Here is a 72,089-nt window from a genome sequence, read left to right as displayed (position 1 = left end):
GGGTAAAAGCGAGAAAGGTTTTGTAAGAATGTCTTGAGTGTCTCAGGGATTCTGGGAGAGAGAGGTGTGGTGCATTCGAGAGAAATGTGGAAAATGATTGTAAATGCAGAAATTCCACGAAGGGGCTCCGTGAGACTCCACCAAGCAGGCCGCTGTTAAGGGGGACTTGATGATATATTTGCTGCAGCGAGGGTCATTGTGTGAGGCCTGCTGCATCAAGGCTTGTTGGCCCCGTCGAGGGAAAAAATGACTGTCACTTCTGATTCACATGATGAAGATATTTCATCTCGTTGTGAGCTCAGCAGGGCCTTGTAGCTTAACTATTCCCTTTTTCCCATCAGGCCTTTTTTCTGACTTGCCCACACAAATAAGGGCATGCCTGAAACTTGCTGATGAAATGGCACACATAAATACTCTCTGTGGCCATATCAGAACTTCACGCAGTGTGACATGTGCTTGCATTTTTGGAAAATCTGGATTAGACCTCAAGGGCAAACATTTAATTTCACAGGGTTAAAACAACCCTGTCTTTTTAACCCTGACCTTATGCCGTGCAGTAATGCACAGCCGCACATGTTCAGCCAGAACTGCCCGACCCCCTTTGACTCCATACACTTGCAGCTCCAAGTACCAACTGTGGCACATGCATGCATGCACTCCTACCAACCTGTTCTAGTTTAACCCTTTGACTCTCCACCTGCCTCCTCTCTCGCCGCACCCACCGGGACTTCACGCAAACAACCTGCCCGCGCATATTCTGCACTCCAGGCATACTTGACCCTTGTGTACCCATTATCACCAGGTCAGTTTAGCACACACACATGCACACACAGAGATGTAGACGCACAAATGGACAGATGTTAAACAGACACTCCTAGGTCAGGGCAAGGCATACACAGTTACAGACGTGAACCCTGGTATGGCCTTTGACAATCTAGACTAATCGTTAGCTCTGTTTGTTATAAAGGCTAACCTCAAAGTAACAAGCTAAATGACAATAACCTTTAAGGTTAAATGTTGTTGAATTTGGGATGAAGTCTGAAAAGCAGCTCTCCTAGCCTCTTATCAGCTTTTAAAAAGGAGTGGGGTAACTTAACCATTATGACTTTTTTGCTTTGTTCTTGGCTGTTTTTTTTTTTTTTTGTTTTGTTTTTGTTTTTTTATCCCAACATCCAACAACAATCTTCCTCCCTGAGAAATGTTAACAATACAAAAGTGAACCCAATACGTAGTGTTTTGTTTTGTTTTTGTTTATTTTTTCCAGGGATTTGTGGGAACAAACTTAAAATGAAAATTTGAGTAGGGTTGTTTGTTTATTTACCTTTAGAAAGTTCATGTAATGCGTGTTCATCCTGAAGAAGTTAAGAAATCGTCATTTTGGGGCATGTTCCTATGTTTACAGCTGCCCATGTGGCTACTATTGTGTAGAAGGCAGCAGCTTGTACTCATGGTGGTGTATTGTTTAGAGTAGTGTGTACTGCGGTTTGTCTGACCTAACCACATGTTATGTCTCAACAACCTTTCTGAGACCAGTGGAGACAAAAAACATACATTCAAAGGAAGAACGACGGACTTTGTTCTTGTTCTCATTTAACACAAACCAGGTCTTATCATGTCTACTTATATATATGAGAGAAGACAATCGTCCAATGTTGTGCAACTTTTCATTGACATTAAATGAAAGTTACCTTGTCAAAGATACCTTGCCACTGCTCACGGTTATGGTTAACCAAAATGATAACACTAATAAAAGAAAGTCATGCTCCTTCAAAAAGTTTTTTTTTTTTTTTTTTGCATAAACATTTATATACAGTCCATCTATTCAGGGTCTCAGATGTTGAATATACTGTATTTCAGAATCAAGGCAATAATTTGGTGGACACTTAGAAATCACTTTTACATTCTGCATTTTACCATTCACGCATTTTAAACACATAAAATGCTCTCTGATAAATAGCTGCTGTAGTTACTGTTTAATAATGTACCACTTCAGGATCAGCCTAACTGTGATATTGGCAATTATAGTGCAGTTTTGTTTATTTATTTCCTGTTCTTCTCTTTATAGCCGTTTATGGTCCGCATCCCCTTTCCACACCTTTTGAGTGTTGTGCTGCAGCTTCCTCTCCACTTTCCTTTTGTAGTCCTCCTTCGCCTGCTTCTCTTCAGCTCATGTTGCTCACACCTACACTTCTCCCTGTCTCCAGCTCCGAAGGTCTGGTGATCCAGGGTTTGTTGTCGGGAAGCCACACAGAGTTCTTGCTGGTATTACCGTGTCCATACAGAATTTAATGTAATCCATGGTGCAGTCAACCATTCTGTCAAAATCAGCGTCCTTGCTTTTATCATTTTCCTGTGACTCCATCAGTACATTCCAATCTGTGCACTCAAAACAGTTCCTTAGAGACTCGCTGGCCCCCGGGGTCCAGTTCCAGGTGGTTGCAGCCTGCCTCAGTATGCAGGGTGTGTAGGAAGGCTGAAGAGAAACCAGATTATGGTCTGATCTGCCAAGTGGCGGTAGAGCTGAAGCAGTATAAGCCTCCTTGACTTTTGCATACAGCAGATCAAGTGTCTTATTTTCTTTTGTGGGACAGTCAACATACTGAGCAAAGCCAGACAGGTGAGAGGTGAGGGTGACATGATTAAATTCACCTGAAATTGCAATCAATGCAACCGGGTGCTGGGTCTGGAAATCACTTGTTTTACAAGACCTAGTAAGTATTTGCATGCTTTCACCCTTTCAATAATGTATTCTGTACATTTTACCATACAAGTGTTATGCTATAATGCATTGAAAATGAAGTTGCAGAGATGTTAAACATACCTGAGTGACAGAATCCACTACAAGACAGTATCAAGTTACCTCTAGAGTTTGAGGAAATAGAGTTACATCATCCGGGCTAGCTAGCAAGCTAAATGCTTCACTTGTGTGAACTCAGCACTTTTCAGTTTATTACAACTTGGATCATACTTTTATAGGTTTGGCCATTGTCTTTGTTGGTTATGATAACACTGTACTCAGCAAATTACCTGCTGACACCTGGGAAAGCAGTGACATCCTACTGGGCACAAAACATAGTCACATAGTCATTCATAGCTATTTCAAGGAGGAATAATAAAAAAGACAAACACTAAAATGATTACCTGAATTACATGTTCATCCATCCATCATCCATCACAGGTTATTCATCAAATTCCTGCTTCAACTTTGACCAACAGTAACATAGTTCATACAGCCAACCTCGCTGCCAGATTTTCCCAGTGGCCAACCACGGTACTGCAACAAAAAAAAACCCTGTGGCTCAAAAAGCACTTTCCTCATAGTCCACCAATGTAAAAGGGACATCTTAGAATGTACAGTTTATGGGCTAATAACGGTGGGGCAGAGAAAGAAGTGGGTCACACAATATCGAGGTTAACCAGGAAGTGAGAAAAACTCTTTTTGGCTGCACCATGGGGTCCACATACATCCATAGCAAACAGTTTTCCTGTGTGTTGAGGGATTGTTGCTGACATTTATGGATGCATTCACTTTTTGGTTCTCGATTAACAATGATGACCAAAGTGAAAATAGGAATATGCACAAATGACACAACTGGAATCTGGAGCCTCATGTCTGTGTTTAAACGATATTGGTCATATGATCAAACAGTGGTTAAATTTCGCCGTGTGGATTAGCAGGCCTGTAACAAACCGTGAGATGTGGGGGTTCTCTCTCCATGCTGCATTCTCAAATATAGAGATTTTCTGTTTCTCAAGGCGGAAAAAATGCCAATAAATAGGAGCCTAGAGAAAAGAATGCTAAAGCTGAAGAACAGAGACGTCTATCACTCACTTATAGCACCCGGCCTATTTTCTCCGCATTTAACGGGGTCTTACAGAGTGTATAGGATGCATTGGAATGCAAAAAGAGAATGAAAGGAAGCCTCTTCCTTGTGGCGGGGGGTCCCCCAAAAGGATACGCACATAAACTAAAGTGGAGGTTAAACCCCTTTACTCCATCTCCATCATATGCACAAAGACATGCATGCACAGACACACACTGTCAGACACACACATGCAAAAAACGCAAGTCCTCCTCTCGCTCATTCTGTCTCTCACAAATATACACACATATATTAACCTCTCTTTCTTCCTCCTCTCTTTCTTGCCCCGCCCCTATTTCACACACACACTCGCATGCAAAAACACTCAGATACACACACACACACACACACACACACACACACACACACACACACACACACACTCACACACAGGCATCCCCCCCAGTTGAAACGGCGCCTCTACACCAAGGCAGGAGGGGAAAATAGGGGGTGGAATTAAAAGTGCTGAGTGAAAGAGAGAGGAGGAATTGGGGGAAGAAATAACAACAACAATACAAACTGGGAGAGGAAGTGGGGCTGAAAAGAGGGAGATGAGAACAAGGTTAGGGGATGGGAAGGGCCTGGAGGATGAGAAAAGGCAGCAAAAATAAGCCTGGAAATAGAAAATGTTTGTGTTCCCCCTTTTGATGAGAACAGTTTGATTCTCTTGTGTGCATGCATCGGTGCGGTGAAAAAGTGCATGTGTAGGTTTCTGTTGAACGCCTCTGCATTAAAATGTTTCATGTTTCATTGGATACAAATCACTTTGCAGAAGCAGGTCTGCAAAAAAACATTAATAAATCTCTCGCATTAATTGTTGATTATCGATTTTGTTTCATTTTGGACCAAACGTTACGTCCACACCACTCCATTATTACTGATGCATTACTGAGGAGGCTTGCCCATGGGCCAGGACGCTTTGTGAGGCCTTGTGAAAGGCTCCCTGAAAGGAGCCGCCAGTCCATGCCCGGCGGATTTAGGGGAGTGAGTTTAGGGGGTCAGCATGGTCACCCTGGGGATAAATGCCTCCCATTGTCTGCTCTAAGGAGATGCTCTCAGTAGGGAGTCTATAAAGCCCCAGTGGCAACACTAACACCCAGAGCTCTGGGGCTCCCAAGGGGAACACCCTAGGACCCCCAGCCTGGGACGGGTTCACAGTCTGTGGGGGAGAGAAACAGCTGAGGGGAACCCTGTATGGTTTGGTAGTCTGGTTTGTCATCAGCTGATTTTGACAATGTTGGGTTCGTTTGCTTTCTCGCATCACGGCAGATTTTCCATCGTCCCTTAGAGCAGGTAAACAAATAGGTACATATCATTATAACCTCTCAGAGGTTCACAGAAAATCCCCTGAGCACCCCGAAAACAGAAAAGACTGAATGAAGCCTTTGTTTGTTGCAAATTGGCACAAGATCTTCTTTCCATTGGGTGGGAGTGGAAACAAGAGGTTTAGGAATGTATAAGGGTGTATGTGCATGTTTGGTGGTATATGTTCATGCCGGTGCACACATTTACCTGTACACACATCTAGACTGTGTGTCTGAAAATGTGTGGTATTATATGTGTTGTGAGTGTGGAGGAAGCAGAAGGGGGAGGGGGGGCGGCATCTCATGGGATCCTTTGTGGAATGTCTCTGCTCGCCCCGTCTCAGTGCCATGAGATGGGCAAACATGAAATCAAAGTGGAAAAACCCCACAAAGGGGTGGAAGGAGGATAACTAGAGTCTGGATGGGGGTGGGAGGGAGGTAGGGAGGGAGGGAAGGGGTGGCTTGTCCCTGCACCCTAGGCCCCAGAAAGCACCAGGGCCCACAGTTCCATGAAAAGAGCCCTTATGAGGACCTGGCTGTTCCGCCTGTGTTGGATTAAGACCCCAAAGCCACAGGCTGCCAGCACAGTGTATCTAGGTGCTGTTTTATCACTCACTCTCACAGCAAACGCCACCAACCATGCAACATTCTTTCACTTTGGTTACATGCAATATTAAGGTAATAATTCTATAATAATAATAATGCTATAATCAATATTGTCTAGATCTAATGACTATGTGAGATGTTCCGAGGCTCGCTCGTAGTGATCCAACACTCTGCGGTTCACCTCAGCTCTTTCAGCTCATTGTTTTGGCTCAATTGGAATTATATATGTCAGGTGGCCAGAAACACAACTCCAAGTGATAGCTAATGTTGCTTCATAACTGCTGGACGTGTAAATAGACAAATACATCGCCAACATATTTGCCATGTCAGTTCTACGAGCTGATAATGTTCTGTTTTCAGCTTTTTTCCACTGCACGCAAGTGGCCAGTCGTTGTTCCTCTTATTATAATTAATATAATAAATATAATAATTATTATATTATAATTCTCACGCCGTCCCCCGGGCTGCACTGGGCCACTCTGACCATGTCATGGTCCACCTGATTCCCACATACAGGCAGAAACTAAAACTGTGTAAACCTGTTGCGAGGACATCAAAGCAGTGGTGCAGTGAAGCCATAGAGGATCTGCAGGCATGTTTGGACTGCACTGACTGGGAGGTGTTCAGGACTGCTTCCAACAGTCTGGATGAGTTCACAGAGGCTGTGACGTCATACATCAGCTTCTGTGAGGACTGCTGTATCCCATCACGCACCAGGGTGAGTTATAACAATGACAAACCCTGGTTCACAGCTAAGCTCAGTCAGCTCAGGAGGCAAAAGGAGGAAGCTTTCAGGAGTGGGGACAGGGACAAGTTTAAAGAGTCCAAGTACAGGTTTAGCAAAGCGGTGAGAGAAGCTAAACGACTGTACTCTGAGAAACTTCAGCTCCAGTTCTCAGCCAATGACTCTGCTTCTGTCTGGAAAGGGCTCAGACAGATCACTAACTACAAACCTAAACCCCCCCACTCCATTAATGACTTCCGTCTGGCCAACGATCTGAATGAGTTCTACTGCCGCTTTGAAAGACAGTGGGACAAGCCTGACACTAACCTCCACATCAGAGCCACATCAGAACCCCCCTCCTCCTCCACCAAAGGAACGTCTCTCTCTATCCTGGAGAGAGATGTCAACAGGCTTTTTAAGAAGCAGAACCCCCGCAAAGCAGCCGGTCCTGACTCTGTCTCTCCATCATCCCTGAAGCACTGTGCTGATCAGCTGTCTCCAGTGTTCACAGACATCTTCAACACCTCACTGGAGACCTGCCACGTGCCAGCCTGCTTCAAATCCTCCACCATCATCCCTGTCCCCAAAAAACCAAGGCCCACAGGACTAAATGACTATAGACCCATTGCCCTGACCTCTGTGGTCATGAAATCATTTGAGCGTCTTGTCCTGTCCCACCTCAAATCCATCACTGACCCACTCCTGGACCCCCTGCAGTTCGCCTACAGAGCCAACAGGTCTGTAGACGACGCCGTCAACATGGCTCTCCACTTCATCCTCCAGCACCTGGACTCCTCAGGGACCTATGCCAGGATCCTGTTTGTGGACTTCAGCTCTGCCTTCAACACCATCATCCCGGCTCTGCTGCAGGACAAGCTCTCCCAGCTGAGCGTGCCTGACTCCACCTGCAGGTGGATCACCGACTTCCTGTCTGACAGGAGGCAGCACGTGAAGCTAGGAAAGCACGTGTCTGACTCCCAGACCATCAGCACTGGATCCCCGCAAGGCTGCGTTCTTTCTCCTCTGCTCTTCTCCCTGTACACCAACACCTGCACCTCCAGCCATCAGTCTGTCAAGCTCCTGAAGTTTGCAGACGACACCACTCTCATTGGACTCATCTCTGATGGCGATGAGTCTGCCTACAGGTGGGAGACTGAGCGTCTGGTGACCTGGTGCAGGCAGAACAACCTAGAGCTAAACGCTCTGAAGACAGTGGAAATGATAGTGGACTTCAGGAAGAGCCCAGCCCCACCCACCCCCATCACCCTGTGTGACTCCCCCGTGGCTACCGTGGAGCATTTTCGCTTCTTGGGAACCACCATCACACAGGATCTCAAATGGGAGCTAAACATCAGCTCCCTCATCAAAAAAGCTCAGCAGAGGATGTATTTCCTGAGGCAATTGAAGAAGTTCAACCTGCCAAGGACTATGATGGTGAACTTCTACACCTCCATCATCGAGTCCATCCTCACCTCCTCCATCACCATCTGGTACGCTGCTGCCACGGAGAGGGACAATAACAGACTGCAGCGTATCATCCACTCTGCTGAGAAGGTGATTGGCTGCAATCTTCCGTCCCTCCAGGACCTGTACGCCTCAAGGACTCTGAGGCGTGCAGGGAAGATTGTAGCTGACTCCTCCCACCCTGGACACAAACTCTTTGAGACACTCCCCTCTGGCAGGAGGCTGCGGTCCTTCAGGACCAAAACCTCTCGCCACAAAAATAGCTTCTTCCCATCTGCTATTAGCCTCATCAACAAGGCTAGAGAGCCCCACTGTTGCTGATCAATTGCACCAATCACCAGAAAAAATTCCTTGTATGTGAAAACATACTTGGCAATAAAACTGATTCTGATTCTGATTCTGATTCTGATTCTGATAAAGAAAAAATGTTGAGTATTTCTGTATGTATTTAGTATGTTCTGTTCTGTCTTTAGTCTCTTCATAAAACGAGAGATAATGTGATCAGTCTTCTCAACTTAGTTGTTCCTCTTCTTTATTCATAGATATGGATCATTATTTTTTAATATTCAAAAGAAGTCCAGGAATCAATCTGTGTTCATTTTGAATGTTGAAGATCCAGTGATAATCTGATTGTAGTTTGAGCATTTATTGTCTTTGAGCGACTCTGCTGGAGTGTTCCCAGTAGCATATTTGCATTTTCTCCCAACTCCTCACTTTCGTTTACTGTCTTTGGAATGACTGGAGAGAATTTGGGTTTTTTTTTTTTTTTTTTTTTTTTTTCAAACTGATCTGATCCACTTGAGAAATTATGGGATTTTTTTTTTTTGGGTGAAAATCTGTAAGAAATTGCCACCAATCATCTCAAACGTTATAGGATCCCCACATTTCTATGCTGTGAACATTCTCACATCAGAAACAATTCCCATGTAATTGACATGTCTGTTCTGCTAACGAAACGATAACAGATCTGACACGCGGAGGGAGAGCTGCTGAAAGGGACCATGTACAGAGTATCTTTGCAATTATACTGTAAAATATGTACCACCTCACTGAGAGGGCTTTTGTGGTTTCCGCCCGCAGGGCATTGTTCTTTAGTCTGCTGCGCCGTTAGACAATTACAAATGTCTGAATGTCATCTTCATTTAGCATGCTTCTGAATAATACACACTACAGTATGCATATATTTAAGACACTGTCAGCCTCTTAAGGCTGCATCTAAGACCTCGCTTGCACAATACACTGCACCCCTGTCTCTTTTTTTACATACACACACCGTGCACACACAGTTAGGATAAAGGGATGTCATGCTCCAAACAGGATCTCCTGTTCTTCCAGAGGTAATGATCTACAGCTTATAATGGCAGCAGCTATCTGCGTGCCTCTATTTTGGGGAGATTGATGCTATAGGTAATTGGACAGTTATGAGTAGGGAAGAGAGAAATGAGAGAGAGCAATCAAAAAGAATAATTAAAGGATTGTGAAGACAAGAGGAAATTAACTCAACCTGGATTTTTTCTATATTTTTGCTTAGAAAATGGTTTTTGGATGTTGTGTGCCTAAAGAATGTCTATATGTACTCGCCCAGGTGTGTATTTGCACGTGCACATGGCTTCCTGTGTGCTCACTTTGCGTACGTGTTGTTGTGCCTGTATCTGTGTCGAGGCCTTTGAGCAGATGCAGGAAAACCTTCCCTAGCTTTGTATCTGTCGGTGTCACCAGAGCTGGGACCCTCATCTCAAAGGGGGCGTCTGCTCGGGATTTGGAGGTGCAAGGCAAGGTGCGTGTAGCATCCCTGAATCTTCCATCCTGTAACTGTAACCCGGCAGGTTGTTTGTGTCAGGGAGGAGGGGTGCAACCAAATCTTCCTTTGTTCAACACAGCCCTTTCCACATGAACCCCCTGACACCCTCTGTGTTAACATCTGTGTGTGTATGTGTGTCTGTGTGTGTCTCACTCACTGACTCAAGTCGCAGTAATTGGCTGACTACTGTCATGTGACCTGTGCCGCAAAGGCTAGAAAAGCTGAGCTGATTAAAATAGAAATCCTCTGTCAAAATTGAATAATTCTCCTTGGTTTATAGGTTACAGGTCCTGGTCCTGGTAGGACAGTGTCTGGGTCTGGATCTGGAGTGTGGTCCACCTATAAGTGACCTCTGGTATCAAGGATTGTAGTCATTTTAGTCAGAAGTCAGTAACCTTAAAGGAGTCATTTTGATTTTGGGGGGAAATACCCTTTCTCGTTGTCTCGCCAAAAGTTAGTTAGAAGATTGCTAACACTCTCATGTCTGTCTGTTAAATATAGCTTAGCTTAGCTTAGTTTAGTTTAGCATAAATACTGGGAACAGGGGGAAACAGGTAGCCAGGCTTTGTTCAAAGCTACACCGTGTTCTGTACAGTTGACAGAGTGCAGTTTGTGCTAATAAATACAGACTTAAAAAGCATCAATGGTCAAATTTGTACAAATGTATTTTCAGCCTGAGCACACCTTTACAGGAAGCATGCAGGTATCTGTCTGTGTGTGCAAGGGCCCAGGCTAAACAGCAGTGCTAACACCTCCCTCTGCCTCCCCTGGCTGTGGACACATTTCCCCTTTTGGACACCCCATTAGGTCACCAATATGAGGTCACCTCTGTTTACTGTCCCCCTCAAACCAGCCAATTCATTCAGTTCAGCCCAAACCAAGGTGTGTGTGTGTGTGTGTCCGTACATGTGCCTGTGCATTTACATGTACAGTATGTGTGCCAATTAGTGTCCCGCTCCAGACTGATTACCTGTTTATCCTGCTGTAGAGAAAAAAGTGGTCGGGGCTGCCCCCAGAAAAAAAATTACCTGAGAGTGTGTGTGTGTGAGTGTGTGTGAGTATGGGCACGCTCATACATGCATGTGCGCCTACGTGTGTTTATCCTGCTAGGCCTGTGATGTCAGCGCTGTCTGGCAGCAGGCTGATTAATGTCTGAATGTTTTCCAGCTATTTACCCCAGAGCCTGCACATTGGGAACACACACACACACACACACACACACACACACACACACACACACACACACACGCTCTCAGAGGGGAATGGATGAGATGCAGGGAAAAGTAAGAAAAAAAGGTGATGAGTTCAAGAAAATAAAAGATGGGAGGACAAACTGAGGAATCCAACGAATAGAAAAAGAGAAACTCTAAAAGAGAAAAAGAAAGACATCGGGAGGATGTGGGAAAGCATCTGCTTTTATTAAGATGGACATTGCAATCACCCTGACTTCCTCTGACTTGATGACTAATCTAATGTCCAAAGTATCATTGATAGTGGGCCTGTCTGGGGTCGTTAGCCAGAGAACAGGGCGACGCCAGTGGTGCGGTGGCTTGTAATAGGACCCTCTGACTCATGTGTAATAGGGGAAGCCTTGTGATCAGTGTCTTTGGCACCAAAAACTCTTTTGAACGCTTCTCTCTCACATGTCATGTTCTCTCATTCACACCCTCGCGATTATTCCTCTCCCTCTCACTCTTCTCCTCTTCCTTCGCTCCTTCTCTTCTACCTCTTCTACATCCCATCCCTGCCACTCGGAGATTAATTCCCAGGCTGGCTCTGGAGGGAGGTTCATTATCGAGATCGTTGAAGGATCTTAGGGTTCTCGACAGCCGGGCAGATGAGATGGCCGCGCTAAAGGTCTCGTTACGGCGGCTCGTTGGGAGGGACGGGGGGCTGAGGGACTTTTCTCCAGTAAAAGACATCATTATGACTAAGTGAACATGCTGTCAAGGTGGAGGGGAGAATAGGAGGGAGCAGGATGGAGATGGTGACGTAGAGGAGGGGGCAAGGGGGGGGCGTTTGTTCTGTGATCAGCCAGGAGCCAGCTCCGCTCAACTCCTCCAGTGTAGTCTGGAGTTAATTAGCAGAGCTATTATCAAACCTTGTTCATCCGCACAGATGAGCAGACAGCAGCTCTAATCTAACCACACTCTGACGTAGTCTGGGGATCTAATATATTAGATTTGTTAGCTAGCACTGTGAAATGGTTCCACCCACCCTGCATCAAATAAGCATATCATAGATTAAAGCGTTTAGGGAGAATGATGCCAGAGTGCCGTTTTGTTGAATGCCTAGTCGGAGCCGCTGCTTTTATCTCATAGAAACATTTGATCTCCCTCCATATACATGTAGGGGTGAATGGATCTGAATAAATAGAGTCGTCAGTAATGAAGGGTATCTCTCTGTCTCTGTCTTCCTCTCTGTCCTCTCTTTGGCTGCTACATTAGCAACTGTCCCAATTGTGTCTCCTCGGACTTAGACATCACAGCCACACCAAATCTCCTGGAAGCACGAGGCGAGGGGGGAAGAATTCGGCTTAGCCGGGAGACAGCGTTGGATATCAGGCCCCTGCAGAACCACCCCCCCACCCCCCCCACCCCCCCCGGTCTGTGTTTCTCTCTCCCTTGCTAACTTTTCATTCTGTGCCGTGGAAGATTTACTGTAATCTGGCAGATCAAAGGCGAGCATCGCAATCCTATTCCGCTAATCCAGTTTGATGGTGACTTTTGCACATGTAATAACACTGGCAAAAAGAGAGATTGCTTTTAAGCCAAGGTTTTTTTTTTCCTCCCCCCTCTGTTGTCACAGTAATAATCATATTTTTGAAAACAGAGTCAAAGCCAGAGCTATTTTCATATCTGATTCCATATTACATTAATAATTATGTCAAAATTGCTGTTTTTCACAGTACCATATTTACTAGTCCGTGCAGCCGGGATGCTGGTGATGATATCTGTTCTGCATTTTCATTCGCAGTCATAAACTAGATCTTTATTACCATCACATTATTTTTTTGGGTAATTTCAGACCACAAATTTTCCCCCCCAAGATATTTATCTATGAATATCAAACTTTCTCTCCATTGCCAGTCAGCAAATGGATTTGCCATGTATTAGCATCGAAACATCTGGTTATTCTTAGACTGAACTAGACCTTTCCAGATTGGGGTCCAGTGAGCCTTAAGGGTCCTTTTAGAGGGTTTAATCAAGCGATTTTCGTATTGTATCTGACAGCCCAGTCATATTTTTACAGCACTCAAAGATGTAGCTCATTTGATTTGTCTAAATAGGAAACAATTAGCACTGACATCCCCTTGGAGGCATTTTCTCGTTCCTCCTCGCTCTTTGCTTCACCGTTTGAAACGCCTTTGAAGGGGCAGATGGCCGGAAGAATCAGGAAAGAGTTTCCTCATTAATCCTCACCTATGATTTCTGTGACGGTGAAAGGCAGAGAGGAAAATATTACAAAATAGGATGCTGGATTTTCTGTCTATCCCTCTCAGTTATCCTTAATCTGATGACGGTTTTACTCCTATAAAGTGCTTTAACATGTCTTTGTAGCTTTCTTGGCTGGATCATTATCCCTTCTTTCCCTCCCCTTTTTTTGGCATCATACAACCTCTTGCCTTCAGCATGTTTATTTCTGTATCTAGGCACACTTTTTATGCTTTCTTCTACTTTACTGATTTTCTTTTTTTTTTTTTTTTTTTGCCCAAATGTCTGCTCTGATCTACTCAATATCTCTATCCAGCTTTCTCTTACCCTGAGCTTCTCTCTGGCCCCTGCATTTGCATATCTGTTCTTCTTCTTTCTCTAAATCATTGTTTTTCTCTCTATAGCCTCTGTATCTGTAGCTCTGCATTCATCCTTCAGGCCTTCAGCAAGTCAGTTTGACAAATAAAACTACACATTTTTACATTTTTTTTAAATCTTTCTCATCTGTTTCTCATGCACTCAGACCACGGTTGTATACATTCACAGCTACAACTGGGGCATATCTCAACAGCAAACACGGTGTTGATGTTTCACCAAGCGCTTTCTCTCGCTGCGCCTCCTGAAAGGGTTAAAACGCATCCAGTATATATTTATTTGTCTCAAATATGCATGCAGTTGCAGAAAACTTCAGGGGTATAATTTGTTCATTGTGCCTTCTCATCACAGTGGATAATTTTGCCGAGTAATCACTGTCTCTTTGAACAGAAAAAAAAAACACACATTCCTTATTTTCACACAGAAATGAAAAGCAGCCCGATTGCACATGCTGGGTTAATGTGGAAAACTGCGGTCGCTCTGCTTCAAATTCAGAACGTCTTTTGGTTTCTGTTTCGTCTCTTTTCTTTCATTCAGTCAGAACTTTGATGATCCATTAGTGAAATGCATACTGCTGGAATAATACACTTTCTGTAATATATTCAGTCTCTAATCCTTTGTCATGAGAAGTGGCTGCTGACTGAAGCTTGGTGGAGTTTCTGCTTCCAAGTGGAGAAACCTGTGGAGTAGATAGCCCCTAGTGGCAGCTACAAGTGATAGCACCTTCATGAAGTCGACTCAGAATATAACAGTGTCTCTGACTGTCTCTTTTTTTTTTTTTTTACTGAAGTGGTATCTTTTTTTAATATAATATATTGGCCTCATTAAATAAATTATTTTGCAATATGAGTGTTAAAAAAGGAGAAATATGAGGGTGAGATATAGATGTATAACTATTTCAACCAGGATGTGTGGACTCACAGAACAGCCTCAAAGATTTTCCGCTCCAGACCTGTTTAGTTGATGTCACATTAAAGGAAATTTGAAAGGTTTTAAATAGCAGTCTCTTTGTGGTAGAGCTCACAGAAACCGCTACAAATATAGTTTATGTTCAGTTCTTCAGATTTCAAGGGTTTAATTTATGTTTTTATCTATTTATTATTTATTTTATTTTTCTCCTTTATTAGAACAAGTGTGGCATGAAGAGCACATAGGACATAATGGACATACATGTAGAACAACAGTTATGGAGATGTAGAAATGACATGAATATGATGCGTATGGAATGAGTCTGAAATATGTGTGTGTGTGTGTGTGTGTGTGTGTGTGTGTGTGTGTTTTACAGTGTTTACATTCAAGATTATGATATGTACCTGTGTTTTGTGGTGCTGGGTAGACCTGGTTTACGGGGTAGAGAGTGTGGCATGTGTGGGGAGAGGGTGAAAAAGAAAGGTTAGTGGAAATGAATGGGCTTAATTTATAATGAATTTGGAGCTCAGGATGTAGAGTGGGTCGTCTGCCAACTGGAAAGTCGGTGGTTCGATTCCCGGTTCCTCCTGTCTGCATTTTGAAGTGTTCTGGGGAAAGATACTGAACCCCAAATCACCAGCCTTGTGTCATCAGTGTGTGGGTGAAAAGGGATGTATTTGCAGAAAACAGTGTTGTGTGAATGGGTGAGTGTGGCTTCCATTGTAAAACGCTTCGAGAGGTCGATAAGACTAGAAAAGAGCTGTTGGTGCAATTACAAGAGATCCTTCAGTTGTATGTGGACTTGGATCTGTTAAATAACACATAGTGTAAAGTGTTGTTGCATGCAGTGCTGCTCAGGCGACATGTGAGAACCATATGATGTATGACCAGTAACAGTTTTCCATCCTGTCAGAAAGTCTTTTCAGTCACTCAGCTTTATAATCAGCTTCGTTTTGAGTAACAAAGCTCCATGTGTTTACTGAAAAATCTGGTTTATTGTTTCACATTTTCTGTTTTGTTTTGACGTCATTTCACAGTTTATGTAGCATTTCACCCTCAGTATATTTTCTTTGGTGTGATGTGGAGATTGTGTTCCTCTTTCATCGGCTGCCAAGTGGGGAAAGAAATGAAAGCAGATCTGATGGCTCACGAGCAGCTGCCAGGAAGATGGAGAGATGGATGGATGGATGGACATATAAGATGGATGAGTTGATGGTTTGATGGGGTGGACGTGCGCGTGGCGGGGAGATGATCATCGGGCATGTTTGGGTAAAATTAGGGCGTGCTCCACTGTGTATGTGGCAGCAGAGGGCGGAGGCATGGACGTGTGGGCACTCATGCATGTGCGCTTGTGCGTGTGGCAGAGGTCCCGTCAGTGAACAGGAATGATTAATGGGCTTCTGCAACATGAAGGAGCCACAGACTAAAACCCAGAGCCTTAACTGGAGCGTAGCATACCTCACCTCTTCCTCCATCTTTCCTCCTCCTTTCCTCTTCCGCCTCATTGTGGGCTTGTTTTCACACCTGCTTGCTGCTCTGAAAGCCATGGAAGTGTTTTTTTTTTTTTTTTTGCAAGCTGTGCATCTGCAACGTGGTGAAACTGGGCGGCACCACGGAGAATCGATCATTAACGGGAGCGGAAGAAAAGGAAGCTTGGAGGTGCAACGGAGCAAAGTGTTCAAATGCTTATGTTTGACACGACAAATAAAAATGTGAACTAATCGATGATTGATGAGCTCTTGTATTCCCAAAGCACTGAGCACCACAGTGTCACTCCTGCATGTTTTTGGGTGGAGTTTGGAGGAGGGTAACGGTTTTCGAGGCCTTCCCTGGCCTGACTCGGTGAGCTCAGAGCTCCAGGTGTCCCACAGCTGGAAGGCCTTTGGGGTCAGTGTTTTGGATGACTGCAGATATACTGGTGCTGCTGGGCCATTTGGACCTGGTAACTCCGGGTGGTCAGCGGCTGTGTGCGGCAGGTGCCACATATGCCAGAGGAGGGGACGATGACGACGGGTGGCCTGAGTCGCTTTTGAGCAGACACACTGGCACTGTACCAGAGGTGAAAATGTGTGTTTCTGGATGTCTGTGCGCTCACCGGACACATGTGATTGATGAACATTTGGTTGACTGTAGACAGGCGTGGCAGAGTGTGACAGATTGACACTGTAAGACCCCTTTCTCTCAGTATTGTGTTCACACACACACACACACACAATGTGGAAAGTCATGCCAGTGGGAACACCTGTCTTTTCTGTTTCACCTCTGATGATGTGTCAACCCTGCTATTAATTTATATCGAGGCTAAACAGGAAGCAGTGAGACAGCAGCTCATACTCAGCCCGGGCTTGGCTCGGATGAGGGCCAACTGACTGAATCATCATATGGACCCTGTGAACCAGGATTCATTAGCCAGATGTTAACCAACATGGTGTCACCCTAAATGCACTTGAGGGATATTGTCCCCTTTTCCTCCCCTTCAGTCTAAGTATCCTGGGCCATATTCAGATGTGCATTATGAGGAATTAACACCAAAAATCCAAAACTGCCTGCCAGCTGTCTGCAGTCACACCACAGAGGTATACACAGTTTATGTTCCACAATATTAAGGGCGTTTCTGGGGTTGCTTTCTTTTTAGCCTCGGAGCTGGAGTGTTTTCACCCTGCTTAATAAGCATCGGTGTATTCAGATTTAATTAGCTATGCCACCTTGATCACTCCCAGTTTCCTGAGATTTTTATTTTCAATTACCTATAATAATGGATTTTACAGATAATTATCATCATCACTATTTTCTCAAGCTGATGAAAATCATTATGTAATCCATGTTTGAAATTACGTACCACAAAAGAGCCAATTTAAGGTCGTAGGAGACACATTAGCAGTGTAATGCAACGCAGACATATTTGTGTGCATTTGTGTGAAGAATGCTAGATCCTGTCTTTGCCTGTGATAAAGGTTCAGGACTTTTAAAAGCTTAAAAGTGAATGTTCATGCAGAAATTGGAAGAAGTCCTAAGGCATTTATTTGTTTCTATTAGATATTTATGTTGAACTTTGTCGTCTTCATCTTTACTTTATCCTTGATTTTATGACTGTATTTGTTACTCTTTTAATCTAATTTCACTTCCATGTTCCTTACTTCTAGTCTACAGTTTAATGCCTTCATATACAGTAACTGCAAATGCTTATCTTAAAGGAGATATTTGTTGGTTTTCTCTGCTGCCAAACCTGTTTTCTTGCCAGGAACTGTTGGTGGTGATTGTCGTTTGACACGAAAGCAAAATGAAACTTCTAGCCCAACATCTGCCTGTATCCTCGGCCCAAGTCTGGCCCCTATAATCCCACACCTGGGCAGAGTCCGGCTGTAATCCTCTGGTGTTGACTGACAGCTGGAAGATTTTCTGTGGACGCACCAGAATTGGTCCAGATGTGGAAGTAACATCTTTTCAGTCATGCTGTATATGGGCCAGATTTGTACAGTGGAACCAAACGTATACTGGGCCAAAAGAAAACAAGCATTTGGCATGATTTACAATTCAAGACAATAATAATTACAATATAAGAGGTTATAATACGCCCTCTGAGCAGCGCTACGTCTTCAGGGCAGATTGGAGGCTACAGTGAGTCACTATCCTAAAGTGACAAAACGGGCCGTGGCTAGCTGGTTAGCGTGCTAACTTCAGTAGAAGAAAAGACTTGATAGAAACAAGAGGTAACTTTGGCGTTGCTTTCCACAGCTGGCGACAGCTCTCGGCGAGTAGAGGAATGTAGTTTGATGCCGAACTCACAACGTTTCTTCTAGGCTGGTAAGTAAACAGCTGTTAATCTTACCTATGTAGCTATAGCAAAGCTCCTTTAAAGGGATGAGCTAGACATGTTGGAAAACCTCAACTCAAGAAGAAGAACTTTAACATGCAACCTGGCATCTTATTTCAATAAAATGAATGAGCCATCCAGAAACTGAGAATAACACCCAAACAGCAAACCTGACTACAAATTACTTTCCCTATGGATTTTTTTTTTTTTACTTTTGAACTTAAAGTGCCCACCATCCTCAGTCACCAGCTGTGAATGTGAATCCAGCCCTTTGTCAGGACGTGTGCGTGTTTGTTTGTAGCCTCCTCCATACATGTATCCACTCCCCCCCGCCTCCCTCCCTGCATCTCTCCACGTCTCTGTAACTGCATGTGTCCTCCCTCCAGTTCAGTGTTGGGGCCCGGCTTTGTGAGCACAGCTGATAAGGACGCGCAGAATGTGAAGGACGTCGGCTCCTTTGCACGAACAGCAAGCAGCTCCTCTCCTTCATATCCACTTAAGAAGGTTTCTCTATTGAATCAGCTTTAAAATAACTGCTGTTGTTGGTTGGCAGAGTGCAAGTTAGCCTATGCAAATGGTGTCCAACGGAGCGAAAGAAAGTCAACAGCGGCAGATCCTCTCCCGTCTCAGCCTATAAATGGAGACGGTTTTAAATTTCAGAGAAGATGCTGAAAAGAAAACTCAAAGGGAAAATAAGATAGATGAAAGAAGACTCAGACGTTTAATTTAGCATCTTATGGTTTTAGACAAGACTTGTTGAGGTCTCATAAAATTACTCACTCAGGTTAAGCACAAGCAGCCAGACTGCTCGTACTAACAATCTGCAGTTTGATTTCATATCGGTATTCAATTGCAGCCTTGTGCTAATGATTATGTACATGATGTCACAGTGAGATTTCACACATAATATAATCCGAGCTGGCCCAAAGGTCACAAACACAACACATGCGCTCCTCTTCAGATACGGTGTCCATCTTGACTCGTATCAGCTCACGCTTACAGAAAATGAGCTCATGGGTTGGAGCTCCACTGGCACACTGCGCATGCCATTCCTATCCTCTGATGGAGTGATCTGTATTTGAGGCAGGGTGCGCTCGTAATCACCGTGCTCCCCTGCCCGCTCATTATCCGCTCCCACCGCCACTGACAAGCACAAACCCACCTTCAGTCCTGAGGCGCCAGAGAGAGAGAAGGAGCAGTTTGAGCGAAATGCTTCAGGGGGGAAAAGAGATAAAGAGCAAGAGGAGAGGAATAAAGAGCGGCCAGGAACATCTGAGGTAATTGGGAGTGAGAGAGAGGAAAGTTGATGAGCGTTTAATTTGGAGATACAAATGCAAAGTGTCATGTGGCTATTCCTGGGTAGTGACAGTGAACAGTGCTGGTTGCCTTCGGGTTGGGCTTCTTTTATCTCCCCTGCAGTGTACTCTCCAGTGATAATGGCCTCTCATTACAGAGCTGCAGCCCTGGGGAGACTTTGGATAAGTTACCAGCTCTAGTCACCACATCACAGAAGGTTATCCCTCAATGCTCAGTGGGAAAGTGGGCGATGAGAGAGGGCCATTCCCATTTGTATACACGTGTTTGCTTATGTGGAAATATTACTAATTGGGCGAGAGTGCGCATGAGCAACCCAAACAGGAACAGACACTCCAACAAGACAAATATTAACACAGACACAAAAACACTGCACACCCACGCACTTAGTTTTACTGGACGCCTGAGTGTCTAGTGCGGAGCAGCCAGGAACAGCTGTGCGTCCAGTCCAGCCATGAGTCCTCTCCAAGTACCAGCAGAGACAGACAGTGCCCCCTGCTTAGCCCCGTAATCTGGCATAATGCCCTCACTGTAACTCAAGCTCTCATGTACGGTGATGGACACACAGCCAATTCCCACCCAGTCCCATCCTCCGCTACTCCCCAGCTGGCAAGAACTTCCACCTTACTGATAGTTAACACATTTCACCCATGCCAAATACCACAATGCTTCCCATGGACAAGCGTATCTGCAATGTGACTGAACCTTGCGCCGCCCGCTGACGATGACTCAAAGGCACCTGTTGCCGTACTCGTAAGACTTGCATGGGCAGCAACCGACACACACACACACACAGAAAGTCCACTCATATCATGTAATGGGTTTCAAGTATAGATCAGCACAGGAGGAGGCAGCGATTTAGAAAGCGCACACACAGGCTTTCAGTTCAGAGAATGAGCTACAGTACAATACATGGCAGCGAAGGGTCAATAAGCATAATCCAGATACGTAAAACAGATGTTTTTGTGCTCAACAAATGCGCGTTCATCAAGCTGATGTGAGCACGTGCTTCGAGAGCTCGTTCAGTCCTCAAATGGAAGAGGTTACCTCCTGGTCAGCAGTTATCTGTTTCAGAAACGAGAGCCTGACAGATCAATGTTTTGCAAGGCAGAAACACACCTGTCCCACGCACTAGCATCAACAGCTAACCTCAGCCTGAGCAAAGGACACGTTTCAGTGTAAGCACCACGTGCTCATAAACGTGCAAACATGCACACGCAAACACGTCCTGAACTCCTGCTCCACTAAAGTGCATTCATGCATGCACAGCCCCAACATACACACTGACTGCATTCAGCCGATGTGCAGACATACACAGATGCACACACACACACACACACACACACACACACACACACACACACACACACACAAAACAACACACAGATACCGCCACAACTAGCTAGCGAGACATAAGGGCTGCACCCTCCTTATTTCAGAACAGGTTCTTGTTGTCTTCCTGACAGCCCCCCCCCCCCCCCACCACCACCACCACCACCAAGCTGTCCCACTGAGATAAGCTGGCTGGCATTTTCATCATTCCGGCCATACTGATTGGACTATTATCATAAGAAAGAGGCTGGGAATCCAGGAGGCCTTCCCCCTGGACGCTGATTCATGTTCAAAGTTGGGATTAGCAATCTCGCCCCTCAAATCCCCTCAAACAAGGCAGGGCTGAGTAGGCAAATGAAGCAAGCATTCAACAGATAACGAAGAAGAGTGTCATGGATGGATGGATGGATGGATGGATGGATCCTTATAGTGAACTCCTCCGAGAAAGCGAGCGTAAAACTTTTCAATCAAACTCCCATAGAAAATTATTCTGCATTTATCTAAGTTTATCTAAATGATCATTTATCATCTATCCTTCCAGTGTCCAGACATTATTTGAAAGGCTGAATTTACTCACCACGATTTCTGTGCCAATTATAATTTTGGGATTAGCAAGGGAGCATTTACTTCAAGGCAAAAAATTGGAAAAGAAACATTTCCCCTGCCTTTCACATTTTTTTCCAGAAGTTACAAATTCAAGCTTTTGTGGTTTCAGCAGACATTTCAGAACCTTTTTTGCAAAAATCTGTTGAGACCTACAGTGGTTACTGGCTTCATTCAGACCACTTGCTCCAAAATGAATAACAGCATAATGTGGTATTAGCTCTGTGGCTGCTGGCAGGAGGGCACATCAGATCACCTGCATAATAATACTGATTACCATCATATCTTATTTTTTATTGTTTAACTGGGGAGTTAAGAAAATGTGGGTAATAAGGCTAATACAGCGGGGCCATGGGCTTATTTCAAGTTATAATTTTGATAATGTAATGATTTTTTTTATGTCAAACCCTATTTTTTCCATACTATTTATGGTGGATATTTTTGCAGTGGTTGTCAATCAATGTATTTGTGCAGTATTCTGTAATGGCCTTTTTGTAAAGCAGTTTTTATTGTTACTGGCAGAGTCCAACTTTTCTGGCAGGATTCAAATTGCATAAACAAGGGATTTGCAGGAAGAGATGCAGCAGCGTACTGGATATGATTTAAAAGACAAAAAGCTTGTGTATGTGTGCTTTTTATATAATGCAGTATACAACATTTAATTGCGAGTTCAGTATGTGAATCCTCTCGGTCCATGTGGCTGTGATGTAAACCAGCAAGTCCTCCATCCTGAACAAACAAATAGGACAGGACAAAAGTTTGGACACCCTTTCCCACTGGGATGGTCTTACCATCTGATTCAGCTCTAGCAGCAGACAGACCTTAAACGTGATAAGCTGTGCATGACTTCCTCTTTTCCTGCACATTCCGGACCGAGTTGCTGCTGAAGGTTTGCTGCCCCCAGTGGTCAATAGATGTAATATTTCAAATCAAATGCAGGGCTTAAACTGTTTAAACAAACATGCGTTACAGGATCATATTATTTATATCTCGAAAGTAGTGGAAGCACAGATTTTAATTAGAGACTTTCAAAAGGTGTTTGTTATATCAAACAACTTTTTCAACATGTTTTACAAGTGTAACCGCAAACTATAAAGTTCTGTCGTCAGATGGATAAACAGAAACTGGCAAAGAGTGAACAAGGGAGGAAGAGTGTTGCCTGAGGAAGTGGAGATACGAGGACAATCTCAACTTCTTTCACATCCTCTTTTTTTCATCCCTCTCTTACCTTACCAACACTTTTTCAGCTCCAACTCTCTTTTTTTCCCCCAAACTCATCATAAAGCTTCAGAGATGTTCAGCGCTGCCTCCATGCTGTGTGTCACTGCAGTAAAGCTGCAGTGTTAACAGTTTTACAGCAACATAAACCTTATCATTCTCTGCCAGTGTTTATTATAGACTCCCTGTCTGTGCTGATTACAGAAGTGAGCAACCGCTGGGCTGCAAGAAACAAACCAAGGGCATGTTTGCCCTCTAACTCATTCTGTTTTTATATAAACAATTATCAAATATATACAAAATAATGAGCAGAATTATACACTATATAGCACAGGTACTTGGCCGATGTTATATACTACAGCTATACATAAGTGAAGACTCCCGTTGTGAAACATTGTTTGAAGTGTGTTTTAGATTTGGTACAATAGAGGTGCTGAGAGAAGACGATCTCACATCTCTTTGAAAAAGGAGGAGCCACGACATCTTTCAGCTTTCAAGTCGTCTCCTTGTTTAGTCTTTGCTTTGTGTCGTCTGACATGTGATCACTGTCTCTAAGTCTGCGTTTGAGGGCTCTAAAAAGTCTGCAAAGGCCTGTGGGAAAATATCATGACTTATCTTCAGAGCAAAGAAAAGCTCGCCAGAAAAACATGCCTCTTTTGATCTGCTATATCTTGTCATGTGAGATGCCCGCTCTATATGTGTATGTTTCCATTATTATAGAATAAGTAGTTTGGTCTGAAATGCAAATGAGATAAATACGAGCAAACGCCAGTATCATTCTCCTCTAAGGAAATAGAGCAACGGGCTTGGAGATAACTAGACCTTTTACAATCTGCACTCGCCTCCTCTTCCATGCTGACATGAAAAGACTCTGTGATATTAAATGAGCACAAAGCATGGCCCTCTCCAGGTAGCTAAATGATAGATTATTTAAATTCCAGCTCATAACTCAAACTCAAGAGGTTAGAAATCGGAGAACATTGTAATTATGCTCTCACTGGGGGAGCTTTGGCTCATCAGCACCCACAGCTCTGAGGTTCAAAGTGAAACGATCCTCAGACCAGGTTAATAAAAGGACAAACACTGTGAATTTCATAGAGCTGAATGACTTCCCCTTCCCCTTGGGTTATGCAAAGTCATTCTAAGAAGGTTTAAAGAAACATTTCAGTGCAGCATTATAATTTCTGTATTAATTAGCCTCATAGCTTGTAATAGTGGATGAAAACACATTCCAACTTGTGAGGCCTCGGGGAGAACAGAGCTTCTGAGAGTAGTAGCCTCAGTAGAAGTGACTGAAGATTCATTTTAACAACTGTAAAATTATTTGATACTGTAGTTGAATACTCATTGGAAATGATGCAAGTCACAGGTTTTCATTCATTTGTTGGAGGCACTTTCCAAACCCATGTATTCTCACAAAAAAATATAACAAATGTGTTTTATACTCATTTTTGAACATGTGTATAAATATAAAAGTGAGTGTTGAAGTGGATCCTTTAGATTGTATGTTTTTACTGACTTTCTAATATTGTGTTGCTGCTTCTCTTCCTGGATAAAGGTGATATCAGTAAAAGGGATTTTGTTCAGATGCAGAGATGGTATTTTTCACTGGGCCAATGTGTCGTATTTACTTTGACATAGCATTGACATAGTCAGATACCAAGCTGATGTTTATTGTAGCTGTTTAGTTTGAATGTACGCTAATACCTTAAAGTAAAAACAGAGTCTCAAATAATGGTTGTGTCTCAAGTAAGGCCACAGATGACTGCAAATCCAAGTAAACACAATGCAAGCAACACAAACCAGTTTGCAGATCCACATTTGTTTTGTAGGAAAAGGTAGCAAAAGAGAAGAAGGTCCAAAGCCGATGTTAAGTCAGTAAAAACTCCACAGGGCACATTTTCAATTTTTTCATTTTCCAGCATCACACAGGGTTGTGAGGGTCAAAGCCATAGAGGCCATTAATCGTGAGTTAGAACTTCTCACCACGGGAAAACTTTTCATTTGCATTAACAAAACCATGAAGCGTAATCAGGGCTCATTTACAATATTGATTTCTGACTTATTAGCACATAATCAACAGTATAGTCGCTCTTTTAACATCTTTTTGCCACCGCAGCACTCACCCACCTTGGCTGAGAAAATCCTGGTATTATTCAGAATAAAATGCTAATTGATTACATTAAGGAATGCAGTGGTTTGCAGCGAGGCAGTAATTAACGCTGGAGAAGTAGTATATGATTAACATTCAGTGGATGAAAATGACTGTGATTATTCCCACCGATGTTGAGTTCATTAAAAACCATGTAATCCAAAGGGACATAAATATGGGATGATACTGCAAATGCAAATAAAATAAGGGAATGTGCTTGGTTATAAATTAAAACATAAAAAATAATTGTGAGTAAAACTTATATTTTGGTGTACAAGCAGTCATTCACAGAATTAAGATTTACAGTTTGCTTCATGATAATGTATGAAGGATAATTAAGTGACTTGATTAAGTATGTTTAATGTAAAGAAATTGTTCCTGTGCTTGTCCTCAAGGCCACATCTGCATATAGTATCATGTTTCTGTCTTTTTCATTCTGTGACGCTTTCTTACAGTCTGCCTTTACGAGCACTTTCTTTAAATCAGTCCAGATGAGTGTACTTGTGGCCATACCATACAGCAGCTGTTCCGTATTGGTGATTTATCATTTGATTAACTAGAACAAGGCACCCCAACATATGGCAGCGGTGCCTTTAAGTACACTGGCACACTTAAAAACACATTAAACCAAAATGGTAAATAAGAAACACTTGAGTTTATTGTTTCATATTGTTCCCAAATCAGCATGGAAGTTAAATCCTCTTGCACGTGCTCTTTTCAGGGGATGCAGCTCCCTTGAGTGAGGAAAAAAGGGTCCATATTAATGTGTAACGGTTTAAGGACAAAGCTTATCTTTTAATGTCTGCCTCCCCCCTCCTTTTGCAATCACATTAAGCAGCTCTGCAAGCCTCTACATGATGTTTGCATTACAGTCACACATAAGAAAGTATCAAGTGTGCAAGGATTAGAGTTAAGTGAAGGCTAAACCCATACCTGGAGCACATTAGACATGGCAAAGCAGCTGGGATCACATGGTGTGTGAAGCGAAGTCATTAATACATTAGACTGTTCAAAGAGCAGGTGGAATTTTTGTCCATTTTAAAAAATCCAATGATTAAAATAACACATATTGCACACAAGTGGGTCATTGAAATGAAAGATAATGTGCTTCAAAAAAAAAACATAACATAGAGAAAAAAATATATTAACAATGTGCTATACTATAGTTGTTTCATTTTACGGCCATTTCCACGTTAGCACATTACATGGAAGCTCAGATGGTGCCAAACCTCTAGTGTGTAATTGACTAAAATCCTTTATATGTAAGTTTTACTATTGATACATAGCCAGCGTTAGCATTAACAGCTGTTTACTTACCAGTCTTGAAGAAACGTAAGTTCAACATAAAACATTCCTTTACTTGCTAAGAGCTGTCTCCAATGGTGGAAAGCAATCACACCATCACGTCTTCTATCGAAGTTAGCATTCTAGACAGCTAGCCCCGGCCTGTCTTGTCACTTTCTGATAGCGGCTCACTGTAGCCTCCAATCTGCCCTGAAGAAGTAGCACTGCTCAGAGAGCGTATTATAACCTCTCCTCTTGGAAACACAATGATGCTCTTGTCAAGCATCAATAACCACCAACTGCTCCTGGCAAAGAAAAAAGAAAGAAAAAACTCACAAATAGCCCCTTTAAACTCCCTAATTCTATAATAATGTTGGTATATAAAATGGTCAAAAATAGTTTTAATATGTTGGAAAATACCTTGATCTTGGAGCATAAAATCAGTCAGTATTAGTTCTGTCCTCCCTGCACTTACGTCAACCCTCAGGGCTTTGAAATCCTACATACATCTATTGATCCCCCTCCATGTCGGCTTGTGCTTAATCAAAGGTCTGTGTGCAAGAGCTTCCAATCACTTTTATGATGTCCCAGTTTTAACCTCCATTGTGAATTCACTCCTTGCCCACTTGGTAAAATCGGAGTCCTCCTCCTTTCTTTCTCAATGGCACCATCACCACCTGGTCTCCATTCACTTATTGATTGCCGCAGGCTATGGTTATCAGCTGGGTCTGGCTTGGTATTTAGCATTTATAATGCCCCTTCACTTCAAAAGAGACCTCCGTAAAACACTGTCAGCCTTCTCTACGCCCCCGAAATATCTGCATGATCCTCCATCAGCATTCACAGGAGATCAAGTTAACTCACCAGAGAAAAGGCCAAGCTGCACATAAGGTTTCTCTTCTGGGACTTCTTTCTTTATCATTATGATTATGTGTCAACACTGTGCCCCTTGCCCTCTTTCCTTTTGGGACCAGCCCATTTAGGTGTACCCTAGTTATTTCTGCCTTCTCTCTTGACAGTTTGTGTGTCCAAAGTTGCCAATCAAGCCTATGAAACTCTCTGCGGCCCTCATTTTCTTCCCATCCGCCAGAATCCATCACTCATGGCACAATAGGACAAAAGGGGGCTGTACCGCTGGAGGGTAGTAGGTCTGTTGGGGAGGGTGGTGTATGAGGTGTATGGGGCAGGGTGTTACGGTGGAACTACCCCATTCTCTGGTTTCTAGAGCCAGGCAGAAGGGTTAATGACGGGTTGAATGGTTTTCTGCCCCTTCTTCTGAGGTTGCGTTATAGCTGGAGATAGGGCTTCCATTGTTGCCTTGTGTCAAAGTGCACAGGGACAATGAGGACCTCAAAGTTCAGGGCTTACCTCTCAAGGTTCGAAAGGAACCTATCAGTTTTTCATGTGCAATGGGGTGTGCTGGCACTCCAGGTCTGTTCAATGCGCTCTTTGATTCTGCTTTGGGTCGTGGGGACAAAGGAAGAGAAAGTGAGTGTGCATGTGGGAGGAGATGCGGATTAGGGCAGGCATCAATCTTTAACCTGTGCACTGTGGTCGCTAAACACAGCTGAACTCTGACAGTGGATCACATTGCTCTGTCCGCCTCCAGTAAGGTTCAACACAGGGTGTTAACACATTTCAGCATACTCTCTCATTATCTTTGTCCCATTGCAGTCTCCTAGTCAAAGATGGCTTTCTTCAGACTGGCACAAAAGCATCCTTAAACATGAAGCTTTTTCTAGGTGGTGATGAATAAGATGGGCTTAGTCAAATTCTTTGACTAATACTCTGATCCAATCCCATTGCTTGGATCAGTTATCATTGGCAATTGTCCACTATGAAGCCAGTTCTTAAACATCTCTGTAATGCATTAAAACACAGAGTGGCACTGAGGCTTATCCACAGAAATAACTATCAGTCTGCAGCCTTTGCTGTGCTTAATCAAATCCGCATGGTAATAAATTTTACACTGCAAGGCCCATTACTTGTAATTGGGTCCTAATTTGGCAAATATACATCATGAGTGACACGGAGTAGTTGGGCTTGTTAGACATTTTTGGTAAAGGTGGGAATGAGTAATTGAATCGTAGTCCCATCAGCCAAACAAATTTTAAGCTGTTATCTTCTCATCTGGAGCTAAAAACCAACATGCCACACAAACAGAGGCCCAAAGAAATACTCCTTTGTATGCCATGTACCTACTTGCAGCAGTTTTATTTCCAGTTAATGATCCTCATTTGGTGTTTTCCTGCCCCCATCAACCACAGTGCGCTGACATTCCATGACGACTACAGCTATGCCCTTTAATTACTGATAAGTGCAAATTGTTTGTACTGTTTTATGGCCGTGCCAAGTTTTCAGGGTTTTGACAGACTCACTTTCACAAGCTATTGCAAAGATTGATGGGGCTCTAAACCCATTCAACTAAGCACAAGAATCCAAGCAAGGTCTCTAAATGTTAGTCTGTCTTTGGGTTGAGGTAAAGATGACAAGCATGCACAATCCCTCACTTATCAGCCAAGCACCTTTTTGTATGTACATTTAGATTTATGAAGCTTTTACTTTAATGGTAGTCAAAAAGTTAATACTCACTTTCAAGAGTAACTGCAGATGATGTACCACTATTTTTTAGAAACAAAGGTGTATTATGAGGTACTTAACAAAGTAAGGACTTTAGCAGCTAGTGTTCTTCAGTGTCTGATTTTGCACATATGAAAGCACTTTACCTCTTTGCTCAAGAGGTACAGAAGACAGGGGGAGAAGGGGAAAAATTTGTTAGGAAATTAGGTTAGTTAAAGAATTAGTCCATTAGGCCTAATCAATCTGCCATTATCCTTTTTTTACTTGCAATTTTGTGAGCAATGTGCTGTGTAGGACTTGGTGAGAGAGTCTACCTAATGCTATTGTCTCTCTGTCCCTTCTACCATTCCATCTTTCTTTAAAAGAACCCAGAAGCTTCATTCGAGACACCAGCAGGTCCCATGTCTCATCCTTTAACAGGCAAACAGCCCCAATTATTTCCCTTCTTACGGAGTTGCATGGCCTAATTGGAGCCCAGCCTTAGGTAGCAGTGCAAGTATAGAGCAGAAGAGGAGGAGGAGGAGGGAGGAATCTGTCGTGAGGAGAGTTCTTTACAGTGAAAGTTTCCTGTGAATGGGAATTTTTCTTCCCCTCACCCCTGCTCCTCCTCATCCCCACTGGCAAAGACAATGTGTTTTTACAACAGCTCATTAATGACAGAATGACTGATTTGATGGTACTTTGAAAGGAAGCGGAGTCTCATTGTTGAGCCACTGTCGCCAGAGGAAAGTTGGTTCATTTTGAGGTGATTGTTGTGGATTAGGGAACTTGCGGCCTTTCAGAGTGGGGGGATAACCTCTTTCACTCTGTTTACTTGCATTAGCATCCAAATGTCCCAAATGTCCCCAAGTGATTCACTGGATTTCTCTAAAGAAATAAACTGTAATTTGCATTTGACTTGTGGTTACTCCGAACTCCAACACAGCAATGAGTGTGTGCAGCTCTATTTAAAAGCAAAAGATGTTACAAACCCTTATTATAAAGCAAAGGATATTGCAAATTCAGGTGGGTAGGAATTTTGAAAGTACACACGCACATGCATGTAGTCACATGCCACAAAAATTTGATATAATGTTGCTTCCCAATTGAAAAATGATTTGCCTTTGAATCAGTGTTTTTCTATCAGGCCGTTTTTACACATCATTGTGTTTGATATAAAAATATTCAGGCCATTGCTGGCGTGTCAAATCCTGACCTTTTATTTATTTCAAAAGCTCTTTTCCCCAAATGACCCCATATTTTACAGGCACAAAGATATCCCCTATCCTACTTGCATAAAAAATTTCATACATTGAAATCTCATGAGCCCAGTGTCAAAATGTAGTCAAGTATCAAATTACAAGGACACACTTTAAGCAGCCATGAATGACTTTTTGGTATTTTTTAATCTGTGTGTTTTAATTTGTGTTTGCTCTTTTAAAGTTCTATGGCTTTTTATGACATTAATTATGTGTGCTTGACCTTCATAAATGTGTTTACTTTCTTCTTGCAGGACAGAGCCTATTGAGACTCAGGTCTCAATAGGCTTTCCCTTATAAATATATTGCAATGAATGTGTGTTTAATGCTGTTTTAATGCAGTTTTTAATTTAGTTTTCTCTCAGTGGGCTATAGAATAAATCATTTCAGGCCTGTTGTGCTGCTCTCTGAAAAATCAAATTGTACATTGTACTGCAAATTTGTCCTTATTTGACACCAGACAATGGTGTTCTTGCGCTGGTGGGGAAAACACTGCAGATCTAAAGAAGGTAAAGTGACCTCTCCGTGGTGGCTATCTTGGGGTCATGACATGTGGAAGTGGGACACAGCTGGTGCCCACTGCCAGATGAAGGAGATGTGGTGATGGGACAGGAACCAAAGGGTCCTGCTGTCCACCTGCTGCCTTAAGAACTCACCCTGGTACCAGGGAGCTCCTGCTGAGTGGCACCATGGCAACCAGAGAGCTCCCCACTGATTGGCCAAGCTGTTACAAATTAGCACATCGGACAGCTTCATAGAGTCATTAGCATATAAAGAGGTGAGCTGAGGACACAGAGGCGAGATCATCTGGAGCGTTCCCTGCAGTGCTCCTGGTCCTCTATAATGACCACTGAGCACCTTGCCTTGGTCCCTGAACAGGGACAGCAAGGTGCTTGCACTGTCAGTCATTTGTCACTACTACCTGCAGGCTATGGTGTGTCACCAGGGAGGATGGAACAGCGTCTAGGAAGGCATATATAGGGCCTCTGGGATCAGCTGGGAGACAGTGCCCCAGGATAGAGAAGGGGCAAAGAGTGCAACATCAGCAACATTGTCACCATCATCATCACCCATTAGCCTTACCTCCGACAGTCCCCCTCCTAAACTTCTCATTATCATCCTTATTCCCATTTCTTCCCTACTCAGTTTTCACCTCCACCATATTCTCCTCTTCCTGCTGCATGTGTGGGCTAACAGCGACATATGCAGGGCGGCTGACCTCACATCAAACTGCTCTGGCAGGCTTACAGTTTAACCACTGTAACTCATGGCCCAAAGGTCAAACAGTAGGCAGTCAATGGGCAGCAGAAGGATCAATTCTTATCATCAGTCTTAATTAGAGGGGACATCATTAAAAGCTAGTTTCTGTTAATGAGAAGCGCTTCCCAGGGTCCCATTGCATTTACCATTAGCCCAACAGTGAATGAACCACGAGCTCTTATTGATTCCACACAACTGAAGAGCACGAGTGCCATCACCAATTCCCGATCCTGTCAGTAATGATTCTCTGTGATTGTGTAGAGAGAATAAAAGTTGCCATAATAGTAGAAATCTCATCTTTACTGCATTGTTCTACATGGTATTTTGTTTATGTTGGATGTAAAACTGAAAGAAACACAAAAGAGGCCACTACAAAGAAAAAAGTTTTGCTGTGATCAGAAACAGAATAGAACACATGTGGTGCCAGAGGTAGGGTTTGAAGTATTACACAAGCAGAACATTCTGGTCCCGTCCCTTGTAGGCGGTGATTTTCTGAAGGCCCAGAGAGCTATACAGCCTGTAATACAGTGGTGCCATCATGTACCCTTTCTGCATGTATGCACAAGCTCATCAAAGAGTCATATCCTTGTTTAAGGTAATGTCATTGTGATAACATAGGGTTAGAAAAAGCTTAACATATTTCAAATGCCCTTTTTATCTGCTTCAATTTCCATTTCTATATTCAATTTTCCTCACTGACTTTGAGCAATGACATAATATTTGCTGTCTGATGCCATCTTTTTTTGTCTGTCTGGATCCTAATGATTTCTTTAATTACAAGACTGGGAGATGCAGCAGCCGTGGAACAATAGCCCACAGTGACTGCACCTCCCATGGTGCAATTAGCTCTGGATACAACATCCCGGTGTGTCCTGCAGCCTGCACCTGAGACTAACGACTCCGTGATCTGTTATCAATTACCACTCCTTCAGCTCTCACATCCTCTGCATCCCTGACCGCCCTTCGCTGTACCATCCTCCCTCGGCATTTCACTGCCAAACCTCCTCATCACTTGATTAACAACCCCCTTTTGTACCTCGGTAACCCTTTCATCCCTTAGTCCATCCTCTGAGTCTTAAACATTTCACTCTGTTTTCACAGGGACTTGTTTACTTCCTGTAGCAGGATCCTTCATCCTGAGTGCCGATTCCACCCCAGGGCTCCACAGAGCACTCTTTCAAGTGTTTCAAGTAGTGCAGGGCATTGAGCTCCCTCTTCACTGCTCTCCCTCTTTTGTCCGTGCATTGTTATCCTCTTTTCATTCTTTTACATTGGGAACTGCACTTGCTAGCGAAGACAGTATCAAGTTCTTTCAAGGACACTTGTTTTCTATTTGGTGTGGAATGTTTCTCTTGACTCTTTACCCTTCACCAGAAGCTGTTTGCATATTTAAATACAGAAAGACTCTTTCAAGTGTTCCACGTCGGCTGAGAGACAGACAAAATGGGAGAAATCCAAGAGGAAGAGGAGGATGTTTTTGGAAGGGTAACCCCTAGGGAATAGTAACTATTAACATCTAATTATTTTCGTCGTCCAAAAGTACCTAATAGACCATAACAGTAGAAGATTTCTCAATAGAGGGCCTCTTACTTTGAAAGTGCTTAGTGATAAGTGGTTTGTGAGAGAGTATTTAATCTTCCATGCCGCTGAATAAGCCGAATGATCATCATCACCAGTTAAAATCAGCTCTCCCAAACATTAGTTTTCTCAGCTAATGGCTGTCTGGCCTGTTCTTCAGCATAATTTCTCAAATCACGCCAGTCTTTCATTCCTACATCATAGCCGTCACCTTCATCACCCCTCCTCAACAGTGACCCCCTCGAAGTGAAGGAGGAAGTTTCCAGATGGTTTAGCACTTGTCAGGGTGACTTTGGTGACCCCAGATGCTGTCCAGATGCAGGTCAACGGCAGGGTGCACAACGCTGTCCAAGTGACTTACAGCATGCTGTAAAAAGCCACTACGGAGAGAAAGGGGAGAGGTAAAACTCTAAACTCCACTTTGCAGAATGAGCCAGATAGGCATGAAATGACTTTAAGATTGAGTTCTAATGTTGTGGCAGCTTGTTCTTGAGAAAGTCAACACGTTAGTCTGAGGGTTGTCAACAGAGGTTCTGGTCTTGATCAGTGGAAAACATTCAGTGGCAAGTTAGGGTTTCCAAATGTGGCTGAATTATTGCTTCCCTGCCAGTGAAGGAAAACATTGCTGCAAATATCCCCATGTTAACACCTATAGTGTGCTTTCGCTTTGGTGGCACTTTGCTGTCTTGGGCACTCTTGCCAAATATTGTGGACCATTAACTTTTGAAGTACAGTGAATTACCTTTATGCAAGCTCTAAACAGGAGCCCCAAAGTCACTTTCATGTATGATTAAGACACTTCAAGCAGAATGTAATCACATTTTGTCTGGCCATCTATTTGACTGCTGAATCCCCCGATGAAGCACATTCAGCTGCAGTGAAGTGATCAAATGGTGCATAAAGGACTGATGCCCAGGGAGCAAGTGTGAAGGTGCAGAAGAAAACAGCAGCAGTACCATTTACTTTGCTTTAAAACACTCTGCGTGCTTATGTTTTTCTTTCCTAATTAACCAGGGTTGTTTCAATGGTCCCAGAGTGCCTTGTGACCGGACTAATAGAAATAAAGGCTCCCTAATGGACTGAGGGCAGACTATATTATTTTGCCCTTCAAACTGGCCCCCAGAACACCCCTCAACCAAGCCGAGGCCCATTCTTTAAACAACAGCCATAAAAGCCAATGAACCATAGGAATATGTTTGCCATATGGCCTTTGATTGTTAGGAGGAGTAATAGAAAGAGAAAGCAAGAAAGCATAAAAGGGCTGAATTGTGGTGTGTGTGTATGTGTGTGTGTGTGTGTGTGTTTTAAAATATATGTGGGGTCCAAAAACCGGAAGGCCACTATACTTGTGGGGTCCAAGAGCTTTGTTTAGACCAAAATGCTGTACCCCACAAGTTTAAATGGCTGGTTCAGTTGAGGGCTGAGAGTTCTTTTTAGGGTTAGGGCTGAGAGCTTTAGCCATTGTTGCGTTTACAATACAAGCGGTTGGAATACAGCCTCTGAGCAGCGCTACTTCTTTAGAGGCAGACTGGACACTGCAGTGACTCGGTACCAGAAAATATCTGGATGGTCAAGCCAGACCGGGGCTAGCTGGTTAGCTACCTATCTTCAGTAGGAGAAAAGAAGTGATAAGAATAGAAAATTAAAATACAAGTTAACATGAGCATTGCTTTCCACCTGTGGAGACAGCTCTTGGTGAGTAAATATGGAATATTATATGCTTCAAAAGGGTGTACTTGAAAAAAGGGTTTTGCGAACTTGTACATTTATGTTTGTATCTGTATCCATTGTTTTGCAAACTGCAGAAGTTTGTATCTGTAAGGTTACAGATACCACTCCTTTTTGAGTGATAAAATATTTCATAAGTAAAGGATTGAAATTTGATGACCATCCCCTAATATTTCTTCTAGACTGTGAAGTAAACAGCTGTTAATGCCAATGTTGGCTTGGTAGCAATAGTAAAACTTAGAAACCTATTTTAAGGTTAGGGTTAGAGGCTAGTGAATGCATCGTGGCAATGATGGGTCCCCACAAAGATAGGTGTAAAAGGGTGTGTGTGTGTGTGTGTGTGTGTGTGTGTGTGTGTGTGTGTGTGTGTGTGTGTGAGCGAGCACGTCCTCAAAATTATATACCAAAGTCAGTGAGTGGTGGCAGTGTGAACATTATTCAGACGTTCGAGCATGTCTCTGTGTTTGTGTGTGTGTGTGTGTGTGTGTGTTTGTGTGTGTGTGTGTGTGTGTGTGTGTGTGTGTTTGTGTGTGTGTGTGTGAGAAAGTGCAAGAGAGAGAGATTTATAGCACTGAACTGCAAGTGCAACAGTGTTTCTGGGGATGAAGGGTGAGGGGTTTTATGCAGGCTCTGAGGGTCAGACCAACGGGGGGCTACACAAACCGACAGTCCTGTGCAGAAATATTCAGTCTCTGCAGACACACACTCTTCTACCTGCACACATATGTCTGACTGAGGCCCATCAACATGTCTTCTTGATAAATGATCCACTGTAAGATGTTTCTTTTAAAAGAAAAATCAAACCAGTGAAACTGATATCTAAACTTGAAGTGAGAGCTCTCTCTCTCTCTCTCTGTGTGTGTGTGTGTGTGTGTGTGTTTATAGGGAAGTTTACTGATATTACAGTGATTAAACCTATAGTCTATAATGCGCCATTCACTGGTCCTAAATCTACATGTAAATGACCATGAATATTTCTCATCATGAACAAGAAAACATCATTTAGATAAATAACGAAACATAATAAACATGATAAATATAAGCAAAACATAAAAACAACCTTACTGAAACATTTGAGCTTCCATTGAAAGAGGAGAACAGTTTAGTGTGAACTGTGGTGAATAGTGTCTTTCTAGCAGCAGCAAACATGAGTGGGAATATCAAATGATAAAATGAGTGGTAATTATCATATTGGATTGGACTTCATAGATTTTTATTTTAACGTCATGGGTTTTTGAATGCGTGAAGCTTGTGTACTGTATGCATACACTATATGTTTTCTCTTTGTTCTGTTTCCATGCATGCATAATGCAGTCTATGGCCCATATTCATGCCACTGTGTCCTGCCTTATCTTCCCTCAGCCCTGCTCCTTTGTCCTGGGATTCCTCAGCTTTCCCAGCTACATGGGCACTTACTAGCTCGGCAGTCCCTGTGCCATCAGCCCGGGCCCTGCTATCTCCTGATGGGCCGTGGCAGACACTCCACTGAGAGAAGATTACAGCATTCATCTTTGTTCTGCTAATCACCCCGTCTCTATTCCATGTTCATGAATTGTGATTTCAGGACACGCAAAAGCTAGGAAGGTAGCTCACTAATTAGGTTTACTAATCACTTTCATTAGCCTTTAGGTCTGAATCTTTATTCTTCTCTTTCTAAGGACAGAAAGATTGTTTTTTTTTTTCTTTTTTGGTTCAGCTCAGTTGTTCAAACAGAGAGTGATATCATAATTAGGAGTTGCGTGTGCGCCTTTCTGAGCTGTAAATAAATCATGTGGGTTTTCATCTCAGCGTGTCCTTTAAGAGTTCTAGGACGTGCTTTGTTTGAGCTGCTGATACTGCTCTGTCTCAGAAAAGAAACCCTTTGGTGCTGTCACACACACACTGTCCAGATAGTGGCAGCAAAGCTCATGCTTGGCACTGAAACAACTGTATCAAGAACAGTACACATAATATCATGTACACTCAATGAAATTGAATATGATTTTGTTTTTGAGGCTTTTCGCTCTCAGCATATCAGTAGAAGTGTTGCAGAAACAGCCTGCAGAGGCTGCTGCTGTACCAGTAAATGCTAGAATAGCTGCATGATGAGGTACTTAGGTTATCTGTAGTCTCTCCAAACTTGCTTGGTTTTGAAGGCACCAAGCATTTTGCTGAACTTTGCAGAGGTGGAGGCGTGTACGTGGCATTGTGCTGGTTCATGGACACTGAAAGGATATTTGATCTCCTAATTCTTTGTCATCCCAGAACTGTACCAGCAGTTTTATCTGTGGCTCATATAACTGTCTGCTCCTGCTCCATGTGGCTGATTTAGATCATGTTGCTGTCGGTGATGGGCAATCAACTTGCTGCACTGATGTTAAGTCCAGTGTCGTGGTTGCTTAATGTTATTACTTATTAGCCATATCTCTAAATCTTTTCTACGTGCAAACGCACGCATACATGTGTGTACAACACTTAGGTGTAACTTAAGTGTTAGTATCTTGTTTGTGTGTGTGTGTGCTGTAGTAAAGTGGAATAGATAGATCGTTAAAAAAAAAAGTATCTACATAGCCCCCCAATGAATGAGGTGCTCAAGTCTGCCTGTTTAAAATGCAGCACAGCTCCAAATAACTCGGCTGCTGAGTATTCCATTCCCTTAGGAGGCCCTGTTATTGCCTGGGGAATTTATTAGGCTTCATCAACACCATTCAGAGAGCTTTTACTGCCATCCATCCGACCAGTATGAGGCTTTACTGGACCTCATGAGGGCCGTCTGTGTGTCTCCGTCTCTGTCTGTCTGCAGAGATTAAAAGCAGCCTTGTTTACTCTGCTTAATGTCAAGCGTGAGACTTTCTAGCTACTTGTTTCTGTCTTCTCCAGCTTGCAGTTTCAACCTTGTCTATGTGCGTCTTTGCATGTGTATGGTGTGAGTATTAAATGCTATTATTACAACAGCACATTGCCTGTGTTATTTGCTCCATATAAAGCTGAGAGATTCCTCTCTCACAGCGGGCTGCATTGAAATGAAAACCCGGCGCAGGCACATGCTTTGACCATCTTGTGTGGCATGAGCCTATCATGTTGCTCATGCATGTTTGTCAGTCAGATATTTTACAACGGGTATGGCCCGTACTGGGTGTATCTATGCTGCAGATGTTCTGCTGTCAAAAGGCCTTTCAGCTTCAAACTCATTGCTTTCAAAAATCCTTCTGATTAAATAAGGACTTCACTGTCAATATAAGTGTTACAAGCGCCACTTCAGTTTCATGAGGCAGAAAGTGAGCCGTTTTGTTGGCTATCGTATGCGTGCTGATGTTTCCCAGCTGCTGAAGGTGCACTCACTGATGTTGAAGTCATCATCCAACCATGATAAGGGACAGATGCTCGTTTCCACACCGCTGCGTCCCCTAAACTCACCACAAAGCTCCCGTTCATCTGATGGTGCCACATCCAGTGCGCCGTGTCACACTCCCTGCTCTTTCATTGCCGATAAAATGATTAGGCCCTCAGTGTGAGTGCATGTTAGCGTAAGTGATTTTGATGTATGGCAGTAGCTGAAGTTGATTTAGTCCGGAACTTCATCAGCTGTCAATCTTTAGTCCCTGAGCATGATGGACGCCCACAGAGTCAGGGGTCGGCTTTGTGTGGTGATGACCTTGGCCCCGTCTTGACCTTGGGAATGGGTTGCTACGGTGGATATTTGAAGGTGTTGGGTCTGTAGGTTCAATAAGGTCCTTCTTTTCCACATGACAAATGAATGGCTGTGTCATTTGGGAAAAAGAAAAAAAAACACACTGTGTCCACTTTGACCCCTCTAAACAGCGCTCCAGGGAAAGTTGGTGCCTAAATCTGCTCTTGGGGTCATGGCTCGGCCCCCAGCGGCCAGGGATCGTGTTCCTGTATAACCTCCAGACATCCTTAGGGATTTATGGACCCACTGAGCTTGAAGTACAACTTGGATCAGGGTCAGCTTTGATGGGGTATAGGCAAGTATTGTGAAGGAGTGGAAACCAGAGTGGAACTGAATGTGTGTGTGTGTGTGTGTGTGTGTGTGTATGGTTGTGTGTGTGTATGCCTGCACATGTGACGCATGTGTACCCATGCTTGCGTGTGAACATGTAAGTGTGTTTATGCCTGTGCTAAAGCGTAAGAGGTCAGATCTCCATGTGATCTGACCAGCTAATCTAAATCTAATCTTAGCCAGCTGCATGTCCACAGCCCCCTCAGCCCCATCTCCTGCTTTCTTCTCCAGCTGAGGGAGAAATTATTAAAGCTACAAATTACCAAGACCCAGAGGTTCTTCCACCAGTGGTTATAGCAAGCAGATGGCAGCAAGACTAGGAGAGACGTAGCCCTCCACCCCAACCCCAGCCCCTTACATAAAGCACCATTTGCATTTCATGAGCCTTAATTGCGTCTGTTGCCCTCCTCCCCACCGGCTCTGCGATTTTGTGCCTGTCATTGTGCACCCCTGCACCTCTTGGAGGAGCTGTGATAGATTAAGGTGGACCTTCTGTTTGCATCCCCCTCATTGTGTTCCAGAAATTAGAAAATATTATCTACCGGTAGTCTCAAAGTAGGAAAAAAAAAAGGAGGGGGGGTGCAGGAGGTGATAGTGACATTGGGTGGGATAGGACAAGACATGGGGAGTTTGTAAGGCATTAATGGGAAAAGTGGTTATTTTAAAAGCTTGTCCTTGACCCCGTGATGGCAAGACAATGATGCATGGAACCCCCAGACACCTATAAAGCACGGAGGTAATAATGCGTATCAGTCAGTACTTGATAGATGCGATATACTTCTTTTCTTTCAGTCATTCTTTTGCTTTTATTTTTTTATACATGTATCAGTGGAGGGTGCAAAAATACCGCTGAGGAAAGAGTGCCAGAAGGCAGGAGTTTATGGTGTTCACCGAACTGCTGAAATCTAGGTGGTGGTTGAATCAAATGGCGAGCTATGGCAGAGCGTTGATCTGTCATCATCACCATAGTTAATGTTACAGGGACCAGACAAGTCTGGTCAGACTGGTGCTGGTTCAGGATGACATGACAAATATGTCTGGTGTCTGTCTGGTTTGCCCCAACACACATTCGTAGATGCTGCATTTTTGTATGCGGATACCTACGAATGATGGCAGGTTCACTCAGTGAAGACATCTCCAGAATTTAAAAGGGAGATGCATTCAGATTAGGGAGACAGGAGTAAATATTGGTGAGAAAATTCTCGCATTGAGCTTGTTTTTCTCAATTTATTTTCTGTATTTATCTCACAAATATTGGGTATGAATTAGGAAATAGATCAACATTTTTTTCAAGATTATCTCCATGTAAAATGGCTTTAAAGCTTGAGTGTCAAGCTGGATACAGACAGATGAGAAAGTAAAGGAAGATTCTGAATGAATAAGTAGAGAAACATAAGGAATACTGATGCTTCCATGCAAGGTGTGAGGGTGATGTAAAATCATTTCAGATCTCTGCCCTGGTGAACACTTCTGAGAGATTTTGCAGCAGCATGTTTGCCATCATTCGCCACCACCATCATCAAAAATCTTTTGGAGTAATGGTGGTCATCCCTCCAGCAGAGGTTCAGGGAGCTCTAAAACTGAGGCACTGAAGCTTTTCTGGAGACTTATCGTGGCCAACAAGGTTGCACCTCACAAAAAGACTATGTTGGCTTTCCCTCTAATTTGTCATCCATCTTTATTTTGTTCATTATCAACTAACCGGGGCTGGGTGATATGACTTCAAATGAATATGACAATTACTTTAAACTTTTACCTTGATTACAATTAATGAACAAATTTGAGGCTTCAAAACAGCAGTTCACAAACCAATGGGTGTCATCACGATGGGTTGCCACTTGGGAAAATATGAACCAAATTAACTGAAATGAGCAAGATTAAGTTGGTTAGAGGTTCTACGTGTTGGTTTTGATGCTTTTTTGCCCAATCCTGAACTAGCCGGATCTGTTCCGAGCCCCAGGTGCTTCATCGGAGCTGCACATTGGCCAGCAGCTGGAGACAGTCTGTGAGCTTCATCTTATCTTCCATATCAAAATGCTTTTCATTGTTTGTAAGTGAAGAAGAGCCTTGGTAAATCTGTGCACACTTAGATGTTAAAAATGTTTTCGTAAAAAACATCTCAATCTTCATTCGATATTCCTTTCTTGCACATTCTTTTTTGGGATGCAAGTGAACCTGCTGCGTTTTGTCTGAATTCATCAGATAATTCATCAAAAGCAGAAGAGTGATTTGTCTTCTGTCTTTACCTTTAATGATGTGTTTGTGCCACAAAAGGCTTCATAATGGCTCCGGAGGAGGAGCGTTCATTAGACTGACTGAAGGGTAATAGAGAGGAGACAAGCAGGAGAAATCACCCCTCTGTATCGCATGCATGCATACTGATGGCGGAGGGTGTCCGCCCTCGCAAACAAGCAGCGCTCCGGAGAAGGCTTAATGATCATATATAGAGTTAATGAGGTTTAACACACTTCAGTAAGAAAAATATGATCTGCTAAACCCAAGGGAGTCATTGAGAGTCTTATACCACTCTCTTCTCAATCATAGGAAATATCAGATTTAACTGTAGTGCTCATATTGTACCACATGGAGGCAGTGTTTGATAATCTGGTGTGATGTATACATTTTGGCACAGTTACTATACTCATCCACAAGATGGCAGTATTGCACAGTATATGAAAACCTGCCTGTCCAACCTAAAAGTATGTGGATTGTATGGCTGGTAATATACCTCAAAACATAGAAATTGGGGATGTGAGCAGAAAAAAATATAAGTAAAGTTGGATACAAACTTTCTCAGATACTGGAAACTACAGCACAGACAGAAACACGCAGACCAGAATACAGTGTCCCCATTTCACCCAGTGCTAGTATGTCAGAGGGGGAGGCAGTGGGAGGGCTGTGACCTCTCAGGCCTGCAACAGGAATCCTCCTTCTGAGAGTAGCCTTTCATTGCCGGAGATTCAGATACCGAGATCATCAGCTGAATGCAGAGCTGCTGCTTGTAGACTGACTGTTGTCTTTTAAAAGGAATCAATATCATCACAAACCATTTGCTATAATTTATAAACACAGTCTGTGTGCCAGTTGTCAGGTAGGTTTTGCCTCCTCACAAGTGGTTTCGGTGTGATGTGTGTTAGTATGTGTGTGTGTGTGTGTGTGTGTGTGTGTGTGTGTGTGTGTGTGGTGCTGTTGAAAGACACAAAAACCCCAGTGGTGGTGGTAAGAAACATCCTTTAATGATTAAACTCAAAGTAGCTTTGGTAATATCAAGAGCATTTGGAAGTTTAGGTGTAAACATGGTATAGACAATTGAACTCTGTAGCTTTTACACAAAATAGTAAAGAGGGCAGTTGTCATTAGAGGCAATCTCTTCTAACTGAACCCATCAATAATCATCTGAAACCCACAGCAGGCTAGCTAGTGTAAGCTCTGAATTAAACGCTTTAATCCACTACGTCGCTCTGTTTTGGAAGGCTACAGGACCTCGCTGGAGATGTCAAGTGGAGGACAGACGCTTGCTTACAGCGTTCAAAACACATCCAAGTCCTCTTATTTCCGATGCTATGTTGACACTGAAACACTAGCTGCATGTTTTGAATAACTGGCATCAGGTGCCAACCGCCGTGCCTTTGCCCCAAGTGTGTGTAACACAAGTCACATACAGCGTTTGCAGCCACATGCACAAGGCAGCACATTTGATCTGCCGGAGACACGATCACACACTGTAAAGACAGGCTCGCTTGGCCTGACTGTAAACAAGAATTTGCATGCTGCACTCCGCGTTTCAGCTGCTGACATACAGCAGCCTATGAGCACGCAGCCGCTGTCAGTTATAACAGATTCATCACCACAAATGGTTCAGAGTCTGCCTCCACTGTAAAGTCCTATCACCGTTTACTGGCAGATTTCCCACATGATGCTTTTGTAGCACCAGAGATGGGTTTTTCATAGTTTACAGGCAGACAGCGTAAACAGCCCAGAAAATGACTTGAAATTCCTCATGCATCAAGTGTTAGTGTGAATCCAGTCCCTTGTAACAGTGGAATACACAGTATTATATAATGCGAGAGTAGTTTTATTGAGTACGTGAGTGTTTTTAGGTGAGATTGTCATCAACATCTGTTATGCACGACATATGAACAGTGTTTTACACAGTAGAAGAGAAACACATAAAAACGTCAGTGGGCAGAGACTGCAGCATGTCAAACTTCAAGTATGTGAATCAGACATTTGTATCATCACTGCAAACCTCTCTGTCCTTTTTCTCACATAAAGTTAATACTAAATGTTTTTCCTATCATCTGATATTTTCCTATATGGCTTCAACTCAGTGGCATTTATTTCTAGTAATGTTAGAATTATAGTTTTTTTTCCATAGGCTATAATGTCCCATTATTATTGTTATTTTTATTTATGGTACTCAGGTACTATGGTAAATAGGCAATCTGACTTCTTGAGGCTTCAACAGCCATGGTCACGAGGTGAACACAGACAGTAGAATGAGGGGAAATGAAGGTAAATGGAGGTAAAATAAAGCTTCTGTAAAGTCATTGAACTGTGATCTAACTCTTTACGGACTTGCAGAATAATACTGACATTCCAAATGCCTTGATGAAATCAATGCTCCACCCCAAGCTCAGTTATTCTTTTTTTTTTTTTTTTTTTTTTTTTTTTTTTTTTTTTTTTTACAGTAGCTGATGAAGACAAAAAAAAAATTCAGTCTGACACTGCAATGTGAAATAGGCTGTGTTCCCTAAAGAAGCAGTCAGGCACTGTATGTACAGGTGTACCTCTCTCTGGTTCTCAATGTAATCAATGGCAAGCTTTTAGACTCTAAACAATAACAAAATAACTCTGTAAATGATTGCTATCAGTAATAGGAATGATAAATATAATAGCACCATCTTTTGTTGAAAATAAGAAATAGAAAAATACCGAAAATAAAAACACTGAAACTTGCGAATCCACAGAATAGAAAAGGACCAAATCTTTCATGGCTATGCTACATCCATGGATGTTACCACTCTGTTTTTGTAAAGCAAGCCTATCAAAAAAAAAAAAAAAAAAAATCCTTCTGACTTTTCTATTTCTATACATGCACTTTGGTTAATATATACTTCAAGATTTTTTTTTCATTTTTACTGATTCTTTGGCAGTAACCAAAACAAACAAAAAAAAAAAGGCAAAAAAACAAACAAAAAAAAGAAAACAACAATATAGTGTCTAATTATTTCATCATTACAAACAAACACTGAGGCACTTAATCAGCTAAAACAAAGCTCATACAAGTATCCGTTGACAGAGCAACACAAAAACTATGTACATATATGTAAAAAGTGTTATAAATAGGTTTTAAACCATAGATACTATATACATCTTTTAAATGAGACAGTATTGGTTGTTTTTGTGTTGGTTTGCGTGTTGATTTTTGGTAACTCTCCCCCCCTCCCCCCTCCCGGGTGTGACCTGGCTGTGTATTGGCCTGGTGGCTCCATTGGCCATTGGTACTTCATCAGAACGTATACTTCAGAGGGGAACTGATGACACTTGCAGTTGGGCATGGGGTTACTGGGAACGCTGGGATGGAGTGATGGCTCATTCTCGCTTCCTCAAGATGACATAGATGAGTCCGCTGATCAGCGCCAAAGGGAAGGCCACCCACGCCAGGATGTAGGAGTAGCCGAAGACGTTTGTCTCCGGCACCCACTCCGGACTCATCACCGTGTAGATGATGGCTCCGCTCATCACAAACAAACCTACAGGGAGAAAGGAGCGGTCATTGTGTTGTTCACTGATCAGGTCGTGTTTCTCTGCAGTACTCTGCTCCCTGTCTTGTGTCCTGGGCTGAACTCTGTCTGGCAGTGGAGGCGAGCAGGTCAGAGTTTCCCAGAAGGCATCCCTACACATTACATCATGGTGTTTCATGCTTATTGAACACCATTCAAACCTCTGCAAGCCTTTCCAGCTCTGCCCACCTCCCTGCTCCGACATGGCATGATCTGTTTGTCAGACCCCCGCACTGTCAGCCTCCCTGACATTTCAACTTGTGCGGCTGGCTGTGTGCCCAGCGTCATTCCTGTTTGGCTGAGTGGGCACCTGGGTGCCAGGCAGTGCACTGGCACAGTATACAGAGCAAACCTGGGATGTTGGAAAGGGCTGCCAAGAGAGGACACAATGGACTGGCAGCTGAGCTGCTCTCTGGCCAAAGGGCATGAAGTACAATAGACAAGTGGAGCATAAAAACCATTAGAAACCGGCTCACATGCTCTTAATTTAATTCTCTGCCACAGAAGATGCAGGGTGAGCATCAGCTGTTGGTTTGTCTGTGTAGGTGGATTTGTATGCATGGTGTATTTTCAGACTTAAGTGCTGCTGCTCTACAAATGAAACAGATCAGAGTAGTGGTGAAAATATTAGTCATTTGTTTGAGTTGATCACGTCATTAACTGAATGTCCAGATTCCAGCTGCTCAGAGTTGAGAATCTGCTGCTTGTTTGGCATCAGTGTCAATTGAATCTCTGTTTTTTGTCATATTTTCATCATTTTCAACATTTTATTGACGAAATGATAAATCAGCTCATTGAAGAAAAACTACTCATTCCTTGTGGCGTTAAACTGCAGTCATACTTGCTCCAGTACAGCCCTCTTTTTACATTCTGTGTTGATAATAGTTAAAATTATACCAGTGTAGTTTCTGCTTGTTCCCTCTTATGTCCGTCTGATCTCTATTATGTTGTCAGTGAATTTGTTTGGAAGTGTCAAGGCGGGTCAACTCACTGGCAAGGATCTGGAAGGTTCCAGTGAGGAAGAAGCGTCCGCCCTTCTGCAAAGTGAAGAGCTGGCAGAAGAAGAGGAAGAGAGAGATGCAGCTGAAGATGATGGATAGGATCATGAGAGCCTGGACCGCCTGGATCCACTCTGTAGGGGAAGAAGAAGGAGAGTGTTGTCAATAAGCAATGACAAATACACATCATTATCCAGAGCGTAATTTCTATATAACATTGACTTAATGAGTGTACGAGAAGGGGAAGAGGAAAACAAATGAAAAAACAAATGCTTTCTCCGGCCTCTGCTGAATTTAAGCATCCTCTCAAGGAGAACATAATGAGCTGGTCTTGGCCATGTTTACTTCTGGGAATGTGTAATGGATCCATAACAATGAAACCTAGGTATCTTGTTCCTAAAAGCTCTGTGCGCCCCTCACAGCAGGAACTATGACTAAATGTACCATATTGATTGTCAGTGCTAGTCCTGCAAGGCCTGGCTGCTCGAAGCCATTAACCCATTAGATACCTGTATTGACAGGGAGGACCAAGTACCATCTGATGTATCTGTGGTGTCTATCTGAGTGCATGGTTGTGTGTTTGACATGTGTGTGTCTGTGCTTCATCGGTGCCACCATTCCAGGAATCCCAGGATTTTCCAGGCAGGGTCTATTTCTCATCTGAGCGTTATCCATCCTGTCGATCTGGCCTCTCAGGTTTCCTAAGCACTCGCTCTTTCCCTCTCTGTATCTATCCAGCTCTTCTCTTTAGCCTTGTCTGCTGTTACTGTCAAGTTTTCGCTCCATCAATGCCATAAAATGCTGGATGTCGCGGGTTGCTTGGCTTCTGTTATTGCATCAGCCCACCCATCTGCCCCTGTCCTACACGACTATCAGCCAATATTTATATAAAAAACAGGGATTTTATTTGACCAAGCCACTGCTAAACTCTTAACATTCAAATTTCCGACGTGTTTTCTTCAACCTTCTCCGGCATCTTTGGTTTATCGATTCTCTTCCATTATGTAAATGAAAGGCATGTTGTTGTTTTAATGGGGGGGCAAATACAACTTGGAAAATAAGGCCTGATGCATAATTTATCACTATGCATACCCATGAACATAAAGTAAGTCATAAGACAGCACACACTGTGTGACATTAAGACTTTGTCTAACCACATTTTAACACTGGGGGCCAAAATATACACAATTCTTCATCCCGTTATTACTTTTCAATCTGTGGCCATTTACATAAAAAAATAAATCATGCAGTTTTCCTAGACAGATGATGAAATGTCTCCGCTATAGATTTGAAGGGAAACAGTATCTGGACTGACTGCACAGCGTTACCGGCCTGGAGTCAGGTTTCCTACAATAACAGCACCACAGTACATCCTGATGATCACTGGTCCGGGGCTGAGATATGAGAGGAAACATGACACACTGCAAATCTCCGTCCACAAAATACAGCCAGCACAATCCTGCACCGGAGCAACAATTAGACTCCACTATGATGATGATGATCCTATTTTCAGATGTTACATAATACTATGTGATAACGCTGTCCTAACCAGAGGTACAGTTCAGGGCTCAGAATGTCACTGATAAGCGAGTATCACTCGTAAAACATGAATGGTTTGCGATTGTGGGAGTACAATGCAGAAACTTACAGCTCCTACTGAAGCCTGTGTAATACCAAACAGGAAAGTGACTGTTTATGTTCACTGTCTCGCTGCATTCTGTTCTGAGGCCCAAAACGCAACGCTGTGCTGAGGAGCAGAGCACAACAAAAATAAAACCGCTGTAGTATTTACCTCACTGTGTTTATATATTGTTGGCCTGTGAGGGAGCAGAGGACATTCTTCCTCAATAGCTAATTTTAGAGCGAGTAAATTCTATGAAGTCACCTCCATGGCTGTAAGGACGTGATGTTTGACTCAAGCTCAGCATGTGATAACTGTGACATGGGTATCTCTCACTCAAACCAAATGCAGCCAATATTATTGTAACCAAGGCAACAACAAGGGGAAACTCAGACATTTCAGAAAATTCCCTAAAAATAGCTACAATGACTGTGATTATGAGTCACCTCAGGAGGAAGTTGATTGCTCAGCAAGGCTTCAAAAAAGCCTTTTTGACACACACAGGCTTGGCCCCTACACGAAAACAGACCACTGTCTTCCATCTCCAAAAGCCAAAGCACAGAGCCGGGCACAGCACACGCACCTTCTTAAATAAACACTGTGCGTCAGTGCACTAATGAAAGCAAAGTCAAACAAACTGGCTGCACCATCAAACTACCTGGCAGAGTATGCAGGCGCTGCTGCCCTGACAAAACACACACTGGCTGAGCACGGCTCATTCTAGACAAGTGACATCACCCCCGCTGCAGCCAGCAGCTCCTGCACCTCTGTGACGGCACATTTAGTGGCAAAACATCCAGCCAGTCAACAATGAGCTCACATGAACTTAGTCATTAACTTTAAGGCAATGGAAATTTTTACTTTTCCAAAACAGAGGAATCTGCATATTCATTGTTTAGTTTCTGTGTCACTCCAATTCAAACATGTGGAGGTGGCCGTCGGTCTAAATAAATCTCCAACTCTGCAGCTGCTGCCTTAAATTGTCCTAATGATCCTCACAAACTAACCCTGGACATCATGATCTGACACTGGGCGTGACCCACCGTCAGCAGGCTATGTTCTGCATGAGGTACGCCAAGGTCCCCCTGCTATCAAACACCGACACACACATACACACATAGATGTAAAACTTTAAATACTCTCTGCAGCCCCACCCTGATCGTCCACAGCTCTCTCTTAACTCCTGTCACTATGGACTCCCAACACGAGTCCTGAATATGGACATCACACCACGACTATTTATACAGCAGCAGCCTATCAGCTACCGCTTCTAAACAGCACTGCCACATTCTCTGCCCTAGATGGCACCAGAGGCCCAGAGGAGCTGTGACACACCCACACCAGCAACATGGTAAATGTTTGATTTCAGCAAGTCATTTTCCAGAGTTCAACCCCCCCCCCCCCCCCCCCCCAATTTAAAATCAATGTGCATGGTTTCATCTATCTCAGTGTTATCTCTCATTTAACTCATCTAACCATGTTCCCCAAATCAAACCTAAAAACTGACTAATTAAAGAAAAAATCCTAATATTTATTACAGCAGGCCAATATCTAAAAAGTCCAGTGCCAGACATTGCATTGAAAACACACAGTAAATAAGTAGTTAAAGTTGTCTTAAAGGCAAATGGTAAAGTGTCAGGCAGGGGTCTGACCTCCAGTTGATGCTGGGTCACAGTATCCTCCACTGACAGTAGAGCAGTTTTTCCAGAGGTCTGAGGTGCTGGTTTCACCTGTCGTCCATACCTGGTGTCAACAAAATATGATTTGCTCAATAATGTTTGAAGAGCATCACCAAATGAGTCAGGGAAAAAAGTTTCATTTGCATATGTAGCACAAGTAAAGACATGCAAATATTAGACGTAACTTATCATAAATATGCTTAACAATGAATCAGAAAAACACAACAGAGGTTGTCGGCTATGTTGTCAAGTTTTAACTGGAATAAAGAAAAAAAAAAAAACCACAGCAGTTTTACTCACGCTGACAATTGTTGACACGAACAGGAGAACCAGAGCAGCGACGTGCAGGAGGATGATTCCCAGCAGCAGGAGCAGCATCTTTCCAGACGATCTGGGCAGCAATGAGAAGAAGAGACGGTCTCTGTCAGTATGGGAGTGAGTGTGTGTGAGTGTGTGTGTGTGTGTGTGTGTGTGTGTGTGTGTGTTTGTGTGTGTGTGATTGGTGGGTTATGGGTGTGTCGCTGCAGCACCTTCAGCGCGGTCTGTACATTAACTGTAATAACATCACATGCTCATAGGATGGACGCGGGAAAATGCATTCAGACGCCTTTGGTTTGCATTTAACAGCATGTCTGTCGACAGAATGAGATTTTGAAGCTGAGTCAGGGGCTACAGCTCTGTTTTTATTTACTCTGACAAAATATGTCTGAGGAGGTAAACTCCTCTCAAATCGCGTCTTTTTATTTATTTATTTTTCTCGCGATAAATGGTTCCACGTTCCTCGTAAACTGGCTTTCAATAGTCAGCCTATCATCTAAACATGGAAACAATGTCAGCAATGACAAAGATTTTTAAAAGCGACATGAAAAACAGCTGAAACAACGTGGGAAAGTAAGATGTATGTGTTATTTTTAGGTGAAATGAATTGTTAGAGAGCAGATTGATGACAGCTCAGTCCTCCCGTCCGTGCGCGCAGAGGAGCGGCGTGTATCCCAGCGAAAAGCGCGTTTCCTCCTGTTCCGCAGGCGGACGGAGAGCAGCTGAGCGTAATAAAGTTTAGAAGAGACCAAAGTCCACTTACTGAGAGCGGAGAGCTTGTATGTCCACAAACAAAAAGAGGTTCAGGCTCGCAAGAAGCAAAATTAAGTTTTTCCCCCCAAAGAGTCCAACAGCGGTAGTCCCTCGGTCCTAAAAGTCGCTCTCAGACTAGATTGATGCCAGGGGCTGACGTTCTGTTATAAAGTGTCTCATTATGGAAGAACAACGCCCTGCGTGCGTCGCTGCGTCATGGAGTGACCCTCTGGTCCACGGCCAGGGTTCCCAATATAGACGCGCCATGCGTAACAGCGCATGGGTTGCCTTAGTTACTCGCTTGCTGTATGTGTAGGGAAGTGACAGGTCATTGTTTGGCTGTCGTGGTAACTAAAAGCAGCTATCTGCTTTCGAGGATTTTTTTTCTTCTTCTTTTATGGCAGTTATTTACATAGCACTGTACTTTGAAATCCAGCTATGATGATGTTTCATGCTCTATCAGTATGGAATCTGCATATGTATGTGTGTGTGTGTGTGTGTGTGTATGTGTATCGCCAAAGTATATACAAAATACATTTTTTTATCATTAACTAAGAACATATGTAAGTGGACTATTCGGCAGAATTGACTGTAATGTGGAGCAGTTTACACAGTTTGATTAAACTCCTTATATTTTAGACTTGATCACATAATATATTTTTTGCTAATTTAAATACTTAAGCCAAGCAAAACATCTTTGGCCATGAAACTGATATGCTTTCCGTCTACAGTAGACTATGGTAGAGTAAGAGTAAGGTATTTTGGACTTTATCCAAAGTAGAACGTTCCTATGTAAACTCAGCTTTTTGTTGCCATGGAAATTACAAACTCTGTGTAGTGTGTTGGTGTAGTGTGGGGTCTCTCCCCTCTGGTACTCATGTAGTCAGCCTTGTGACTCACTGTATGTGTGAAAGTGTGGATGGGTATGCCCAGCGCACCACCAGTGAGAGATAGCATCAGGGGCTCTCCTCTGACATGACTCATTTCCAGCGGGAGTGAGGAGTTCCTCCCTGACCAGGCACTGCAGCCCCTGTTGTTAAAAACTATGCCCTGAGGTTAGTTCTATAAATATGGGTGTTGCAATGAATGGAATTCCAGGAAATATATTCAGGGAGTAAGGGAGCGGTCAGAACTGTAAATGTTTTTTAGTAGGAATTGACTGCCTTATCTCTCCCTCCCTCCAGATCTTCTCCTGCGCCGAGTCAAGAGATAGAAGATTAACTAAAGTCTGCTGTCAGTGATAATTTAACAGAAGCAGCTTGTTGGACTGAACCTTTCTTTAGCCGCGCATGTTAAAGGCATCATTTCCAAATACAGTATGATCTTTATGGGTTCCAGATAACACTGTTCGTAAGTCATCAAACGCACACTCCTTCACTTCTGCAAAATGTCAGCAACTGATTGCACACCCTGCACAGAGAATACCGTCCTGCTTCTGAGATGGATGGCACATTTTCCTCACCATCAGCAGGCTGGTGGAGGATCTTAGGAGCCGTCCAACCCCAGATAACCCCCTGTCAACATCCACTCTCTATTCTCCACCACTTAGCTCACACTTCCTGGATGCCTCTGCGTGTGTTTCTCACACACAGATGAAAATGGAGGCCTTTCTGCTGTGCTCATGTCCACACACACGCACGAAAGGGGCAGTTACAAGACCAGATCACAGCCTTGAAGTGCTGCTCTGAGTGAGAGCTTTGTGGCTGAGTATGTGACATTCTCAGCCCGAGCTGCATAGAAGTACCTCTTTGTCTGATATGATAGTTCTGTTGTTTGCAGCTGATATCCGCTGTGTACTTAACCTCTGGTAACGCCAGTGTTTACTGAATCATGAGGCCTTAACTCTGATCATATGAGCTGGTCGACAGTAAAGGTTTACCGTGACATGTAGAGGAGAACTCTTTAAAACTGTAGCTGTGTGCGCTCCCCGTCCCCATCCCTTATATGTCAATGTTTGTAAAAGACTGACAATCAGTGGGCCGAGTGGACGCGGGAGTGTTAAGTTTACTGCGTTTGTGAAGCCGCGGTTGAAGCCAAACTTTCTGGGGCGCGCCACATAACAAACATTCAGAGCGAGATACTGAATAATGTTACATCTGGAGCAGGGTCTGACATTTCACCTCCGTCGTTTAGATGGCAGGACTTATCTTCATGTTAGCGCCACAGACAGTGAGAGTGCATACCAGAGCCATAGATAGGACCTCAGCCAGAGGCGGGGGGGGGGGCACATGAATCTGGAGAGCAGACGTGATTGAGTTACAGTAACTCCATCCACATACCAACACAGAGGAGAGTGTTAAAACAGATGTGACTACCGTAAAGATGCTTCTGTTTTTTTATTTTTTAACCAATATGATTCCTTTTAAAATCTGTAAGATAAATAAACATTAGAAGTGATGTTGTAGCAAGAAGACATCACCAGAGATCGGACCTTATCCTTGACTCAGTTAGATTCAGTCCTTGTTGATTTTAAAACAGAGTGACAGGCTGCTTTCATTCACTTGATTGCATTTTATGAAGTTTCATTTATCTCTAACCGCAGTCTATTAGCTGTGATGAATAAGTGGTTGATACTCACAGCAGATTTTGAGACATCCTGCTGATGCTCCTCACAGGTCAGGGGTAAGGCCTGTCTGCGTCACTGTGGGACCACCGGGGAATGGGCCTTCTGCCTTGTGTTTCGCGTTGTGGCAGCTGTCGCTCAAAGGCGGCTCAGTCCTTGAGTCCTGTCGTCAGTATGTGAGGTGCCGTTGTCTGTCTGCCCTCTGAGCTGCAGTAGTTTAATAGCTGCCCTCCTACTACAGCCGTGTCGGAGTCGGACTGCCCCTCTCTCCACTCACATTGGACTCCTGTGGCCCGTGTTTATCTAACTGTTTACAGACCTGGCTGGTCAGATTCAAATGAACGAGCACATGAATATACTTGCACGCACATATGAGATTTCTTAAGCATAAAACAGATCGCACCTGATACCAATAATTAGTGTAGTTACAGAAAACAGTTGCAATATTACTTGACTGGTTAGAAATAAACAAGAGGTGGAGATGGGTGGTAGGAACACAAAAGGGGCCAAGCAAACAGGAGAGACACAAAGGCTGAAAAAGAGATGAAAGGTAAATACAGTGTGTTTGTTTGTGTGCCGATAAGTTTTAAGCTGCTCGCAACCCTTGTCTTGTCATCACACTTTAATCAGACCAGACATGGGGTGATGACAACAGAGGGGTAAACTGAGCCCCGACCTTTAAAATACATGAAATACACAACACATTGCCAGTGATGTGGCGGCCCTGTGTGTGGGTCCAATTCAAATGAAAGCTAGAGTGAAGCCAGTGGAAAGATTTCATTCCAGAACCATTAAAAAGTAGATGTGTCACAGCTATATTATCATGGAATATGTTAAATATTTGCTCATGAGTCAGCTACATTATGCCAATTATGACCCTAAAACCTCGGTAATTTTATGATTGCATCATTTCTTATTGCTCATTTTGAAATGATGCTCTTACGCAAACTCATTTAGCCATTAAAACATATATTTCTGACATCATATGGTCATGAATCACACATCATCCCACATCATTCAATTCATAAGTGGGTGGAGATGTATGAGAGGTGGTGTATCAGCATGAAAGTGCTGATGGAATGTGTATATGTTTGCAGATAAACTACAGTTCGATCCAAGTGTTGTTCTGAGGAGCTTAGCTTGAGCACTGTGCTGGTTTCCCTGGTATTGGATATATAAATATATAAATAAATAAAAAAATCTAATAAATGTGGCTTTAAGTCAGATTACAGTGCAGAACTCTCAGCCATCCCCACCCCACTATGATTCAGCAGGAAAGACTGCAGTACTGCAGCTTGACCTGCGTGTCGCTCTGTTATCCACCCACTCCTGCCTGTCTGGAATGAGGAGAACTGGACTCGCAGATCAATGTTATGGATTGTTCCAGAATTCCACTTTATCATACAAATGACCCCAAGATATCTGTCTCTTCTGCGTTGTAACTGCATGTACCGATCTTTGAGGTTGACCTTTGAACTCTGATTAGCAGTTGGGCTCCTCCGGCTTATCGTGGCTTCCCGGTTGGAGTAATGTCCAGAATGCAGGGGGAAGATAATGTTGATTGAATAAAAGGTTAGGGGCATGAAGATTTCTCATGTGAGCAAGGATCAGCAGACAGCCACACAAAACCACAGAGCCACTGAACGTGAGGTTGGCAGTTAGGCTGGAAAACCACATCGAATATAATGTGTCTTATCAGTCTGCCTCCAGCTTCCTCTCTCTAGCTCGTAGCAGTTACTAGGCCGCTTAGTCAACGGATTCCCACTTAGTTTCTTTTCTTATTTTATCTGAGCTTACAGTAATAGACAAACGTCACAACCCTACGATGGAACAGCCAAACAGCCTCTTGAGAAAACTCAGAGTTCTGGCACAGATCCAAAAGCCGCAGGAAGAGCTGGTTCCCATGAATGTTTAGTGTTCGGTTCAAACTGAGTTCTCCAGCAGTTTGAGACGAGCAGAGACAAAGTTATAAATTTTCCATATCATAGATCCAGAGGGATTTAAACTAGATATTCCAGTTAAAACAATGATCCCCTGACAGCAGGGGAGGTGGATATGTTGTCAATATTTATGACCCAGACACATTTTTGCATGTTTTTTTTTTCTTGCTCACATGCAGTATCTCACATGTTAATCACATTTATTTCTCCCCTGTTGCGACTATAAGCCGATAATCATGGCAAAACAGATCATCTACATGTGTACATTTCTCTTCCACTTATACTAAGCCAACATTATAATTGGATATTTTCCAGGTATTACGTGATGTTGATCTTGCAGTTTTACATTCACATACTGTAGTATTTGATGTATTTCATATTTGTTAAGAGTTTTTTCTTAACTTTGAAGTTGAAGGTGGACAAAGTGGGGCTTCCTGAAGAAATAGATGACCTGCTCTTGAGGAGGGTTTAGTTTCATAATACTTGGTTACTATGGTGACTCTGTCAGGGTGGGTTGTTAGATAAAAGCCCTAAATTGAATTGGCATGAAGAATGCATTGGCTGCATCAGCTGTGTAGAATATTAGTATCCCCTGAAAAGGAAAGCTGAAGGTATAACATAGCACAGCAAAGAAAAAAGCTAAAATAAAATGTTTTGTTGTTGTTTTGAGTAAGTAAGCTGTATGGACATGAAATGTGAAATTAGTTCATTGCTAGTGATTAAACCCCTTTAATTATCACCTACCTTTGCAGTTCTATGACGCCTTTTAGCCTCTTTTAGCTCATTGTTTTGGTTTAACAGATGAACATTCAACATTACTATAAGCCTGTTTCCAGCAGCACGAGAAAGCTGATTTCACAACAAACAAACAAACAAAAATAAAAGTTGATAAACCTACCCCACCTAAGTTTGCTATGCTAAACAGCTGGACAGATTTTTCACTGATGTCTGGAAACGAAAACGGGGCAAAAAGGCTGTAGGGTGATAATGCTGCTCTTTCTCTACTGGATGCGTAAGCAGGCCCTTTTGCTAACACTTTAGCCATAAAGACTTAATAATGTATAAATATGTCAGGCCTGTGTGTCTGTTTCAGATGTGTGCCCCTTAGTGGCCAAGAAGTATAATAAATCAGCAATAATGCAATCAAGTAACCAACGAACTAAAAGTGAGACTCGATGTAATGAGGTAATCAGTGGTAATATATTTACTTTGAGTAAAAAAACATCCATCACTTTTCTTCGTCAGTGATGCACATGATGTCAAAGTTTGTAATTACAGCACAGAATGAAAAACCCTCAGTGACTGACAGGAGTCTCAAGTGGTCTGCAATCAGCTCTTTAGTATGGTATGATGGTATGTAAGAAACACAGAATAACATGGAGCACAGGGCATCTATAACAAGAGTGGGTGTTAAAAATAAACTGCCAATATGTTTGGAGTGTGGAGAGAATTCCAGAGTACATTCCCCATATGCGGGGGTGGTAGAGGAGGTCAAATAGGAAGGCCTATTTGTGTCACATCCAGAAAGGGAACCATGACCTCAAATTAAACATGGGAGACAGAGAAACAGGGGTTCATTCCACTTCACTGAACTGCCTTTTCATGGGTACCTCCTGAGCCATAAATGTTGGAGTTGAAGGGGCAAAACAAAGGGAACAGATCAACTCTGTGCTGTCTGTCAGTGTGTTTAATTACTAGGTGATGAGAGCAGCGAGGCTTTTGATATAAGCTAGACAACACGGGGTCTTTCTTTGCGATACCAAGGCTCAGGAATGTGCCTGGGCACAGGACTATGGGGGCCCACACACACACACATTAAACAAACACATACATGTAGGAAACCATGGCAGAGACCACTTGCCATTGACTTGCTCCTGAGCGTTGTAGTCAAACAAAACGCTGTTTGGACAGCAGGGAATGCAGAGAAGGCAGTTGTAAAACATCACACCTAAATCAAAGTGCAAGTTACACACGTGCATACAGTGAGTGGTTTATCTTTACGGTCACTCCCTCCACCCTTTCAGGAGCCTGTACAGTGAAACTACTCTCTACTTACATGAAAAATATTGATACTTCATGTTGTCTGCAGGCATTCACTCAAACTGTAATATATTTTGAAAGCTGTCTTCCCACTGGTGCTATAAGACAACAAGGATATGAAACATAAATTAACTGCAAGGGAAAGAGCACAAATAGTTAACACGTGCAACAAAATTAAAGTTGGTATTTTTAAATCAGGATACAAGGAGGAGGATACAACTCATTTCCTACATGTTGTGATCCCTCCTCCAGTCAGATAGCGCTGATCAATTTAATGAATGGAGACGTGGCGACTTGTGTACAGGCAATCAACGTTTACATTCCTCAGTGAAGGTTATGCAAGAGGTGCCGTAGTGGAAGGGTTGGCCCAAGGAGTGTGATAGTGTTTACAGTATGTGTGTGGGTCTGTGTGTCAATAGTTTTTTTAAGGCTCTGAAAGGTGTTGACTAAATAAATAAAATGAAATGAAACTGATACTCCTCACATCTCTAGATATATGGCATGGAGTCAGGGTTAACTCCTCAGGTGCCATCCCTCCATGCACTGGAGCATGAAGCCATCAGGGAACAGAAAGGTGGAGGTAAAGGGGAAAGAAACAGTGAGTGGTATGGGGCCTAAGTCTTATAGGGTGGGTGTGGGGATTTATACATAACTTAGAAGTTGTTTGCCCAGCTCCTCCTCTGGGTGAGGCGGTGAGTAATGGGCCACACCGGTCATTAAAAGACACAAAAGTCATTCACATTCCATATTTCTGTGTGCACAAAAACAGTCACCACCTTATCTAAGGTGACATTCAGGTCAGTTTAACCTGACAGAGCAGAGTGAGTCTTCGGAGACACATGTCTTTGTCTCTGGCTGTGCTGTACAAGCTAATCCCTGCTATTTGTTTAGAGATTACTGTCACATGTGCTACCAAGACCACTGTTTGCGCTCCACTGGGCTGTGCCTTGTTGCTAGTGTATTTTTTAGAGAAACAGAACCCTGGCTTGGATAGACGTCACACCATATTACTGATGTACATTGTGTTAAAAACAAGGGCTACGTTATAAATCAAGGATTTCAAGTTCAGAAGTGTAGCGAAAACATGTGCTACAAGTCATTTTTGTGGAATCTGACACACAGCAGATGAAGCAATTGTTCATTTGTGGTTATCACAATGCTCTCCTTTGACTTAAGAAATTTATAATAGGTGTGAGGGTTGTATATGAAACACATATAAGTAATAAGTTTTGATTATTAACAAGGCTTGAATGTAAAATTTTCAAATGTAAACACAAGTTTTCAACATTTTTCAGGGATTAAATGTTTGTAATTGGAGGCAAAATTAAAGAATTAGGAGACACTGAGTTGTGCCCAATCACCATGGAAGTTGATTCTTTAATGACATCACCAGTTGTTGTTTTTTTTGTTTGTTTTTTTTGTGTAAATTCATTACAGGTGCAATACTCAAAACTAACACAATCCACTGTTGATCATCAGATTTTGACATCAGACCCAATAAAGTTTAATCATTTTGTTTACAATCAAACCCACCCTCTAAATCACTCCAAAACCATTTAAACTCCTCAAAGGTTCCCTTGAATAAGACTTGATTTAGGTGTAGCCCACCAGTCGGGGCATGCTGGGAAAACTCTTGCGCATACTCATGCACTTCTCCTGGTCCAAGAAGAGTGAGTTGGCTTTGATGGACAGGTCATGCTCCAGGGTCACTTTGGTCTTAACCAGAGTCTGCAAAGTGTTCTCAGCCTCCATCAGCCTCTCCTGAAGCTTGTGAATGGTGTCCTCAATCTCTCTCACCTCACTCACAAGTCTAAACAAGGAAGATCAAAGAAAAGAAGCTGGATGTTAAATTTGCAAGAGCAAGAAAAAAGGAAACATGCAATTCAGAGACATTAGAAATTACAAGCTTAAGTCATTTTCGTCAGTCATTTCCTGCTGCAATATTGACATAGTTTAAACCATATGGTAAACAGAGATTGGTTAAAACATCTAAAAATGTATCTTGACACAAATGACAACTTGGTCTCTGATCAACAACTCTCATGATGGTTGCTTCAGTTTAAGTTTCCAGTTTAAGTGAAAAATAGAAAATGTACAATGTCAAATAGTAGAATTTTTTTCTTTCAACTTTGACAAATTGCATAAGTTTTGGTTTCTAGAAAAACAAAACAGTCCCTGTGAAAATTGTATCAGTATAATAGCGCATTGCTGCGTGTCACAGTATAATCCCTGAAACTACCACCAGATGTTACCGAAGTCAGAACTGTACTATAATATTACCTTGTTCCCACTTACAGTGAGTTACAAATGTCTTAACGCAAATTAGCTCAGATAGATTGTAGCTTAGCAATGAGGAGCCAAGTGCTAAAGTAAGTACAATTATTATCATTAAGTTGACTGTATGTAGCTAACTAAACGGCCCATTTGTTAAGGTAGATTGTGTTTAATTCCTGACCCAATGACACAAACGCTTGTTAAACAAAGGAATTTACATGCTGTTCTTTTAGAAAACTCTGCTTTTGTCTCTCATGGCTACAAGTGTAATTGTGTGGCTAATCATGCAAGATGGATAGCCAGATGATACTTTTAACAGTTTGCCCCCCAGTTTTACTATGTGTTGTCACAAATGACCAAATATCCAAAACAATTTTTCTCAAGAACCGTTCATCCAAAAAAACGTCAGTCGACACTGTACATCCCTGAGTCCTTAGAAATCCACTTTGTCCATTGGATGAGCAGTTGTCAAGGAAATTGAAATTCAGACAGAGATTCCTCCAGTTTAATGGTCTAATAATGTATTTATAGATGCAATATGCTTACATGGTATCTGTAAAAGGACACCTACTGCATAAATGCATGTGCCAATTGCCCACTGGCAAAGCAATAATTGCAAAGCTACCTATGGTGTGGGTTGTCCCTGCAGAGCTCTACATTTGGCCTGCGGGTCCTTTCCTCCAGCCTGGTTTGAGCCACTTTCAGTGGGCACTCTTTGTCTCTCAGGGCCTTCTTCAGAGACTCAATCAGCATCTCGGTCTGGAAGATCTCCTGCAGAGTCTGGATGAGAAGACATGATGGATACAGACTAAATGTAACAGTTCACTGTTAAATCATGTTAGTAGCAGTAGCAGTGTTTATGAAAACAGCAGGGCATCTAATGGGGTGGTAATTAAAATGAGAGACTGACCAGAGCAGGGAAAAAAGTGAGAACCTAAAAGGATGTAACAGTAAAAAGCTGCACACTGCACGCTTCAAATCAGCTGAACACAGAGCTGCACAGTGGCCTGCTCTGTCCAGACCCATTTGATGTAATTCAATTCCTGTGAATCACTTCTTACAACTGACAGTGACTGAGGTTTATTGAGAACTGTATGCCTCACATCACAGCTACTGTCAGTGTTTAAACCCATCTAACAGCTGATGTGGTAACCCGTGGACATTAACCTGAGAACAATGTGATCCACTGTAGAATATCACACAAGCAATGACAGAGGGATCTATTACCATTCTTCTCCTTTGACAGGAAGGTTTTACAAATGTTCCCTGCAGGCCACGAAGCAGACAATACGGATTTATGTGACATTCTGCAATCTGTGCACAATTTCTGCATAATATGATGCTGAATATAGCACAAGAAAAAAAGAATGGTACAAACACATGATCTCTTCCTAATTAGTGGCAAATTTAGTTACCCAATGATGGCAGACAATGAATGCATTTTGTCGTTTTCCTTAACATAGAGCCATGTGATTGGTCTTTTGAAGACATTTTTTATAATCCAGGCTTTTGTTTATCACGAAGACCAAGACAGATAGATAAATACAAAACTAGAAGGTCACTCAGAGAGCACAGACCTCCGGCCAGGCCATTGTTAAACAACATAAGCCAAACTTGAGAGAAAAATCTGGATATGCCCCAAAATTGAATGGGTTCTTCCCTGGCCCATGCCCCATCCCTCCACCAAGGTCAGTGCAAATCTGTCAGGGACTTTTTGCATAATCCTGCTAACAAAAAAACAGACACAGGTGAAAAAATAACCTCCTTGGCAGGTAAAAGCTAAAATTTTAAAAATAGGGTGTAACGTCATAGTTAAGGTCACCAATTAAAAAAACATAACATAACATAACATAACATAACATAACATAACATAACATAACATAACATAACATAACATAACATAACATAACATAACATAACATAACATAACATAACATAACATAACATAACTAGATGATATTGTCCCTCTATGAAATGCGACCGTGTAGAAAAGATGATGACCTTAGCCAGGTGCGTCTGCAGGCTGTTCTTGGTGTCAGCAGTCTCTGATATGCGGTTGCTGAAGGCCACGTTGACATTGTTGAACTGGTTCCACATCTCATTGGACGTGGTGTTCAGCAAGATTTCGATCTCATCCCTGAGCTTGTGAGAGGAGGCCCGTTCGCTCTGGGAGTGCAAGATGTTGTCGTCTGTGAACTTGGACCATGAATCTGGCAGAGAGAGTCTAACAGACAGAAAAGAACGACTTACATCTCTGGTGGTTGATGCTCCTACTGTCTTTGAACATACTGTATATGGGAAAGAGTTGGGCAAGATCGTGATTGGTCACTTGGTCTACCACTTTGGTCCCTATCTGAACAACTATTGGATGGATTGCCATCAAATTACTTTGCATGACATTCATGGTTGCCAGATGATGAATCCTAGAGAGACTTTTGTGATCCCTGACTTCACCTCTAGCTCCATCAGCAGATCAAATGTTTCTGTTATCCTATGAAATAGCTCAACATCTACTAGATGGATTCATGCTGCCAGGAGGTTGTATCCTAGGCCCAGTCCTGTATGCTAAGGTGGTTTGAACAAACATGAGAAACTGCACTTAATATTTGATCACATAAAATTATACTTACGATGGGTCTAGTCTGTCAATCCCTCTGTAATAGCCGATACCATCTGATGTGTTCCTCAGATGGTGACACCTGCCATCTATTCTCTGGGCTGTCACTTTGTCGCTCATGTCTCTTTCCAGCTCATGTTGGGCTGCTCTGTTTGACCTGAGGATCCCCACAAAGAAATACAGAAACAAAAAAGTAGATAAAATATGAAACAAAATGCAAGTCAAACTTCACCGCTTTGGGAATTATCATACAATAGAATCCTGCATGTCTTAAGATTTTATTCATTGATTTTTCAGACTCACGCCAGCTGGGCGATGGCTCGGTCCAGCTGTCGCCTCATCCTTTCTTGACATGACTTGATGACTTCCACTTCCTGGTTGCAGCACAGGTAAATAAACACACAGACACCTTATTTCTTTTATCAGGATGGTATCAGAAGTTACACACATATGCTCACGCTGCTGCTTTAAGGTTACCTTTATCAGGTCTTTCTCTACATCGTCATGTACCAGATCGATGGACATCCGCTTCTCTCTGTGGTACAAACACTCTTGAGACACCTATTGACAGAGTGATCATAACTAAAACAAGCTGAGGTGGTTGATAAATGAAGCAGAATTTAAAGTCATTCAATATGCTGCATTTTCTTCCTTGTGACATTCAAATAGGTGGGGTAGTAATTTGAGCAGAATGGAGCAGTGCATACGCTACATAGTGCGAAACATCAGCTGCGTTTCTCCAGCTTCAGTTACCTGTAGAAGACTCTAAGAAGGTTCTCCCGCCACATGATCTTAGCCTAGAGAGGTGTCTGTGTCATCAGATCTCAGGCCAGATTAAGTTGACCCACTCTGGGTGAAACAAATGACCAGAGACGCTCTAACAGGACGCTGAGGTGATCTAATTAAGAGTCTGACCCAGAAAAAGTACAGCTGCATTTGAATGTGCAGATACTGTTGCTACAACCAAACCACTCTTTCACCACACTGTGACACACCTGGTGATATGATATCCATGAATGATAATAGTAGTGCACTGAACTGAACTGAGACTGAGTGTTAAGATAAGGCAATTTGCAATGCAATTTGTCCTTGTAAAAATGTAAATATTTTCTGCAGAGTGTTCCAATGACATACTTCAGAATTCAGATATTACTTACCAGAAGAGGGACGATTGAAGGCAACACACACACACTCATTGAATTATATCCCTTCCACCCTCACCTGAAGGGGCCCCTCGGTCTCTGCCAAGGCTCTCTCCAGCCTCCTCTTGACCTCAGTGAGAGCTGCTATCTCTGTCACCATGTTGTCAATCTCATGGCTCAGCTCAGACTTCCAGAAGACAATGTCATTGAGTCGCTCGCCAATGTTCTTGCTGGTGTTCTCCTGGGTTCGCCTGGTCAGCTGCTCTTTATCCTGCATCAGCCTCATGGTGTCTCTTCTCAGCCTTTCAGCGCTTTTCCGGGACGACTCGGACTCCATGTAGTTGTTTTGGTTGGACTTGTACCAGTCTTCTGGGGTGTAGCGGGTGGTCAGTGCTGTCCTGTTGGATGGGAAGAACATGGTCTTGGCTCGAACCAGATCTAAATTCTCTCGCTGTATGGAGGAGGCGGTTGGGACCATGCTGCTGCTCTTGTAATAGCTGTTGGTCCTCCACAGGTTGGCACTGGGATTCATGGCCAAGGCAGGCTGAGTGTTGCGATAGCTGGATGCCATGGTGGAGATGGCAGGGAGGAAGTGGCTGGTTTTTGGCCGAGCATATGTGGCTGTCAGGGTGGATCCAATCAGCTCCATTGTTGACTCCCCTCAGATTGCCACTTGTTTCAATGCATCAAATATCTTGTCTTGTCTATATATATATATATAGATATATATCTTGTCTAAATATTTACATATCAGGTACAAGATTATACATATAGGTGTATTATTTAAATTTTACCAATCAAAGACATTCAGAAGTTAAATCAAAGATTGATCAAGCACAAAAAAAGTGACAAAAAAGGATTAAAACAGAAAATAAATCTCTTACCGAGCTTTTCCTTCAGTATACAACTGTCTGCAGGCTACCTCTCGATTGTGTGTACCTGGAAATGAGCTCAAGAACACACTAAAGGTATACTGACATGCATAATAGATGGACAAGTTTGCAAGTCATTCATTCAGCCAGCCAATGGTGGTGCACAGTCCTGGGCTGCCGGAGCTGTCCTGTCCAAGATTTCTGTTGACACAGACGCAGTTGCCATAGGTTACTGTAACACTCTGCCTGGGATTTTCAAATTAATGGTGAGCAGGTGCTTTTACTTTGTTCAAGTAAATACAGTGGGTTTGCAAAATGCCACTACAGCTTAGATAGATAGCAGATTTTTGGCTCTGTACTTTTTCAATAATTGGATTCCTGTGTTATAGATCCTTGGTACCCATAGATCCTGGGGATTGGTTTATATAACCCTCATGGACTTGATGTGGCACATTGCTCCTGTCCTCCACTTTTCTTCCCAATAACTCCTGCTTCTTCATTAAATGTCAAAGTGATGCAAAGGCGAAGCTTATGGTAACAAACTGATTTAATTAGTTTTCCAGCATTTAAAAAAAATAACATTTTTGAAGTTGGGTTTACATTTTAAAGGCCATTTACCTTCTTGTTATAAGAGGGAGCAATCTGAGCTTTGTCCAGTTGGTCTCCAGGCAGCATCAGATAGCTGTCACCCAGAGGACCTAGCTGTCTGTATGGATTACAGTCACCTGTTTAATGATTCATGCCACAGGAAGAGTCCACACAAACCCCTGTAGCACAGAATAATAATCTGTGTTGTGTTACCTACCATTGGAAATGAGGATCATTTACACTAATCTGTTCTGAAGGGGTGAGGCTGGACAGATGATAGCCTGGTTTCGACTACAGAGACAAGCAAAGCTGTAGCCAGGAGTTACTCAGCTGGTTTATCATCATCACAGAACACAACCTAGGTTATTTCTTATTTAACCTACAAGTTTAAATTGGTTGTTCATTATATCGGGTTGTTGTGTTACTTTGCAATGGAGTTTTAGTGAAGTTATTACCTTGAAGTCCTTAGTGACCTTCCCAGAGGTGTTACCACCAGAGCTGGAAGAAGAATTCAGCTCCTTAGCTCCGGTAAAAGTAGAAAAACCACAATCAAGATCTTTTCTGTTACAAGTAGACGTCCTGCATTTGTTTTTATTTCCCTTATAGGTCCTATCCATACTTTCTGACTGGATTATACTGAGTTGTTTGAGCTGGTAGTCAAGATGAGAGTTTGAATTATAATGAGTATCCTCTTTTTCTGTAGTTAAAATTCAGCAATATAGATTATTCCAGATGGTCACAAGTTTTTAGGACAATATTTTTGGAAGAAAATCAATGACAAAATAGGAATAAAGACATAAAATCCACCAACAATATATTAACCAATATTATTTTTTCAAAACAGATTTTTCATAAAAGACAAAATAGATAAATAAATAACATTTTTGGCCGTGGTCTTTCAAATGTGGTTATGAAGGGGTTGTGATAAAGACATGAACTTTGTTATATTACACTGAAGTTTAAGTGGAATAGGGCACTAAGGTTTGAACAGTCAGTCAACCAATAAAAACAAATTATCAATAAAATATCATTGACACCAAAAATGTATTAACATGACCAGCAGATATATACAGAATGTAAAACATTTTTGTACTATTTCTCTCCTTTGCTCCTGTTTCTTTAATGGGACAATACTCAGTCTCACTAATGATGGCTATGTGATTGGCTTGCATGTTTGTGTTTCTTGCCCTGAGATCTCCTCTGTGTCCACTGTTTGAAAGGGTAGCACTGAGTGGGCGCTTCAAAGAGGCCACTCTGGGCACTATGCTGCGGCTCGAGGTGAGGCTACTATTGTCATAAACATGGAGGTTTAGATTTAGAATGGAATGACATGGCATTGCTCCACCCCTGCGGCCTGCAGCATCACTTAACATGGCCAGGTTGGAGAAGGCCACCCCACATGCCTCCGCCGCCCTGACTTCAGCCACTATAAATACGCCCCAGAAAAGCATGAAAAGCCTGCCCTCGTATGAAATTCCTCCCCCATGGATAGAGCTGCGAGTGTCCCCTGGAAAAGTGCTTCCTTGTCAACCTCCCTCAGAATGTGAGGGAAATGTTAGAGGGGCCTATATATACTCCTGCCTTGTGGCCCTTGAGAGTATGTTGTGAATTACTGCATAGTGGAAATATCTGAGGGAGCAAACACGCTGTCCACTCCACTTAAGAGCATAGTGACACTGAACTGAAGGGTGCAATGCTCATACAGCAGGAATGAAAACTCAATAAATAAGAACTTTTTAATTGAACGTCGGCCTGACATGCACAGTTTAAAAAAAATGGCTTCCATATGTATGTGGTATCGTAGCCACTTAGCAGTTTAAGCTGCATAGTTTGGGGATGAAAAATGAACCAAGCAGGAAAGGAAGTGTTATAATTTCTGGATGTTTATGTCATGTGGTCTGGCAGGGAGGTTTTTGGTGCTTGGACTTTTCTCATTTTTTCATCACATTTGGACAGAAGAGACAAAAAGAAACGATGCACTGGACCTCCAGTCAGCACTGTCAGCTGCCCGCACACAGAGGCTTGGATTTCACTGATTAGTAAAGTGAAGAAGGACTTTGGACTTTTCTCTGGCTTGGACATGAACACATTTATGTTGAGCCCTTTCTTTTGCAACATAAGTACTGGGAGATACAAATGGTGCCTGACGTCAATTTTAATCAGAGGTGCAGGTAGCAATGCCCTCTTCAGATATAATAATAAGTGCACAGACTGCAGCCTCTTTATCAGGCATCTGTGACCACCCACAAACCCCCTCAGTACTGAGACAAGCCCAATATAAACATAAGAATTCTTCACTCATAACCAATCAACCAGAGGCTGATGCTTTGCAGTCTCAGTGAGTAAATCCTCCTCTAAATGAGAGTCAAAAATACAACCTACCCCCAAAACAAACACTTTCCCCGCTGCTCTCATTTACAGCATCAACATCTGGTGTGTTCACTGTAACATTAGAGAAAACGTCACGACACAGGAATTACTGCACTTTCTCACCGATCAAGAAGCATATAACCTCACAGCCATAACTAACCTCTCAACAACTCTGTCATATCTTGCTGTATGAAGCAACACACACCCCACTCCACACATACACAGTGCCTAAGGCCTTGACACATCCTTCACTTTTCACCATTGACCTTCAGCTTATCAGGTAAGAATAGACAAGAGGCGGGGGTCAGGAGTGTTTTCTAAACACACCACAGTTTCCTCTTTTTAAAACCTTGCTTTCAGTAGCCCTACTCCTGACTGCAAAGTTTAATGGTTAGGATTGCAGCTTAGTATACAGAGCACTGTAATGGCATCAGTTTCCTCTGGTGAATTGTGCATGGAGCAGTCTTTGAGGAGGGTGGCCACACCTGGAGAGAGACACAGGAGAGGAAATGAACCATTAAATCTGATGACAGTATTAGAGATCCCCCGCTGAGATAATGGTGCGTCCAGATGGGAAAATCACAGGAGCCTCCTGGGCTCATCTGAGGTCATCAACAGTCATTTGAGATGGGCGGGTGTGTTGCCTCACTGTTTACTCTTGTAGCCATGATACACTATGCCTCTATCCTTTACCTATTGTGAGTAAGTCCCCCAGCTTGTCACTGAGGCCTTCTTTTTTTTCCAGTGGTAACAAGTGAGCATGGTGTTTACTGAACTTGACCATGTGGGCTGATAAAATTGGACTTTTCTGAGCAATTTCCTTGCAGGGGTGGAGCAAAAATGCACCAGAAATACACCAACTGTAGAGACAAAGTAGGACCTATCTGCTGTTATTGATGCTGCAATTTAATCTTCTACAAAAACTATTGAAGATTGGATTCTGAAAACCAGTTAGTCTGCGTTCTCCAGTCTCCTGAAGAGCTCCAGACTGATTTGTTGTGTCAAAGTCAGTGGTGTAATGACATCATAAAGATGGACGTTAGTGTGGATTGGTTTCCAGTTGCTCTGGTGATTCCATGAGTGTGTTAGTGGTTACTACAGTTTATCCACAGGGCCATGAGTTGTTTTTGTCTCTGTTTTTGGGTTTTTGTTTTGTTCTGGTCTGTTCTTGACAATACTTTACGTTTTGGGTACCGTCAACAAAATCTGAATAAAAGACCAAAAGCAACAATGGACCATATCTCTCTGTATGAGCTTAGTACTGCCTGTACCACCACCACCAGTCTCGAGCCTATTGGTTCATTCTGGTCATAAATATTTTCATTCTTAGTAAAGGGTAATGTTCCCTTAAAACAACAGGCTGCTTCAGTTTTTAGCAAAGGTTAATCAAATTGAATTTTTCAGCCATAGAGTTAATGTGTATTTACAGCAGCAAGACAGTGTGTGAGCTTGGGGCATCGCCTCAAAAGAAAATACAGTCCCCGTGTTCATGATACGGGAGGAACCTGCAAACCTGTGCAGCGGTGGGACCTGTGTAGTTTTTGCAGAGCAATGGCACAGAGGAAGAAGATGCTGTATATCAGGCTTCGACTTCACAGGCAAGACATTGGATTTATTAAAACTAAGAAAAATATACAATATCATCAGTCATATCTTTTTAGTAGAGCCAGATTAGTGCACATTAACAATGTATATCAAGAATAGACAAGTTGTATAGCAATAAGGTCCCATTAACATGCTTGCATGCTTTGTGCATGCTTGCATGGGGAAGTTTGCAGTTTGATGACTGTAAATTTGCTCGAGAAAGTCTCTGAGACACAGAGTACTCTATGGTACTCCATTATGTTACCTACACAGAGGAGGCAAATGGATTCTGTATTAGATACTGAGACAGAGGAAACTGCCAGATAGACAGCCAGGCAGCAGAGGAGGTATTGGTATTGTTTGTCTTATCTGATCTCAACTGACTATCTATCAACCAGTGAACATCACATATCATTCACATAAACCTAAGCTGATAAAAACACTCATTTAACTCTCCTTCATTTTGTTCTCCACATTATTATGCACAGCACTTGTTTAAAATCTCTCACGCTACCATTAAGAGTAATGGATGGTGGTTAAGAAATGTCACACGTTGAACTCCACTTCTTGCCACCTGTTTCGTTTCCAGCGTGCACAGATAATTATTCTGTTTCCTCCTGTGACATCACACCGCAGACTTTCCATTTATCAAGTCAGCCAAGCAGAAGCAGGAAACATCCCAAGGGGCTTTGGATTGCAACTCTTAAGTTAACAGGAAGCATTCTACCTCAGTATCTGTACCCGGGTTTTAACAGATGTGTGCAGCTGATGCAGCTGCTGGCAGTCATGTGTTGGTGCAGGGGTGGCTGAATGGACTCTAGCCACCTCCCCACCCCCCGATTCTCAGATCAAGGCTCCCAGTTGCAAACTTCCAGAGTGGGATGAGAGGGGCCATGAATGCAGGGCTTTGTCTGGTCCATGGTCATCACATTCCACTGGAGCCACTCTGTGGCGCGCTGCAGAGCGGAGGAGAGGGCAGGCCAGGGCAGGACAGGGCAGGAGAGGGGAAACACTGACCAGAGTCTCTGCCTGTCTTATTGTTGTGCAACATGACGATCATATCAAAGATGCTTGTGGTTCTGTGCTCATGGTGAATTGTATACATGGTAAGGTTTTCTGAATACTCTCTCTGTGCCAACTACCCCTGCCCAAACCGTTCACAAAGCCAAGGCTGGAGATCTCCCCTCCATGAAATCTCTGTTATTTTCATTTTCAAAAGGGACAGCACCTCTGCTGGGCAACCACAGCATGCGTGCTACCAACTTGTAGTGCAACGAGAACTTTACTTTGCAGTAATGTAAACTGCTTCATGTGTTATTCTCTGACTAGGCTGGAAGGTATGAGTCATCAGAATCGGCTACAGCACTGGCTACTGATACAGAGAAATCCCTCCGGCTGCAGCCCATGTGCACCGCACAGAGCAGCCAAATGATTGCTTTCCATTAACACCTCCATTGTTAAACTGGTCCTCTCAGCACTGGATTAGTCTGCTGATTTCTCACACAACAACCTTCATTTTGAGGTCTTGTTATGAGTTGTTTTACACATATATGAGGTTTTTTAAAGCTGTCCAAGTATCTGTAAACTGAGTTAACAATGTGCTTTGAGGTTACAACAGGCTCGGCGCTTGTAATTCAAGCTATTTTTGGCCAAACGTTTATAAAGGGGAAAGAGGTCTAATGTTTCCATGCTGACTCAGGAGTTGAATTATTCACCCTGGGCGTGAGTATTGCTCTCACACACAAACCTCCACCCCAAATTAGGGAAAATGCAGCTTGTGCTTGTCATCCAGGCAAGACAGGAAGGGAACATGAATGATAGAAACCTCAGCTGGTTGCACGGTGACTCACGATCATGAAAGTAATGGTCAGAGGAATATCTGGAGCCTTAATCATGAGGAAAAGACCCTGCATTCCTCATGTTGGTGCCACTTAGGAGCGAGGGTGTGAAATGAGAAATGTTCAACATGTGGCCGGCTGATGTGTGAACTGCATCAAGCCAAACAGAGAAATAAAGAGGGGAAGGAAACAAGGAAGCTAGATGTCTTATTTCCAATGCTTCCTTCATTTTTTTTCTTTGCTAACACCCCCCTCCCTGCCTCCTTACCCCATCCATATTCCTCCTCCATCATTCCCTTTAATCACTTATTAAATGTTCCATTTGCTACAGCTCTCTCACTACCCACTTTTTATAGCCGGTCGTAGTCTATGTCCTCTCACACAAAGAGGTGTCTGTCAGTGTTGATGGGAGACTGTGCACAGCTGGACCTTGGCAGCATGGGAACAAGGTTTGGAACTGGGACTTGGGGGGGCTGCCGGGTCCAGATGGACTCTGTGACTGTGACTGTTTCTGCTGCACGATTAACAGCCCTCCAAACACACCGTTGTCTCCGAGGGGAGAGGTTGGAGTCTGCAGGCAGAACAGCTCCTCTGTTCTTCTTTGGCATGAATGTCCTAAAGTTTCTGCTGATGTCTTTATTTGAAAGGCTGGAGTCCAGCCATGTAATGTGACTGTTTTTTTTTCTCTTTTTTTTATTAGAAGTTGTTTCAACACTGACTCTTGGAGTCACTGCTAGTAAAGTGTGGGAGCAGAGGCAGGTGCCACAGCAGAGCATATGGTAGATTTTGGTTAGAAATTAGAAGCTCTTTGCCTTTGGTGACACTCTGCTCCATGTGTTTTGCCCACTGGTTGCAGTTACTACTATGAGACACATCGAAATGAATGTTTTTATGAACTACATTCCTCAAAGCTTGTTGAGCACCCACGCTTAACTGTAATTTAATTTGTAATTAAATATTCTTTACAGGCAAAGTTGATTTGATCTTGCAGTCACATGTACTGTACGGTGACACAAGGAATGTGCTACACATACATTCAACATGCACACAGCTGCGGCTACAGCATTCCCTGCTTGTGCATTCTCTTTGTGTGCTCCCAAAGGTCAGAGTGCATCAAGTGAGATATCAGATGGATTCAGTGGCATGTTGTCATGTTAGGCCTTCAGAGACACACCCTGCTGCAATGCAACCCATCTGCCATTTAGAAACTTCTAACTAGACTTAGAGAATGCAAAGTTAACATTTTGATTATTCTGTTTGGGTTATTCTGTGGCAGCATAGAGCGTTGCAGGGATGACGTGTTTTTGTAGGCTAACCTGGATTTGAGCGTCACCCTGGTTGCCTCAAAAAATCTAATTAGATCTTCACATGGGCTTTTGGATTACTGCAGAAAATAAACTCTGTGACAAACAAAAGTTTATGATACTTACAGGTTTTGTTCAGCAGGATAGTCTTCACAAAATGTAATGTTAGGCTGTAAACTAACTACACCACGGTCACATGACTTCAACGTCACCACCGCTAAACTTCCAACTTGTAGTCTGATTTAGCTCTGACCTCTTCTACAGAAGCCTTTCCTCTTATGTAGTTAGTAATAATTTCCAAAAGCACGAGTAAACACAACAAGGCTGTAAAGGTAGATATAGATCAGTTTTCATGTACGGTGTGATGATGTTTAATGTCCCCGACAACCTCTGTAGTCTCATTTAGCCACTTGTTAGCAGCCGCCGTTTTTAGACGTAAAAGCTTTAAAAAATCATATTGTAGAATGAAACTTGAAAATGTCTTGAGCTTGTGTTAACTACGGACCTTATTTCAGCCACCTAATCAAAAACCCATTCAAACAACCCAAAGACTTCAGGATAAGGGAACTGGAAGTGCTAAAATGCTAAATAATTCCCGGGTTTTTAGGACTTAGCAGCCAACAGACTGTGACACTCTGTTCTTCACAGCACACTTGTAAAAATTAAGAGAGTAATTTAACCCCAGAGTGACCTCTGTAACAAGTGTAACACTGGCTTTCAGTTTCATTTTTGTGGTTTCTTCAGTTTGAGTACATTATATCGCTATTGTCCATTGTAGTCGCCTTTCTCCTGTGTAAATGTGGCAGCACATGTTTTATGTTTTATACAACTAATTGTTGTATAAAACATAACTGAACACTCTCTCATTTGCACACGCAGTCCCTGTCTGAATTCTTCTCCAGTAGATCACGCTGGCCAAACAAAAGGCCAAGGAAGATTCAGATTTACTGCTACAAGGCGGAGAAAGGCATTTAAAAAACCATGGCGTTTTTGTTCGGAGGCATTTTCCAACACCCTCCCTCTCCCTCTGAAATGCCAAAGGCATCTGCTTGACAGCTTCTCACAAGCTTTCAAATTGTTCGCTTTTTTCCAAATTTGGACTGAATTAGAATGGGACTATTGTCAGCGTGTTTAGCGGATGGGAGAGAAATTCATTTATCTTTCCTGGCAGCTGAAGGTCCTCATAAAATGGACGCAGTTGGATGTCTTCAATTTGTTGGA

The 72,089-nt window shown here is 42.8% G+C and overlaps 2 protein-coding genes across 3 annotated transcripts; both read right to left on the bottom strand.

Annotated features, from left to right (window-relative positions):
• Positions 1 to 41,795: 41,795 nt before the first annotated feature.
• Positions 41,796 to 52,492, bottom strand: pmp22b (peripheral myelin protein 22b). 2 transcript variants are annotated; one of them, XM_071462663.1, is made up of 5 exons: positions 52,315 to 52,492; positions 48,966 to 49,056; positions 48,639 to 48,729; positions 45,359 to 45,499; positions 41,796 to 44,337 (listed from the first exon to the last, which is right to left on the bottom strand). In XM_071462663.1, exons 1-5 carry the CDS (start codon positions 52,329 to 52,331, stop codon positions 44,177 to 44,179), a joined length of 501 nt encoding a protein of 166 aa, XP_071318764.1. In that variant the 5' UTR covers positions 52,332 to 52,492; the 3' UTR covers positions 41,796 to 44,176. The 2 variants fall into 2 exon arrangements, with proteins under 2 accessions (XP_071318764.1, XP_071318765.1); XM_071462664.1 differs by lacking the exon at positions 52,315 to 52,492 and adding an exon at positions 49,747 to 49,888.
• A 4,512-nt stretch (positions 52,493 to 57,004) lies between these two features.
• tekt3 (tektin 3) lies at positions 57,005 to 68,955 on the bottom strand. The gene is made up of 8 exons (XM_071462953.1): positions 63,197 to 68,955; positions 62,392 to 63,016; positions 61,648 to 61,731; positions 61,474 to 61,544; positions 61,184 to 61,327; positions 60,555 to 60,777; positions 59,179 to 59,333; positions 57,005 to 58,089 (listed from the first exon to the last, which is right to left on the bottom strand). The coding sequence occupies exons 2-8, from the start codon at positions 62,959 to 62,961 to the stop codon at positions 57,873 to 57,875; spliced, it is 1,464 nt and encodes a 487-aa protein (XP_071319054.1). The 5' UTR covers positions 62,962 to 63,016; positions 63,197 to 68,955; the 3' UTR covers positions 57,005 to 57,872.
• Between the last annotated feature and the right edge of the window lie 3,134 nt (positions 68,956 to 72,089).

The sequence above is a fragment of the Trachinotus anak genome, unplaced genomic scaffold (assembly GCF_046630095.1).
Source record: "Trachinotus anak isolate AG129_WGS33_773 ecotype Australia unplaced genomic scaffold, CSIRO_AGI_Tana_v1 ptg000025l, whole genome shotgun sequence".
Taxonomy (NCBI): Eukaryota; Metazoa; Chordata; class Actinopteri; order Carangiformes; family Carangidae; genus Trachinotus; species Trachinotus anak.
This window is presented reverse-complemented; position numbering and strand designations above follow the sequence as displayed.

What these genes read in the sequence shown, in the direction of transcription:
- pmp22b (XM_071462663.1), bottom strand. An exon ending in TCGTGTCAACAATTGTCAGC is followed by an intron (nt 48,730 to 48,965) that starts GTGAGTAAAACT and finishes TGTTGACACCAG; the next exon opens with GTATGGACGACAGGTGAAAC. An exon ending in AACCTTCCAGATCCTTGCCA is followed by an intron (nt 44,338 to 45,358) that starts GTGAGTTGACCC and finishes TTCTCCCTGTAG; the next exon opens with GTTTGTTTGTGATGAGCGGA.
- tekt3 (XM_071462953.1), bottom strand. Translation starts at nt 62,961, where the DNA reads ATGGAGCTGATTGGATCCACCCTGACAGCCACATATGCTCGGCCAAAA. An exon ending in AGACCGAGGGGCCCCTTCAG is followed by an intron (nt 61,732 to 62,391) that starts GTGAGGGTGGAA and finishes CTCTGTCAATAG; the next exon opens with GTGTCTCAAGAGTGTTTGTA. An exon ending in TGCAGACGCACCTGGCTAAG is followed by an intron (nt 59,334 to 60,554) that starts GTCATCATCTTT and finishes CTTCTCATCCAG; the next exon opens with ACTCTGCAGGAGATCTTCCA.